This window comes from Capsicum annuum, chromosome 3, assembly GCF_002878395.1.
Source record: "Capsicum annuum cultivar UCD-10X-F1 chromosome 3, UCD10Xv1.1, whole genome shotgun sequence".
Classification (NCBI taxonomy): domain Eukaryota; kingdom Viridiplantae; phylum Streptophyta; class Magnoliopsida; order Solanales; family Solanaceae; genus Capsicum; species Capsicum annuum.
The window spans coordinates 267431820-267503908 of record NC_061113.1 but is presented as its reverse complement, the minus strand read 5'-3'; the positions used below and the strand labels follow the sequence as shown (position 1 = coordinate 267503908).

The following is a 72089-nucleotide window of genomic DNA, read 5'->3' as shown; positions in this document are numbered from 1 at the left end:
TTCTCATTTTTGTCACCTTCAACTTTTGAATATAGGAAGTCTTAACTGGCCAACACTCCACTCCGTACAATATAGCCGGTCGGACTGCAACTTTAAAGAATTTGTCTTTAAGCTTGGGAGGCACCTTTTTATCGCATAAAATCCCCGAATTGAGCCTCCATTTCATCCAACCTGCCCCAATACGGTGCGATACATCCTCATCTATCTCTCCATTTCCCTGGATCGTAAACCCAAGATACTTAAAACTATCTCTCTTGCAAACTGCCTGAGAGTCCAACTTCATCACCACCTTCTCCTCTTGCCTCGAGTCACTAAACTTGCACTCCAAATACTTCGTCTTGGTCCTACTCAATCTGAAACCTTTAGACTCCAGAGTTTGTCTCCAAACCTCCAGCTTATCACTAACACCTTGCAACAACTCATCAATCAAAACTACATCATCCGCAAAAAGCATACACCAAGGAACGTCGCCTTGTAAACTCCACATCAGCACATCCATCACCACAGCAAATAAGAACGGACTAAGAGTTAATCCCTAATGCAACCCTGTCAAGATCGGAAAGTGCTCAGGATCTCCTCTCACCATCCTTACTCGAGTCTTCGCTCCCTCATACATATCCTTAATCGCTCTAATGTACGCCACAGGAACCGCCCTCTCCTCTAAGATTCTCCAAACAACCTCCCTAGGGACCTTATCATACGCCTTTTCCAAGTTAATAAACACCATGTGAAGATCTCTCTTCCTCTCTCTATACTGCTCTACCATTCTCCGCACAAGGTGAATTGCCTCAGTCGTCGAGCGACCAGGCATAAATCCAAATTGATTCTCTAGAATAGACATAATATTTCTCAACCTTCGCTCCACCACCCTCTCCCAAATCTTCATCGTGTGACTCAACAACTTAATACCCCGGTAGTTGTTGCAACTCCGAATGTCACCCTTGTTTCTATATAGAGGAATCATCGTGCTCCATCTTCACGCCTCAGGCATCTTCGCGGACTTGAAAATGTTGTTAAACAGGTTGGTCAGCCACCTTAACCCAGCCACGCTAGAAAACTTCCAAAAATCCACCGGAATCTCATCGGGCCCTGTCGCCCTGCCCCTTCGCATCTTGCGAATAACCTCGCTGACCTCCTCTACTTTAAAACACTGACAATAGCCAAAATCGCGACACTCCTCGGTATTCTCCAACTTCCCTAGCACAACACCTCTGTCCCCCTTGTTATTCAAGAGCTTATGAAAATACGACTGTCCTTTTTTCTTAATGAGGGTGTCCTCCACCAATACTCTGACATCTTCCCCCTTAATGCACTTTACTTGATTCAGATGCAGACCCTTCCGCTCCCTAACCTTGGCAAGCCTAAACAACCTCTTTTTCCCACCTTTCTCCTCTAACCCCGTATAATGATAATTAAATGGAGGAACATCATAAGTTATCTTAAATTTTATAATTAAATAATTGGAGGTTATGAATATGAAAATTTAAAAGTCATGAAGTTAATGATATTATTAAGAGTAGAAGTTTAATTTTTTTTATTATATAGAGATAAGTTTTATTTAATAAAAGTCAATTACATTAATCGTAAAGGAAGATAAAAACTATTAACAAAAAATATTTAGAGTTTGAAATTTTTTTTTAAAAAAAAAAAGGGGAAAAAATAAACTGTCTTCTTGAACATTAACTAATCGAGAGTTATGAATATGAAAGGCTTGAGAGTTATGGATATTACTAATATTTAAGAGTAGAATTTATGTAATTGAATGTATACACTCTTAAATATATAAATATATTTTTATGTGAATTTTCATCACTTACGTATTTTCAGTCTTCTAAAAGTTTGATTTTTATTTAATATATTCTATAAGTGAAACAATAATTTCATTTTTCTTAAAAGAAAGTAGAGAAAAAGAAAAGATTTCATAAAAGTGAATTTATTTTCATGCCTAGTTTTAGTAACTTTTAAACTTGTTTATTATCTATATATATAACACAAATCTAATTATATGAATCTCATATTTTTTATCTTATTTTATCGTTTTCATTTCTCTTTAAATTATAAAATGTGAAAAATAAAAAACTACAATTTAAATAATCAATAAACAACTTTCTTATGAAGTAAAATGTCATTCAAAATTATAAACTATTGTTACATTCTCTTATTTTATCAAAAGATTTACTAAAGTTGATGTACATAATTGCGGAACTATATCTTGGCCGGTGAGACTTTTTTTTTGTTGCTATATGCTATGTCTCATACCCACAGTGAGATGAGGACAAGAAAAACTGTCATGATAGTAATCTTCTTTTCATCTACAATAAAAATTTTAATGAGATTAAGATAAAGAGAAATACAAGATTGCAAAAAATTAATTAATGAGCACATAACATAAAAGAAAATTGTTCTAATAAAGTAATACATAACTCTTTACAAAAATATAAAAATGTACAAAATTTATTAATAGACTATGCATAGCATAAAAGAAATCTACTCTAAAAAAAATATAAAGCTTAGAAGAGTGACTTTGATAATGCACATACCTTGTAAGAAACAATTGTCATTAGACTTTTTCAAGAAACAATTGTCAGTGTTTCACACTATTTGAAGAAACAAATGTCATTAGATTTTTAATGCAAAATTAAATAATTGTAGGTTATGAACATAAAAGGTTTTAGAGCTATGAATTTTATTAATATTAATTAAGATTGTAATTTATTATGAACATAAAGAGAGGTGAGTTATGAAAATGATTTTAAAAATAAAATAATTGAAAAAAATGAAAGAAAAACTCCAAAAAAAAAAAAAAAAAAGATAAATAGAATCCTTGGCCAAAGGGAGGTGCCACATAGGCATATCTATAATCCTTCTTTATATATATACTAGAGTAGCATGGCCCGTGTCAGTGTGGGCTCAACATTAAGATATTTTAATTATGTACGATAAGTTAGATTGATGTCAATGTGAATTATAAAACATGGATACACAAAGCATATTAACTACTTGATAGTATTTTTGAAGGAGCTAAATTATTCCACAAGATAATCACGTATAACTTACTTATATAAATAACATAATTTTCTACATTTTGAAGTTCAATTTTTTAATCATATGACTGAAATTTGTTACATTAAGTATAAAATATGAGATTAAAATTGATACATAAGACTTCACACCTGCTGTATAAAATAGAGAATAATTATTGAAAAAGATAAATGATTATCTAGTCATTGCATATTACATTACATGTGGGTTGTAACTAAAAGGTTAAAATTGTATTGTATTCCCCCACTAAGCCGACATAAACATTCTTTGCTTTCATTTCTCTTTTTTTTTTTATTTGTCAACTTTTTCTTTGAATTTAAAATTAAATTAATATTTTAAATTAAATTTTAAGTGTTTTGAAAATTATATATATAAAAAAACTATAAGTTTTTAATTTAAGCTATTTGACTTTGAGAACACAATAAAACATACTTCTGTAAATATTTTTATCGAAATTTGCTTTTGTATATGTTCTTTTCATTGAAACATAGGAGTCATTTGTTAGAGTGTGTAAAAATAATTTTGAAATAGAATGTATTAGTAATGTTTGCATTATTAATGCTTGTATTAGTAATGCTGGTATTATTCATACTAATATTATTCCTTATACACTATTTGATGTGTTGTATTAGAACTTGTCTTTTCAATCTTGATATATTTAAACTAAAAAAATTTTAAAAGAAGATTGCATATACATTCTAAAATTCATCTGAGATTTAGCACGAGTTCAATATGTGTTATTTTTTTTCTGAATTTATATGACACAAATAGAATATAGATAATCAATCATACTTTTAATATGTATTTAGATAATTTAAGTTGTTAACTACTATAATTTATAATAATTTTTATTTAATTTTCAAATAATATACATTATTTTCTTGTCCAAACTTTTGTGGTATGGATAACCAATTATATTTGTAAAATAATTTAAGTTTTAAATTATTGTGAGTTATAATACTTTTCTTCTATTATAATTAAGTGATACTAATATAATTTTGAGAGTCACCCGAATATTTTTTAAGTTGTGATTATTGTGATTAAAAAATTTTAAGTTGTTAATTATTGTGATTTATAATTTTTTTTTTACATATTTTTTGCAATATATAACAAATTAAATTATTTTTAGATATTTTAAGTTGTTAACTATTGTAATTTCTAATACTTTTTATGTAATTTTTGAATAATATATGTTACTCTCCTTGTCTAAAATTTTGTGTCATTGATAGCCAATTATATTTTTTAGATAAATTAAATTATTAATTAATGTGCTTTATAATATTTCTTTTGTTCAAATTTAAGTGACACAAAGCTTATATGGCCATGATAATTAATTAGGGGTAATATAGTAAAATCGCGATTGAGTAGCAAAACATATATGTCTTAAATGACTTACAACGACTAATTAGAAGTAACATAGTAAAATTACTACAAAAATACCCGTGAAAAAATTTAAGTGGATCCCATATAAGACGTCAAGTTAATTTAAAACATCAATAGTTAATTTGTCATTTTTATATCTATTTTACCTTTTTTGTTAAATATTATTAATTTTTTAATACTTAAATGACTTATAATAATTAACTAAGAGTAATATTTAGTAAAAATATGATTGAAGCAGCTGAAGCAGATATGTCATAATTGTCTATTTTTTATTAAATATTATTAATTTTTTAATACATAAATGACTTATAATAATTATTCAGGGGTGATATAGCAAAATCATGATTGAAGCAGCTGAAGTACACATGTTTTAAATATTTACTTTATCTTTTTTAATTAAATATTATTAATTTTTTTAATACATAAATGACTTATAATAATTAATTAGGGATGATATAATAAAATCACGGATTGAATATTATTAACTTTTCAATATATAAATGACTTATAATAATTAATTAGAAGAGATATGGTAAAATTATGATTGAAGCATACATGTCATAAATATCTATTTTATTTTTTAATATATAAATTGCTTATAATAATTAATCAGGAGTGATATAGGAATGTTGGTGAATTTTGAAAAATCAAGAAATACTAATTATTAGGTTTATTTAGTTAAAATCATAATTCAATAGGTTTTAGATAAATCAAGAAAAATATCAAATTGATCAAATAAGTTATATGAGTAAAATATATTTTATATACTAATTTATTTTAAAATGAAATATTACAAATTTTTGCTTTGAGTTTGAGGTGATTCAAATAACTACCATCCAACAAATAATTAATGCTCAAAGTTTTAATCAAAAAATAAATTAACTTGTAGGAATAGTATGCTTAATTCAATACAGATAATATGATTTGCATATACAAAAATAACCAATTATTATTATTTCGTAACAATTATGTTTAACCTTATATAAGTAAAATCTAGATAGGTATTTTTCTTTAGTCTCTTTTTGTTGAAATATATTGACTTGACACAAATTTTTAAAAAATATTTATTAAAAATTTATTTTACTAAATTAGCTTTATTAATTTTACATTGCAAATTTAAATTAGGCAAACTTGTATTTCATGAACCAAATAAGGAAGAAAGCAAATTATATGTTTGACATGAAATTATAAATAAAGAATAAGATATATTTAATTATATTTATCATATTAATTATTACAATAAATTATTATCTTATTAATCAATTTACTTAAATATAATATATTTCAAAAATTTTATATAACCTAAACAAAAGTAACATGTAGATACTCACCTTCATCCTAAATACAATGATTTGAAAATTTTTTTTTAAATACAATGAGAAAAAGAATCCTAAATACAATGAGAAATACAATTTTTATGGAATAATTATATCTTTTCAAAAAAAAAAATTGAAAAATAGATGATAGATAGAGGGATCCACCTGTGGAAAGGAATGCAATGGCATTTATGGTAAATTTCTTAAATGGCATATTCTGTAATTAATGAGAAAACAAAGGACTTTATTTTGAAATTTTTGATAGGTCCACCAAAAAAGGTACAAAAATTTTCTAATCTAAGCTTATAATTTTCTTTAAATACCTTAATACCCTTAACTTTGAATTTAATGTCAAATAGGTGGCATGTTGAAACCACTCTTTCTAATATATAGAATATTGATTTCTCAAACTTGTCCAAATGTTTGTGATTATTAATGGTTAATAATCTACATAGATTCTTTTCTTTTCAAGAAACTTTGGGGCATTTTTTTTTTCAATGAATCATCAATGGATTACATGAAAATCCAATATCTACTGTCATAAGTTTTTTTTGCTATTCATTACTCCAACTAGTTCAATGTCTGAAATATCATCATTTTAATTCGGATTAAGTCAGACCACATTGATGACCTGAATGGATTGCTTGTTGATTGGAATGTATCTACTTATAGACATTATTGAGTAATTTTTTTTCAGTTAATTGAAAACATTAATAGAACTTCCAAACTTATAATTTGAAGTGATTTAAACAAAATTGATTTAAACTTCAAAAAGGGCTCAAGGAAGAAGTAGAACATGTAAAATTACATCGATTTATGTAAATAAGTTTGGTTCGAGTGTCCACTGCTATAAAAGAGCGAGTACATATTGAAAAAAAACAAATCTAAAATTTTAAACAATTTGGTGCAGTTTTTTAATGAATCTAATGTTTGAATTCAATGAAAAAGATGAAGTCTATTTTTTTATATATATAATAGTGTGTAATACTCCCTCCGTTCCATTTTACCCTTCTCAAATTTTTTAATTTGTTGTCCCATTTTACTTGTCCTTTTTTACGTATCAAGACAAGACAAAAAAAGATTTTCCATTGTACCCTTAGTATAATTGATTACTCCTTGTTATTAGTCATCCATCAATATTGAAACTAATATTAAGACACAATTAAGAGGGGCAAAATGGTAAAATTACATTACCAATCATTGTTTTTTTAATAATTATGTCATCCCAATTTGAAACGGATAAAATGAACGGAGTGAGGATTGTTTATTACTGAGGGTATATTAAAGTTACTAGTGTCAGAAACATCAACTTTCATAGATAATTTTTTTCTCATTTTTACTTTTTTATCTAATAAATGCAAATTTAACTAAAATTGGACTCAAGTCCATATACAAAACTAATTGGCTCTTTTACTTTTATCCTATTTATATTATTTGGTTGTTCTATCTTCCTATTTTGGACCAAGATAAATAGTGTGCTATACAATAATTAGCTGACCATTTCAATATCCTTGATCATACGTATAGATAATGTTCCATATTTCTCAACCTGTTATAAATATCAATGTATTACAAAAGTTCATTACATAATTTCATGGACAAGTTTAAAATTAGATAAACTTATAATTAGGCTTACAATTTGGATAGATTTATAACTGAATAGACTTGCAATTGGATAAATCTTGCATAATTAACTTATGTTCTTCAATAAATAGTAAGTCAACTTAATTAATTTATACATCAAAGTATTAAATAATATTCAGCCTTTTTCCATATATTTTTCTTTGGTATGTTTATTTTATTGTCTTTGTTTTATAACATATCATCAACAGACACTCTTCCATCTCGAAAAAATAATCTAAGAGTATTAAGTTATGAACTTCAATTTTTTTAATTCATAAAATGATTGACTTAAAATTTGAATTTTCAAACATGATATTTTACATTTATGATTTTTTTTTCCTTAAAAAAATTGAAATTGTCATATTTGCTAACATTCATAAAGGTGGCATCATCTAATTTTCTTGTTTGATTTTATGGCTCATTTATGTTTTTCTTTTCACCAATATCTCTTAATTTGGTAAAAAGGAAAAACTATTTATTGTAATTACTTGTAGTAATATTTTCGTTTTAGGAAAAAAAAAATCTAATCAAAGATTACTTTTATTAACTAGTTATATATATATATATATATATATATATATATATATATATATAACTAGAGGAGCATGTCCCGTGTCAGCACGGGCCCAACATTAAGATATTTTACTATGTATAGTAACTTAAATTGATATTAGTTCGAATGATGAATTATAACACATGAATACACAAAGTATATTGACTACTTGGTTGTATTTTACAAGGAGTCAGGTCTTACAAGATAATTATGTATTCCCTTACTAAGCCACCATAAATATTATTTGTTTTCATTTTCTCCTTCTTTTTTATTTGTCAACTTGTTCTTTGAAGTTAAACTAAATTAATATTTTAAATTAAAATTTTAAGTGTTTCAAAAATTATATAGAATAAAAAAACTGTAGTTACCATCTTTCATATTAATTTTAATTATTTGACTTTGAGAACACAATAAAACATACTTATGTAGATATTTTATTGAATTTTGCTTTTGTATATGTTCCTTCCATTTAAATGTGGAGTCGTTTGTTAGAATGTATAAAAATAATGCTGATAGAATGTATTAATAATGTTTGCATTAATAATGCTTGTATTAGTAATATTGGTATTATTTATGCTAACATTATTTCTTATACACTTTTTGATGTACAGTGTACTGTATTAAAACTTATATTTTCAATTTGATATATTTAAACCAAAGTTTAAAAAAAGATGAATTGCATATATACATCCTAGAATTCACCCGGGATCTAGCATGAGCTCAATATATATTTATTTGTCTCAATTTTTGTGATACAAAGTGAATTTAGATAATCAATCATATTTTTAATATGTTTTTAGATATTTTAAGTTGTTAATATTGTAATTTCCAATATTTTTATATAATTTTTAAATAATATATTTTACTCTCTTTATCCAAACTATTGTGACATTGGTAGTCACTTATATTTTCAAAACAATCTAAGTTTTTAATTATTGTGATTTATAATATTTTTCTTCTATTTCAATTTAAGTGACACTGATACAATTTTGAGAGTCAACCAAATATTTATATCGTTTAAATTTTTTAAGTTCTTAATTATTGTGAATTACAGTATTTTTTAAAGTATTTGTTAAAGATATATAATAGATTAAATTATTTTAGATATTTAAAGTTTTTAATTATTGTAATTTATAATATTTTTTATATAAGTTTCAAAAAAATATGCTACTCTCTTTGTCCAGAGTTTGTGCACTGATAGTCAATTATATTTCTTAAATAATTTAAATTTTTAATTATTGTGTAAAAATTTTCTACTCTAATTTAAATGACATGATGCTTAGATGAACATAATAATTAATTAGAGGTGATATAGTAAAATCACGATTGAAGCAGCGAAACAGACATGTCTTAAATGAGTCACAACAACTAATTAGAAATGATATAATTAAATTATTGTAAAAGATACTTGTGAAAAAAAGTAAGTGAAATCTCATATAAGAATTCAAGTTACTTCAAAACATCGAGAGTTAACTTATAATTTTATATCTATTTTATCTTTTTCATTAAATATTATTTAATTATTTATTTATTTAAAACTTAGATAACTTATAATAATTAATTAGAGGTAATATTTAGTAAAATTATGATTAAAGCCGCTGAAGCAGACATGTCATAAATGTCTATTATATTGTTTTATTATCTATTATTGATATTTTAATATGTAAATAATTTATAATAATTAATTATGAATGATAATAGTAAAATCACGGAGCAAATAGCTCAAGCCGACAAGTCGACGGACAACTTCTTTAAATACTTAGATGACTTATAATAATTAATTAGGGGTGATATTTAGTAAAATTACGATTAAAGCAGCTGAAGCAGACATGTCATAATTTTATATTTTACTTTTTTATTAAATAATATTAATTTTTTAATATATAAATAATTTATAATAATTAATTAAAAATGATACAATAAAAATTAAAATTACGATTGAAGCAACTGAAATAGACATGTCATAAATGTTTATTTTTCTTTTTTAAAATTAAATATTTTTTAATATATAAATGACTTATAAAAATTAATTAGAGACAATATAATAAAATCACGATTGAAGAAGTTGAAGCAGACAACATAAGCAGGCATATCAAAATTTTCTCTTCTATATATTAAAAAAAAAAAAATTAGGTGAAATTGTAGTAACAAATAAGAAAGAAAGTAAATTATATGTTTGATATGAAATTAAATAAAGAACAAAGTTTATTTAATTGTATCAATAATAATTAATTTTTATAATAAATTACCATCTTACTAATTAATTTACTTAAATATAATATATTTGAAATAATTTTACACATAAAAAGATAAATACTAAGAATGAAAAATAAATGGACGATACAGGGCCCACATGTGTGAAAATAATATAGAAATATGCAAGGCCACGTGTGATGACATTATAGTAAATTTCTTAGATGGCATTGTTGGTAATTAAAGAGAAAAGAATGGCCTTTCACTAAAAATTTTGATGAGGTACAAAAAACAATGCACAAAAAATTATCAAATTGAGCTTAGAACTTATGTTTAATGACTAAACTACCCTCAAGCTTTTTAAAATTGCAAGAAGTTGCCATGTTGAAACCATCACTTCTATAATATAGAAAAGAAATAAAGTAAAGAAGTTAGCCAAAAATTAAGCCAAGTGGCATAGAGAACTAGTCACTTGGTATTTTGGCAACAAAAATCTATTTTGTTGGTAACAAAATTTATTTTGGTGAATAATCAATTAGTAATCAAGCAATTTATCTATATATAAAATAAAGCAAAGAAGTTAGCCTAAAATTAAGCCAAGTGGCATATTGAGAACTAGCCACTTGGTATTTTGGCAACAAGAATCTATTTTGTTGGCAACAAAATTTATTTTGGTGAATAATCAATTAGTAATCAAGCAATTTATATGGAAAAAATTACTATGACCAAAAAGTCATTACAAAATAAAAAATATTTCAATAGAGATGTCATTCCTTAAAATATGTGAACAATTAATTAAACAACATAAATAATAATATTATAAAACGTAAATATTTATGATTTTACTACAATTGAGTAAATCAAGAAAATCTATATATATAATAAAGCAAAGAAGTTAGCCTAAAATTAAGTCAAGTGGCATATTGAGAACTAGTTACTTGGTATTTTGGCAAGAAGAATCTATTTTGTTGGCAACAAAATTTATTTTGGTGAATAATCAATTAGTAATCAAGCAACTTATATGGAAAAAATTACTATAACCAAAAAGTCATTACAAAATAAAAATATTTCAATAGAGATGTCATTCCTTAAAATATGTGAACAATTAATTTAAACAACATAAATAATAATATTATAAAAAGTAAATATTTATGATTTTACTACAATTGAGTAAATCAAGAAAATATTACAAAAAAAATCAATTAGTAAATAGTAATCATGTAATTTATATGAATAAGATTATAATAATCAAAAAGTCGATCATTTCAAAAGAAAAAAATATTATGAAAAAAAAAGTTACCCCTCAAAAAATATACACAATTAATTTAAATATTAATATTATTTTAAAAATATTTATGAGTTTACTACAATTTCGTAAATCAAGAAAGTATTACAAAAAAAAAACAATTAGATAATAACTAATTAATAACCAAATAACTTATATGAAAAATATTATTATGACAAATGAGTCCTTCCAAAATTAAAAATATTATGAAAAAGATGTCATCACTCAAAATGTGTATTTAATTAATTTGACTAACAATACTATATAAAAAAAAGAACGTTTATGATTTGATTATAATTGACTAAATCCAGAAAGTATCAAGAAATATTAATTAAGAGAATAATCAATTAGTAATCAAACAACTTACATGAAAAAAATATATAATAACCAAAGAGTTATTCCAAAATAAAAAATATTATGAAAAAGATGTGATCACTCAAATGGTAACTTTGGGCTACAAAATGGAAGAAATTTATTTCAAGAAATTTTATTTAAAAAATATGCATTCATATTTATTGGAAGAATTTTCATTCGATATATTTTAAGTAATCTATATTTAAAACAATATGCATTCATATTTAATGAAAGGATTTTCATAATTAAGAATAACTATCAATGAGTAATTACACTATCATTCTATATTAGGAAATGAATAAATGATAGTCTTGAATTTAAGAGGAGGGTAGATTGAAAATAAATAAATATAGAATTTTTTTTAAAATGAATATTACTAAAATTGCATAGTCCTAATTAATATTTGAAGTCAAATAAAATTTTGCCTTACAAAGTTATTCTTTAATTGATCAATTATATACCTTATATATGCCTGTAAGAATAATCTCAAATTTTAAAATAATCAAATTTGATAAAGATACTTCGTTTTGATGAACAAAAATTAATTAAAAAGATTAAATTATCTTATATAAAACTTTAAATATGCAAATCAATGAAATGAATCAGGAATAAATATTTATTAATAATAAAAATATCAATAAAAAATTATAATAAATTTTATATGATGAAATGTATGTGTGAGTTACTAATGAATTAGAATAGATGCAATATTGAATTTTTTTTTTTAAATGAATATTACTAAAATTGTATAGTCCTATTTAATATTTGAAGTGAAATAAAATTTTACCTTACAAAGTTATTCTTTAATTGACCAATTATATAACCTTCTATATGCATGTAAGAATAATTTCAGATTTTAAAATAATCAAATTTGATAAAGATACTTCGCTTTGATGAACAAAAATTAATTAAAAATATTAAATTATCTTATATAAGACTTTAAACGTTCAGATCAATAAAATGAATTAGGAATAAATACTTATTAATAATAAAAATATCAATAAAAATTTATAATAAATTTTATATGATGAAATGTAGGTGTGAGTTACTAATGAATTAGAATAAATACAATTGAAGTATTACCATAAAATGAATATTTATATGATAAAAAGTATTTATAATTTCTTTCAATATAAGTCAATTAAGGAAGCATGACCAAATTGATTGAGAAATATAAATAGAAAATGAATAATCAATTAACAATTATATACATATATCTAGAAAAAAATATTGTACCAACTGCAATTAATCTAGAAGTTCCAATGTCACAACAATAAAATCAATAAGTAAATAGTAATCATGTAACTTATATGAATAAGATTATAATAATAAAAAAATTATTTTAAAATAAAAAATTATTATGAAAAAAAGATGTTATTCCTCAAAAAGATATACACAACTAATTTAAATAATAATATTATTTAAAAAATATTTATGATTTCACTACAATTTAGTAAATCAAAAAAGTATTACAAAAAAAAAATCAATTAGATAATAACTAATTAATAATCAAGTAACTTATATGAAAAAGATTATTATGACAAATGAGTCCTTCCAAAATTAAAAATATTATGAAAAAGATGTCATCACTCAAAATGTGTATTTAATTAATTTAAGTAACAATACTATGTAAAAAAGAACATTTATGCTTTGATTACAATTGACTAAATCAAGAAAGTATCAAGAAATATCAATTAAGAGAATAACCAATCAGGAACCAAAGAACTTATATGGAAAAAAAATATAATAATCAAAGAGTTATTCCAAAATTAAAAATATTATGAAAAAGATGTAATCACTCAAATGGTAACTTTGAACTACAAAATGGAAGAAATTTATTTCAATATATTCCAAGAAATTTTATTTAAAAAATATGCATTCATATTTATTGAAAGAATTTTTATTTGATATATTTTAAGTAATCTATATTTAAAACAATATGTATTCATATTTAATGAAAGGATTTTCAAAATTAAGAATAACTACCAGTGAGTAGTTACATTAGTCTGGATTAGGAAATGAATAAATGATAGTCTTGAATTTAAAAAGAGGGTAGATTGAAAATAAATAAATATTTAAAAAAAATTAAAATGAATATTAATACACAGAAAAGATTACATAATATTTCTCGAAAATAACTACTAAAATTGTATAGTCCTAATTAATATTCGAAGTCAAATAAAATTTGGATTTACAAAGTTATTCTTTAATTGACCAATTATAAAATCTTATCTATGTCTGTAAGAATAATTTCGGATTTTAAAATAATCGAATTTGAAAAAGATACTTAGTTTTGATGAATAAAAATTAATTTAAAATAAATAAATTATCTAAATATAAAAATTTAAACGTGTAGATCAATAAAATGAATTAGGAATAAATATATCTTAATAATAAAAATATCAATAAAAATGTATAATAGTTTTTATATGATGAAATATAGGTGCGAGTGTCACGACCCGAACAGGGGTCCTGGCCGTGACGAGCATTCCCGAACCCGAAGGCCCGGAATGCCCTCTGTCTATCTGGTAATCATGCACATAATTCATATGATCAAAGTAATACGGAATAGACACAATAATACGGAAACATGGTCAACAATTTAAAACAGTTAAAGGCCTAAAAACATGCCCAACAATATTTAATAAACATCTGCAACAGTCTGCGAAATCTCTACTGACATACTATCTGAATATCTGGGACAAGGCCCCCAGCAGACCAAAAGTCATACTGAAATAAATACCTAAACGACTAGGCCTTCCGAAGCAAAGAAGGCTCACCAACTGAACTCTGAGACAACCCTGTCTGTACACTCTACTGAGGATCTGGGCCCCTAGATTGCGCCTCAGTACCTGGGAGGAAGGGGGGTCAGCACAATTGTATTGACACGCAAAGCAATCCAAAATAGAGTAATTGAACATATATATATATATATAATACGTGAGAGCAAATATTCATCAAACATTATGCATAAAACAGTTTCTGAAAAACACATGGGCACCTTCTAAAAACATGTAACCTGTCTGTAAATCTCAAACTCTGATCTATGTATTACTTCTGAGTTAGGTGGTATCCCCTACAAGTCTGATATTCCACGGGCGATATGGAATCCGCCATTGACTCGGCAGGGAAGCCTCCAACCCGAGTATGCCGGAAGGGTTGGAGTTCCTGAATCTGATACGACACACGACACTTAAGTCAGCGTATAATAATATACCCGGGTTGACAAAGCACGGTTTTAGGCAATGAGTTGCTTGAACTCAAGCCTTCTTCAGGGAACCACCTAACATCTCTGTATGCCCATTTTTAACCTTTCTGTATATGCAACATTCTGAATGTCTAAAATCATGATAGTCTGAAATGTCTATTAGTCTGAGTCTGATATGGCATTGGTCTGAATTGGTATCGTCATACCAAGACTTGCAAGTCATGATTTCTGAGCCATAATACACTCAGCTAAATCTTTCATTTAAAGTATAATTTAGACCACCAAAAACATGCAACTGATATAGAAGATTTCGTGTTTCGAAACTCAAGTCAAAATCATGCAAAAACTTCATCAACATATGGTGGTCTAGTGCCTTTAGCAAATCCATGCACTCTTTCATTACATGCATTATGAATATTAAACATTCATGCTAGATTCCCTCTTTAGTGATTTAAAATCACCTTTAAATCATAACAAGAGTTCAATCATTTCATATAGTGCTTTTCAAGGATGCATTGCAAAACAATTCATATGCTATGAGAAATCTGAAAAATTCATAATAAGAGGGAATTCACCGAAAATCATGCTCTCAACAAGAATTCATTCTTAAATACATGGTTTCATACATTCATATTCTCAAATCACTTTGGGAAAGGTCAAAAGACCAAAACAATGATGTTAAAATATTTAATACATGAATATATACATAGATTCAAAAAACCCATTCTAAAACATGATTTTTATATACCCATGAGAATTTAAAAAAATCCCGCATACCTCTATTTCAGAAAATAATGGGTGTTTCTTGAAACCTGTGGATTGGGGATTCCGAATCTCTAATCAATTTTGAAAACCCACGGTTACATCTTGGTTTATTTGAGTTTTTTAGTTTGAAACCCTTGGGAGTGTTCTTGAGAATTTTTAGATGACTGTGGATGTATTATGGAGAATTGGGGACTGAATTTCGTGTTTATGGCTGAATAAGGGTGGGAAAAGAACCATTTTACCCCAAAAACGGAGTGTTTAAGTCACTTAAAATCATAAGATATGCGCCGCATATGATATCGCCTATATTTACATAGGCGCCGCATATGATATCGCCTATATTTACATAGGCGCCGTATATGATATCGTCTATATTTACATAGGCACCCCATATGCTTTCCAGTGGTCATGTGCGATTGGTTAGGCGACGCATACTAATTTGAAAGGCCATAACTTCTTGCTCGGGTGTCGGATTTTAGCAAAATTGGTATCGTTGGAAAGTTAACTCGAAGACCTATCATTTGACACATAGTAAGCTCTCTAATTCGACATATACAGAGAGTTATAGTCAATGGAAGCTGACACAAATTACAACGTCCACTAAAACTTAATCGATCGAAATAGTTTCAACTTGTCCTTGAGTTGAAGGACCTCTATGGTCTAAATTCATGCTCAAATGGATTCACATACTACATAAACATGCCAAATTGGCATAGGATTTAAGGCTCTGGGATTATCAACGCATCAGAATCATGATTTTTATTCTAACCCGAAATGGGGGGTGTTACAACGAGTTACTAATAAATTAGAATATATGCAATTAAAGTATCACTAGAAAATAAAAATTTATATGACAAAAAGTATTTTTGATTTCATTCAATGTAAGTCAATTAAGGAAGCATGACAAAATTGATTGAGAAATATAAATAGAAAATGAATAATCAATTAACAATTCTATACATATATATGGAAAAGAATATTGTACCAACTGAAATTAATCTAGAAGTTCCAATGTCATAACAATTTACCACTTTATAAGAAGGCTACACTCAGTAAAAGCTAATTAATTTTTGCCATAACAAGTTGGAGTAGATGAATTGCGCAATTGATTTCTACCACAACTTATCGTGTCGTGATGCTCGCTAGAATCTCAATTTACCGTGAGTATTGTTTTAGAATAGATTTTTCTTGATTTATCAAGTCAACTAAAGATACAGGGTAAGTTGCATATTCATTTTATTTTCTACATGTTTGGTGAAAATTTTATGTGTCAGTATTCATGTACTTTATGTTTTATAAAAGAATATAATTTGTACTCTTTGAAAATTTAAATTAGCGATCTTTTAATATGTCATACATTTTTAAAGACATATAAAAATTTATCTTGGTCAAAATGTGCAAGGAGAAGTTTAGCAATAACATAAAAATTTATAAGTTATACATTAAATATGAAGAAACTAATATTAATATTAGATAGTGGATTTTCTTGCATTGCAAATATTGTTGCTTTAGATTTTCGTGAGATAATAATATGATTTCAAAAATTAATAAACTATGATACTAAATTACTAATCCATTATATTTCTATATATTAGAATAAACACTTGACTTGTCTATACTATATTTCTATATGTTATGATTAACAATTAATTTGTAAATTAAATTGAGTGATTTTGATAGTATATTAAAAATTTTATGATATTGTATTTGGAATGATAGTTAAGTAACCTTAGTAAAAAAAATGATATTTGTATAACTATCTATGAAATTTACCTGACACTAGGATTACTATCTCAAAAGCTATATATCGAAGATCAAAATTTGAGTGAGTATCTCGTGGCTGATGCTCAATAGGCAATGCTCAAATTCAATAAATCAAATATTTATGAATATTGATTTTTTAAAATTCATTATATTTAAAATCTTACTGCAAATATTATTGTACTTTTACTTAGCATATTGTACTAAGGAGAAAGTAAAAGTCATTTATCATTTGTTATTTGTAAACATTATGCTACAAACTTTCTTATTTTTTTTGTTTTAGTTGATATAAACAGACAATGAGTTCAATCATGTTTATATTTATATTTGTAACTCCAATTTTAGAATATTGTAGATCTTTTGGTGCAATAATTATTTTGATCTACTTTGTACAATATAATGGATTAAGATGAATAAGATTAATATCTTATTGTACTGATGAACACGAGGGGTTAAGTATTAGTGAATGTTCTAAGATGGAAGGAAATTCAATTTCGATAGTGATTAATATTTATAATTTCATTCAAATTGAGTAAATTGAGAAAGTATGATAGGGTTGATTGAAAATAGAGTTGAAAAGTGGATATTCAAATCTATGAAGGATTAAACCATTTATTCGAAAAAATAATATACAATAAGATTCATTAATATTTGTTGCTCCATTATCATAAGAGAATAAATGAACATTGTGAAATCGTGCAAACATGTTAGGACTTCAGATAATGTTATAAGTTATTTGTTGAAAAAAATGATAATAAGAAAACATGAGAGAGGGAAAATTGACTATTATTGAGACTTTGCTCAAAATATTTGCCTTGACGTAAAAATATTTTAAATTATAAAAATATACGATGACTAAGATCATGCAAAGGAATACAAAATTTACTTTGAAGAAAAAATCTATTAAGACAAGAAAAGAGAAGGGGAAACTCCTGACTAAGATCATGCAAAGGAATACAAAATTTACTTTGAAGGAAAAATCTATTAAGACAAGAAAAGAGAAGGGGAAACTCCTTTCTTCCTTTTGATAAGAGGGTGGAAATTAAAATATTTAATATAAAAGAATTTAAATTTCAAGTTGAAATTTTATAGAGAAGCCTCATGTGCATAAATCTAAAACACATCTTTCATTAGTTCTTTGTTTTTCTAACTAAATTTAGAAGTAAGTCACTTAATTAATAATAATTATGTTAAATATGCATTTTCTTTTATAATTATATGATTTTTTTTTTACAAAATAAATCAATTTAAATCACAATATTATCTAATATTCTCAAATAATTATATTACAATATAATATTATTTGCATGCGGATACTAACTTTCGAAAAGAAATGTTTAACTTTTATGTAATTAATAATATTAAGTTCAATATTTTAATAGTTATTTTTTGTATGTCATAAATTTATTAAGTTCAAATATGTGAACGATATTGAATAATTTTTTTATTATATAAAATTAATAAGATAATAATTACTATAATTAATTTCATTTAATATCGATCGCGCATCGCGCGGGTACTAATACTAGTTAATGATAAATTAATTTAAGTTTTCAAATTCTCAATACTTTAATTACAAGGTTGTATCTAAATTTTTAAATTCGTAAATGCTTTAATTATTTCAACCGAGTAAAATAAGAGTAAAATGAACAAAAATTATATAAAAGTGAATTCAACAAAGTTACATACAAAATATAACCGCTTTTTAAGTTGTTACTAAAAATGACCCAACTTTATAGAACCAAAAACATTACATTTCAATCTGTAGCCCAATTACACCTATTTGCATTTTTTTTTGGTTTCCCAAGGTATCCCCACAACCGGCAGCCGCGAGACTAAAGTTACACTTATAATTCTTTTATATTAAATATTTTAATTTCCACCCTCTTGCTTAAAGGGTGAGGTGCTGAACCACCACACCAACCCTTGTGGTTACCTATTAGCATTTAATACATTTCAAGTCCACTGTAACTGTGTCTTGTTCTCGCCATTAGAATCCAAATAGTTTGCTTTTTTCTCTCGTGTGTGTGTGAACACTATTCACATTTTTAATGTTCTTTCTTTTCCTTAAACTTTGTTTCAGTTACATTCCTAATTCCTACATAAATTTCACAACTGCGTCCAAATAGGTGCTCTTTTCATGTGTGTGTGTAAACACTCTTCACAGTTTTAATGCACTTTCTTCTCATTAAATTTTTTCAGTTACACTTATAATTCACGCATAAATTTCTCAAATACGTCCCAATCTTTGTGAATATTAATGATTAAAAATCTACATAGGTTCTTGTCTTTTTAAGTAACTCGGGGACAATTTTGAATTGCATGAAAATTCAATGACTGCTATCATAAGTTTTTTTCCTATTCATTATTTCGGCGAGTTCAATGCTCGAAATATCATCATTTTACTCCGGGGTTAAGTATGACCACATCGATGCTGATTGGAATGTGTTTGCTTAGCGACATTATTGGGTGTTTTTTTCAATTAATTGAAAACATTAATAGAAGTTCAAAACTTGTAATTTGAAGTGATTTAGACAAAATTAAGTTAAATTTCAAAAAGGGCTCAAGGAAGAAGTAGGACATGTAAAGTTCCATCGATTTTGTAAATAAACTTCGTTTTCGAGTGTACCCTGCTATAATAGAACGAGTACGTATCGAAAAAAATTAAATCTGAAATTTCGAACAATTTGGTGCAGTTTTTGAGGTGTTTTTGAATGAATCTAATGTTTGAATTCAACAAAGAAGATGAAGTCGATTTTTTTTATATAATAGTATGTAATATTATATATTATTGTATATGGGATACTAAAGTTACTGGTGCCAAAAAAATCTAACATTCATGGATAAAATTTTTCTCATTTTTTCTTTTTTGATCTAATTAATGCAAATTTAACTAAAAGTCGACCCAAAGTCTATATAAAAAAGGGAAAATTTCAACAATAGCAACTGTAGAATCTTAATTATAACTTTTATAGCAACAGTTTCAAAATTACGAAAAATAGCAATATGTATTCTGTATTTTAGTAAAAGGTTGCTATAAAAATACATATACAAATAGGGTAATCGTTCCTTATTTAACTCTAATCAGTTAGAGTTAAATAAGGGATGGAACTGTTTCTTAATTTATGCCACATTTAATTAAATAAATTTCTTTACCTTATATGACTCTTTTATTTTTACTTCAGTCATTAATTTACATCAACATAATTCAAATTCAATCAACGTTTTCCATAAGCAACAAACTCAAAGGAAGTTCAAAAAAACGAATGCTTCCAATATTATTGATGATCGTCTAAAATTATGAAGAAAATATTAAAAATACAACACTCCAATTACAGGTATCGATAAATAAACCTGATTCTGTTTGTGAATTTCATAAAAAAAATATTACAAGAATTGTTGAACAACTTTCAACAAAGTTGCGTAATAATCGTGGAATTCTAAAATTTGAGATTGTATATGAATTCTATCAGCTCTCGAATAAAATGTTCTGAGCGAATTATTTCTTTCAAATTCAAAGTTATCCATGTCGTTATTTAATTTGAAATTTGAGATACAATTGTTATACAAAAAAATTTGAATTGTAGTCGATGATAACTAGTATTCAAAAAAAAATATTCATGTTTGTTGGAATTCGTTTTGCATTTTTGTATATACGAAATAGTTATTGTATAAAGTATGGATTTGATAATTAATTTTATTTTTACTTTTTCTAGTTTTCTGGAAATTGACAATGGGAAGTATTTCTGTTCTTGTTAAACACTCTGATAGCTGGACATATGAACAACAATATGAAGATTACATCAGTGATGCGTTATTGTTAAGCATAAATGCTTCGTATAACCAACTCTACACCCTACTGGCTTCCCATATTGATTTAGATTTGACCTACAAAAGTGTTTAATATACTTATGCAGTCTATTTATGTGTTCACTGTCTGTTTAATATGTTTCCAGCTATATATATTTATATTAGGAAAAATTACAGGAACTAGTAACGTTAAGATCTTAATTACAATTAATAACAACACTTTCTCAAAATTACAACTTATGTCAAAACTAGCAATATTTTGACTTTTCTAGAGCCAAGCACATGCATTCCACCAATTGCTTTTCCTTTACCTATTTTCAAGCAATTTACCTATTTCTGGATTCCCCCAATTACTTTTTCTTTACCTATTTTCAAGCAATTTACCCTATTTTCAAGCAATTTTCCTATTTCAGTTTCCTCCATTCTAACTTTTTTTTTTCAAAATAGTTATTTGCTCTCTAATTTCGGATAAACTTGTTCTCCAATATTTAAGGAAAGATGATTTTACAGTTAATGCATGTTATTTTTTTTCATATAACTTCTTTTTTGTAAAATAATTTTGGCATTTTTCAACCTTCTTCTGCGATTTTTTTTTGTGGTTTGAAATTTTTGGAGTTACATGATAATGCCAATACATACAAATTGTAGTAGTTCCGTTATTGGGATTCCACCGATGAATTTTAGGTCCGATGAACTACCATCGTTTAGTCTTGGTTTAACACAAGATGAAGAAATTAACTTGATTTCTACTAATTTTCAGTCTAAGAGAGGTGTTAGCAAAGTAGAGGTGAGATCGAAGCAGCGTAACGATCCGAAAAAAATTGTGGAAATCATGAAACGGAAAGGATTGAGAAAATCTTCATCCCCAAAACCCACAAAAATTTAAAAATCGGTGAAAAAGAAAAAGTCGGATGAAAAAGGAGAATCTAGTCAAATTTCAAGTCCCGTTTTTAATTTGATTATGAATCTGAAGAAGAGAAAGTGGAAGAGGTATTTTTTTATTTGTAAAATTTTATAATTTCTGGACAACATGTTCATATATGTATTTTATATATACAATTTATAAGGTGTGTATATAGTTTTGAGTTTTGTTAAGATATGAAATTGCAGTTGCTAATGGGATGATATGTATGTGTTATATATTTAAGATATGTATTTTGTATTTAGGTTTGTTACCGATAAGATTTGTATTTGTTATGTATAACATATTTAATATATGTATTTTGTATTTAAGATATGTGTAGGATATTTGTATTAGTTACTGAGAAGATTTGTATTTGATATTCAGTTGTATTCTTTTCTTGGTAAATTAAATTTTGGACCATTCATGTATTCATAAAATTTTATGCATTTGTATTTTAATTTTTTTTAGACTGTATGGTCATATATGTATTTTATATATACATTTGATAAATTATCTGCTTATGTGAGAGTTATTGTTAAGATATGAAATTGTAGTGTGGAGATATATATTTGTTATTTTTAAGATATGTATTTTGTATGTTGTAATTATATGTAATGCATTTGCTACGGGTTAGATATGTATTTTGTATTTATTTGTTCTAAGTTTTTATATATGGTGACATATACTGAGTGCCTTTCTTTTGGTGACTATGTTTTAAATATTGACTTTGATCCAAATCTTCTTCGCACGAGATATATTTTAATGTTGTGAAATTATGCTTCAAGGAAAGAAGATGAGAAGGCTGAAAGTGATGATGAAACACCAATGAGGCCTCCTAGGGATATTAGGCTAACAGAAGATACTGAAGTGCATGATATTTGAAGTTTATTTATATTTGTTGTATTTGGCAACATTGAACTTTAGGAGGACTAAGATATAGTTGAAAGATGATATCTTAATATTTTTTTATTTTTGATCGTTATGCTTCTAAAATAGAATTGTTCGATCTTACTTTATGTTTTTGTTACGCATATTTTGGTATGAATATGTGATTTTCAGTTTTGAGTATAATTTTCAGTAATGAATATATATGTTTCAGTCATCATATGTATTTTTCAATGGTGTATTTGTATTTTTCGTTGTATGCATATGTATTTTTTTGTAATACATATAAGGTAAGTTGAGGTTGCATATAATATTTTTCATTATATGAATATGCATTTTTTTTTTCCAGTTATGCACATATACTTTCGAATAATACAAAGTTATTGTATTGTTTTGCATAAGTTTATGTATTTTTATGAAGCATATGTATTTATGATTTATACATACATAGTTATTCGTATATATCTATTAATAATGCATATTTATTTATGATTATTGCATATGTTTTCTTTAAAAAAAAAAAAAATGGATTTCAAGTTCTGATTAAGTAATTGATAAGTCATTAAATGTATTTTTATTTATTTTTATTTATGACATAAATAGATGTTAACTTATTTTTAGTTTTTATAGATCGGTATACGTTTTCATTAGAATCTCATATGTATTTTTCATACCAAAAAATTAACTTGTGTGGTGTACACTCTTTTACGTATAAATAAATAATAGTATATGTCTTATAAAATATATTCATGATGATAACATTTGCAACAATTTAACTGCAAAAAAATCAACATCATCAAAAGTTTGTATCAAAATTTAGAATCATAAAATAATCAATGAAAAAAAAAAACAATTGCTTTTGAACTGAATACATCTGTAAACTTATCATTTATTATATTTCCTACATGAACGCCGATTGTGACCTTTAAATCCACATGAACTACAATAATTTTTATTTTTCTTCTCGAACATATCTCTTTCCGATTTTCCACGATCCTTCTTTGAAGGTCTTCCGGGGGTCGCTTGTATTTTGGGGGCAAAACTATCTCCTCCAATATCTCCTGTGGAATCACTCAATCATCTTTGTGTGGTATAGGATAAATAGGAAGATCATACGTTCTTGACACAGTTTTTGATTTATATAGGTCAGAGTAATATGATCCATTTTGAAAATTCTTGCTATCAAGTACTTCATAAGCATGCACACACGGTATCTCGTCCTATTGAAATGCATGGAAAGAATTTATTTTTTCTTAAGGCAAGCAATAAAATGTTTATCCTTGTCGTGTATTGTATAGACATACTCTGAGGCTAGTATAACCTGAAATTATTAAAATAAAATTTAAATTCTAACAACAATTATTCATTTGACATTTATAATTGTTCCAGTTTAGCAATTGTATTTTACCAACTTTGCATATGTATATTGCATGTCTCAATATGTATTTTTAAAAATATATGGCCTTCATATTTAAGAAAAAAACACAAATGCAGTCAAACACTTAAAATAGAGTGCATATGTATTTTTTAAATACATATAGCTAGCAGCATATGTAAATTGAAATATATAAAAGTAAATACTAGTGATCACGTAAACAGACTGCATATGCATTTTACAAATACATGTAGATGGCAGTATATGTAATGTTAAATGCATATATAAGAAGGACTTACGGTTTCGTCCATGGTATAAGCAGTTACAAAAGTACCAGTATACAGTTTTCTGAGATAACTTGCATCAACAATTATTACAGGTCTACAATGTTCGAACCCTTTGACACAATAACTTATTAGTATATACAAAACTTATAACTTGCATCAATAATTTTTACAGGTCTACAATGTTCGAACCCTTTGACACAATAACTTATTAGTATATACAAAACTTCGAAACGAAATCAACAAGAACAAATTATTTAATTGAAACGGAAAAAAAAATACAAAATAAACTGTAACAATTGTATATCAATATTCAACCTACATAACGTGATGAAAAACTCTAATTTGTAAAAAGAAATTATCGATCAAACCACTTTGTTCGAGAACTGATCAAACCATTGTTGTTACGATTTTTCTAGTGATTTTCACAAATATAGTTCGAAAATTAACAAACAAAATCATATTTATTTATTGATACCTATATTTGCAGCGTTGTCTTATCAAACTCTTCTCAAAACATTAGACGATGCACAAAAATTTTGAAAGCAGATATTTTTTTTTTAAATTGATATGAGATGCAGATTATGAAAAACGTTTTTAACAAAGGTAAAGTATTGCTACTTTTGTTATTAGTTGTAATTTTGAGAAATTATTGCTATTAATTGTAATTAATGTCTTAGGTATGCTAGTTTGTGTAATTTTTCCTATACAAAACTAATTGACTCTTTTACATTTTCCCTATGCAATAGTGATAAAGTTTCTTGCTTGGCAGTATTTCATGAGCTGTATACATTTAATTTTAATTTTCTTAGCTCCAATGCCACACAATACTATAATAACATATTTAGTGTAATCCTATAAATAGTGTCTGATAGGGTAGAATATACACCAACCTCACCCCTATCTTTGTGGGATCGACAGGTTCCATAGACCCTCAATATTTGGCGATGCTGCACAAGACCAGAAAATGCAAATTTGATCAAGCAACCAATAATAAAATCAAATCCTAACTATGTGAAAGAACTTGACTGATTTCAATTGGTTTATAGTTGGGTTATGTGAATAACAGATAATCTTATTTAATTAATCAAAAATATTTGGGATATCTTTTTTCCTTCTATAAACAAAACGGCGACCTAATTTTCTTTCTCTAAGGACTAAGCGTGTAATGGTTTGAAGAACGTCCATTCCGTGAAATTAAGTTTTAATACAATGTAATTCTGTTTCTTTGTTTATTTTTGTTCTTGTTTTCCTCATATATGTGTTTTATTTGGGCAAATTAATTAAGGGTGACAAAAATGTTTCAAAACTAAAAAAGATTGACACAAGTTTTAAATATTGACTAGAAGTGACAATTTTAAGATTAGTGTTAACGACACTAATTTTAAAACCCTCAAATTTTATTATTTACACAAAGATTCCTACACCATATTTACACAAAGATCCCTACACCATCACCACTCCTCCTCCACACCCTTTTTGTTGCCGCCGCCGCCACCTCCTTTTCCTCCACTATCACTATCACTACCATTGCCACCTCTTCCAGATTCACCATTATTTCCTCCCTCTACATAACTATTGCCTAGTTTTCTTTTTTCTCCTCCACCACCATCGCTATTAACACCACAACAAATGCATCTTCTTATTCGACGTCACCACCAATACCACCACCTCCATTTTTACCATAAATATAAATTTTTTGTGGGTTCCTCCTCCAATCAGATTTTTTTCAAAAATTAAGTAAGTATCGAAGTTTCTGCAGCAACTATTGAAGTTGCTTCAGCAATAGTCGAAGTTGCTGTAGCAATTTCAATAGTTGTTGCAGCAACTTCGATAGTTGTTGCAGCAACTTCGATAATTGTTGTAACACAACAACTAATAGTAATTGTTGCAACAATTACGGTAGTTGTTGAAGCAACTCTCGTAGTTGCTGAATTATTTCTTCATTCATTTTTAAAAGAAACAAAAAAAATTCTTTTCAAACTTTTCAATTTTTTTTAAAAATAGTTCATGAAAATTAAAAAAGAAAGAAGAACGAAATGAAAAGAGAAAGAAAAAAAAGAAGAGAAGATGGAAAAGACGAAAATCTAGAGAGAAAAAAATAAGAAGAAGAAGATGGAAAAAAGCAATTTGGAGTTAGAAAGAAAAAAAAAAAGAAGAAAGATTGAAAGATAAGAAAAGGGGGGAAATTCTAAAATTTGAAATTTGGAGTTGAAGGACTTTTAATCTTTTTTAAATTTTTTAAAAATTATACTTTACACCCCAATTAACTTAATCACAATTTAAATAAAACTTTGACCTTAGTTGGTCAAAGTTGTCACCTTTTTTAATTTAAAGACTTTTTTGTCACCTCCTACCTAATTTTCTCGTTTTATTTGATATCGAAGGCAAATAAATTAGAACACTCAATCAAGTAATAAAATAATGCGGTATACTTATACTTACTGAAATTGCTGGAGAAGAAAATTGTCGTCTATTTCAACAACAGAGCGAAATGGGAAGAGGGGGTGGGGGCGGGGGGATGAGAGCGAAATTCTAAGGAGGTTATATATTTGTACCTTCACAGCATTCACCAATACATACTACAAAGCATTCTTTACTTATGCAACTTCTTTCATGTACATACGTACCCTTTCTCTTTTTCTTTTTTCTTGCTGGAAAATTATCTGACCAGCTAAATAAATGTGAAGGAGTTGATCGCGCATACCGTACTTGCCACCACAAGATTGATCTTGATCACCATCAATGCATATTCTTCTATTGTTTGTCGACAGCATTTTCATCACGAATTCTTGTTCTCTTTGAACTTAAAACACTCTCCCTTCAACGCTTTTGTATAACCTTAAAGGATACATCAATGTTATATTCAGTTTAGCTGAAAAAACATAGGTCATGCAGGAAAATGATGAAGCGAGAGTCGGGCTGGTTTCATTACGTCTTCTTCTTAAATGGCAGTATCTGTTGGTTTTTCCTTGCTGTAACACTCGAGGCAACTGGGAAATGTTTGACTTCATCATTTGATTTTCCCTCTTTACCTCTCTTTTTTTCAGCACAAGCTTTGTTGGAACAGGCCAGATCACATCACATCCACAGTGGGGGTTAAGTTCCAGGTTTAATGATATATAAAATTGTGTTTTGCTTGTAAAATTTTTACATGTTGTTTACCCTGGAACTTAATCGCCATTGTGGATGTGATGTGATCCAGCTTGTTCCAACAAAGCTTGTGCTGAAAAAAAAGAGACGCAAAGAGGGAAAATCAAATGATGAAGTCGAACATTTCCCAGTTGCCTCGAGAGTTACAGTAAGGAAGAACCAACAAATACTGCTATTTAAGAAGAAGAGGTAATGAAACCAGCTGACTCTCACTTTCATCTTTTTCCTGGACGACTTATATTTTTGCAGCTAAACTGTTTATGACATTGATGGATCCTTTTAGGTTATACAAAAGTTTTCAACGGGGAGTATTTTAAGTTCAAAGAGAACAAGAATCGGTGATGTAGATGTTGTCGACAAACAACAGAAGAATATGCATGATGGTGATCAAGATCAATCTTGTGGTGGCAAGTACGATATGTGTTATAGACTCCTTCACATTTATTTAGCTGATCAGATAAGTTTTCAGCAAGAAAAAAAGAAAAAGAGAAAGGGCATGTACGTACATGAAAGAAGCTGCAGAAGTAAAGAATGCTTTGTACTATGTACTGATGAATGTTGTGAAGGTACAAATATATAACCTCCTCCTAATTTTGCTCTCATTCCCCCGCCCCTCAACTCCCTTTTCCCATTTTCATTCTCAACTCGTATTATAAGTTTCGAGTAGATGAATATATGGGGTCTTAGTTTACAGTTTTTTCATATGGGAAAGCTAACTTTGTCAATCTTTCTTTCACTTAGCAATTTCTCCTTAAAATCTACTGACCAAAGGAGTCTTTCCCTTGGCTTATTAACCTGGAGAAAATCATTTCAAACTTGGAGAAAGTCATTTAATAAATAATTTCACCTGTGATTCATATGCATCACGAACAGTTTTGTCCAACTTGTTGTAGTCTTCTGAATCAGCAGTTAGAGCACTATCGAGATTCGCAAGCACAACGAAAGATCATCAATTGCTTTCATAACGTTGGTACAGAGGAGGAATTGATGAAGGAGGTGGTGGAGGGGGAGGAGGCCGTCCTGAAGGTGGTGGTGGAATTGGAGGTAGATACATAGAATCCTCAGGAGGCGGAGGTGGTGGTGGTGTAGGACACCAAGAATCATCAGGAGGCTGAGGAGGAGGAGCAGGAATGTTCTGTTGCGTATATGTCGATCCATCATTTCACTGCGAGTACTGGCTTCCCCTGGATTGGGATGGTGGTGATGGACGAACAAAACTCGACTGACGCTTCTTTAGAAACCTTTTTTTTAAGGAAGTAGGAAGACATGGACACTTGTAGGGACTCAATGAAACAAACAGGGAGAACTCAACTCTGAAGAATAGTACATTGTCATTCACACACCAAGATACAACAAAAAGACAAAAAAGACCATTGAGTTTCATGAAAAACAGAGGATTGAATTTCAGCAAAGAAAGTGAACAAGAATCACAAACAAAATGATTTCCACTTCAAAAAATTGAAAACAAAAGGGAAGAGCTGAAAAAACAATTTTAGCAAGAGAAGTAAGTGAGAGAGAACTGGTAATAACAAATAAAATTGCTTTTTCAGTTTTCTTTTGCGTTCAATTTTTTGAAGTGGAAATTGCTTTGTTTGTGAATTCTTGTTCATTTTCTTGACCAAACTTCGATCCTTTGTTTTTCCTGAAACTCAAGGCTCCGGTGTTTCTTTTTTGTTAAATCTTAATGTGTGAATGCTAATGTACGGTTCTTGAGAGTTGAGTTTTTCTTGTTTGTTCCATCGGGTCCCTAAAAGTGTCCATGACATCCTATTTCTTATAAAAAAAAGTGTCCTAGGAAGTGTTTCGATCGAGTTTTGTTCCTCCACCACCACCATCCCAGTCTAACACGTGGTGGAATGATGAATCGTCATATGCATAACACAACATTCGTCCTCCTCCTCCTCCGCCTCCGTCTTCGCCTCCACCTCATAATGATTCTTTGTATCCACCTCCACCTCCTCACACACCCTCCCCTCCTCCGAGGATTCTATATATCCACCTCCACCTCCACTACTGCCTTCCAGGCGACCTCCTCTCCCTTCACCACCTCCTTCTTCATCGGTCCCCCCTCTGTACCAACGTTATGAAAGCAGGGCTAGTACAGGAAAAAGACCATAAAACCTATTAAAAAAATTGGACTATGTCGCATCTATGAATGTTTATAAATAGGCTTAAGTCATCGACAGACCCTCAAACTTATTTCGAAAATTTACTTAGACCCTCAAGCACGTACCTATCAGGCACCTCAAGTGCTAAAATTAGTACCTATCATACACAAAATATTAATTTGGTAAGGAGAGTGTGGGCGCTTGAATCTGAAAAAAAATAACATTTTACTTTTTTTAATTAAAAAACTTATACTTTAATTATTTTATTAATATAATTTTTAATTTTTTTAAAAAAGGCACCCAACCCCCATTTTCATCATCGTCTTCATCTCGTCACCCCCCTTCCACCCTCACCCCGCCCCTTCCCGTCATCGTCATCACAAACACCCCCCTTCCCGTCATCGTCATCACAACCCCCCTCCCCCGTTTTCATCGTCGTCTTCATCTCATCAACATCAAAGAAAACCTTGGCAAATAACAAATGACCACATATCAACTACAAACTAATTAGAATGCAATTATCATCAACGGAGATTTTTCAATCCAAATGTGCATGTGGAGAATATACTCAGAAAAGTGAGAATATTAGGATTTAATCTTGATATTTTGATAATCAGAAAGTTATGGAAAGAGTTAGAATCACTAATAGTTGATTTCCTTGAAATAGCAGGAAAAAACAGTTTATTGTATGAAAGACTACAAAATTGTAAATTTAATTTAACAAAATTGTAAGAAAATTCAATAAAATTTCCTTGAAAAACACATGAGTCCATGGCTGAATTTCTTCAATTCAAAATAAAATAACTTGAGTATTTAATAGCTTTGCTATTGAAAATGAAGAAGAGAATAGAAGAGGGGTGGGGGCAGGGTGTCGGGGGAACCAGCTTTGACTTTGGGTGGGGATGAAGAAGACAATAGTCTTATGGGGCTGGGGTTTTTACTGTTTTTTTTTTTTAATTTTCAAACAATTTTATTGCTCTATTATTGAGAAGTATAAAATAATTTTTGGACCCACACGATAAGTGTTATTATTTAATTGGGTTTCTAATTTATACTTTAAAAAAAATTGTTTCCACGTGTTTTTTCGTATTGGTCATTTATATCACGTCAGCTGAGTGTATTACACACATTCCATGTTTGTTGCTGATTTATTGGATTAAAATTCGGATGGGTTAGGAGTCTGATAGGTACAAGCCTTAGTTGAAGGGTCTAAGTGAATTTTCAAAATAAGTTTGAGAATCTATCGATGATTTAAACCTTGTAAATATGATAATTTTAGTTATCAAAGTAGGAGATAAATTGATAAATATAATTACTTTAGTAAAAGAAAAAAAAAGCCACAAAATGACAAAGCAAAAAAAAGAAAGATTCGCTTTTTAAGTACAACCCCTTGCAAATCAAAAAAAGGAGACGGGTCATGTCTTACGTGTTATATTACAAACAAAATAGAAGTAAATATTCAAGCAAATTCTGTCACTAAAGCAAGAAACAACTAATAAAATATTTTTCATAGCTTAAAATTTGTTAGAAAAATTAACATTAATAAAAAATGTAGTCTTTCAATCAACGTAACGGATAAAGGTATAGAATGAGGTTTATAAAATCAGTAGCCGGAGGTTAATGAATCATTATTTATTAATTAATGTGAACTATTTTAATTAGCCTTTATTTAACTCAACTAGCTTATTTGGCACTTATAAAAAGAAAAATTAATCCAACTTAAGTTTCATAAATCAATTGTAATCCATCATTTATTAAATATATAGACATCAAATTTATAAATAGGGTCTTCAACTTAATTATTTCCTCAACTTGGATGACTAATAGGGAATATTGATTTCATGAAATTAAATTTCTATACAATATCATTTCTTCTTGTTTTATTATCATTGTTCCTATTTTTATCATTTGCGTTTTTTATTTTATATAAAAGCCAAATGAAAAGCATCACTTTATCAATTAATAAAATAAATATGTTATATCGATACTTACCGAAATTACAGGAGAAGAACATTGTCATTCATCTCGGGACGAAACTACCATTCAAATCAACAGCAGAAAATATAAATTTAGTCAAGAATTAAAAAAAGAATGCAAAAGAAGTAGTTTGTAAAGATAAATGACTCTCATACTTATTATATGTATCGAAAAATATAAGATCAGTCAAGAATTAGAGATAATTTCGAGATGAATTTAAGAGTTTGAGCTTATTGTCATCTTATAAAATATAATTTTTTAATATTTTATAATTTTTCTTTTTTAATATCGAAGTAACTTTAACTTTAATTATTAAATTCATAAAAAAGAGAAAAAAACATAAAGATATCATTAAAGTTGACTCAAATTTTTAAAAAGACACCTAAAGTTTGCGCGAGTCATATTACCCCTTGAAACTAGTTTCAACCACAATAAGTACACCACTTTAACATATTTTCAGTGTAACGTCACAAATGAGGAGGCACATGAATGAGTTAAAATTTACCTTTAAGCAAATATAAAATTGTCATGTGACATTAACAACTTGTCTTCTCCAAACAACTCATCTTCTCCAAACAAGAAAAAAGAAGAAATTACAGAGTTCTCTTTCATCAATGTACAAGCAGAAAAAATTGATGCCTCTACTACATCTATTCACTTTAATCAAAACCTCATTCATGACAACAATTTTCTCTCTCTTCAATTCTGTTTTCATCTTTCATCAAATATCAAAATTTGGTTCTAATTTTCTGATTTTGTAATGATGTTTGTTAGGGAGGACATTAATGGATCTGAAAGTATCAAATCCATCAACCACCTCGACTTAATGGGGTAGCAACTGAAAGAGATGGTATTAATTTTTCTATCCCCATCTGGGTGGAGAAGAGAATTCGAGTTCAGAATACGTCATCGGAGATCAAGGAAAGCAGCGAAAGAATTATAGGTTCAAATTTCGCTATTGACCATGGGGTTAAAAAATTATTTGTACCAGAGAAAGGACAAACTCTTATATACGATCTCAGATTGAGCATGTGGTTGTTTAGTGATAACACAAAGAAAGGTTTAGAAGTGGAATTCAACGGAGAAAGAAAAGAGGAGAGAGGATGATCATGCCGCTGAAAAATAATAGTGATGGAAGAGTGAAATGAGTTAAAATGATATTTGATAGGAGTTTTATTCTATCCTATATTAAAAAGATAGAAAAATAATATTATATTATTTAATTAGAGAGTGAGGTACACTCTCTGAGGCTGAGAAAGCATAACTAGTGTAAAAAGTGTGTATTTATTAGATGTCTTTTTGAAAATCGAGCAACTTTAATGGTATGTTTATGTCTTTTCTCTAAGAAAAATAATAAAAACTTTACCAAAAAATAGGGGTGCAACAACCAGATCTATGAGCTTAAAAATGAGGTAGACCCAACATCAGTTGAAAAAAGGATTGAGAGATGAGAACAGGAATAGACACGGTAATCGAAGCAAGGGAGTAGGCTTACCAGAGTCAGGAACGTCACATCCAGATGGAGTGTGTCTAATCAAAGTGAGCGAGTAAGGCTTACCAGAATGAGGAATGCCACATCCAGATGGAGTGTTGCATCGGTCCCTTTGGGCAAAGCCCCAACCACCTGAAAACCAATAATGGAAAATTATTATTAATGAAGAAGAGAAGACGAAGAGAGAGAGCAAAGAAGTAGTGGAAGACTTATCAAGTGACAAAAGTGAAGTAGATAGACAAAGCAAGAAGCTGTAAATCCATGGCATAAGGAGGAACACAATCCAAAGAAGCAAACTGACGAGCTGAGAGTTTTGCCGACAACAATTAGGCAACATGCTTGAGATGCAGCGATATTTTTAGGAAATGTAAGGAAGAAGATTTATCAAAGAGTAGGAGTGTATATATAGTAGGGCATTTTCGGATCTGGGCCATTTGTTGGGCTCATATCTTTCTTACTTTTTTCTTTTTTGTGAACTTGGATAAAAGGAAAAAGACAAAAATGACCTCTCGGTGGAAACAATTCCTATCCGAATGGCCGAGGAATTTTATTTCCATTTATAGCCTTTTAAAAAGATAAAATAAAAACTCATTGTTCAATTTTTTTTTTTTTTATGTTTCGTGTTATGCTTTTTTTGCAGCTTTTTTTTTAAAAATAAATAAATAAATCTATTCTTTCAGCTAATGCATTATTTTTAACAATAAAATAGTTATACAATTATTATAGATATCCTACACACACACACACATGTATATATATATATATATATATATATATATATATATATATATATATATTATACATATACATATACATATTTTATACACACCTATACAGTTTCTACACATATTCTATCCAATTTCTATACACATATCTTATATAGATACATATTCTATACAATATGTATACAATTTTTATACGCATTCTATACAATAATTATATAGTTTTTGTACATATCCTATACATATACACATTTTATATAACAATATTATGATATCTATACACATTATATAAAAAATACATATGCTATACAACAATTATACAGTCTCTATACACATCCTATACTATTTCTATATATATCTTGTACAGATACATAATCTATGCATACAACTATACAATTTCTATACAATGATATTTAATCGTCTAAAAGAACAGAAAAATAAAAAATTCAAGTAGACTATACAATAGCAAATCAAAGTTGATGCAATGGGGAAGAAACTCCATTTAAAAAAAATATTTAAAAAAAAAAAACTAAATTCAGAAAGGAAAATTCAAATCTCCAATTGCATAAACATGTAAATCTAAAGGAATCAATAAGAAAAAAATGAAAATATTTTATAAAAAAATCAACTTCAAAAAGGTAAAATTCAGATCTCCAATTGCATAATCATGTAAATCTAAAGAAAGAGAGAAAATTTATCAAATTAATTATAAGAAATCAAACGACATGCATGTGTGAATACACTCAGAAAATGAAGAAAGAAATACACAGTAATGTAGTGAATAAATAAGAATTGAAAGAGAAAGAATGAAGCAAAATTTAGAAAAAAGATCTTAATTGTCAATTGTTGCTATTTTTATTTACTTCTATTTGAGGTGGGCGGTCTACCTCTCTTGCCGCTTATCTCTAAATGGCAATTAATTGAAAATTGTTTGGCCGATTGATCATAATTTGACAAAATAGGCGAACACTGTCCATTTATTTTTAAAATGGTCACTGGATGTCTTTTTCCCTTGGATAAATGGTCACCAGATTCAAAATTTGATTAAAAAAATCAAATTATGAATCTCCAGACATTATATTTTATTTTTGATTTTCAAACCATACATGAATTTCCAAACCATGCATTATACCACCATCCATACCATATATTATACGCAGATCAAAGTACGCATTATTCCACTATCCAATACTAATACCAACTTGTGTATTAGTATATTAAAATAAACTGATAAAAAAAGTTCGATATCATACTTCATACGATATTCTATCAAATTAACAACTGGAATTGTTATATCAAATTTTCTATTGCGAATTAAATTATGTGTGAAGTCTTTGATGAATTTTTTAAAAAGGAAAATTTCATTACACAAGATTTTCGCATTATTTATACAATCCAAATTCAAAAAATATTACGTTCAAATTTCACTGATGTTGAATCAAAATTAAATATTTTTGTTTCATCCGCCACACTTTAAAAAGAGTTGAATAAGTTCGTTTGAGAAAAAATCCCAATTGCGTCGGAATTCGATATCTCCTTTGAGAAAAGATTGAGACATCTAGTCACACAAGTTAGTCATTGTTAGATTTTGAAATTTTACCGTAGAAACTTCGTGATGATGTTTTGACATAAAATTATGCCTAGTATCCCAAAAGTAGTGGGTTTTGAATTTTTGTCTTCCAAATGTGTGGTCTTGAATTGTATCTCTTAAAGTGTGTGGTCTTAATTTTTTATCCTCATTAAATAAGTTCTAACTTTTGCTTATAAGGTAGAACTTCTGGTCAATTGCGTAAGGTTTTTGTCTTGAAATGTCATGAATATTTATCTTAGGAATAAGAATTAGAACGTATGTCTTATGGCCAAAATATCAATAGCATCCCTTATGGAGACCTTTTTTTGTAAAACTTTTTTTTCTTATGGGAGATAAAATATAAAAACCAACTCATTTTAGGGATACTTTTGAACGTAACCCATGTTCTAAAGTTTCACTTGTGAAATTTTTAATCCCACGATGATGAATATTTTTCAATTACGTGAACAAAATAAATGACCATATGAGTGAATTGTATTCCCCATCTCTACTAGGAGAGGGAACATGCAGAGGTGAAATGATCATATGGATCCTTGTACTTATTTCTTCTTCTTATCTTTTTATCATCTCAATTCTTTAATGTATTAAAACACAATATTTTAAACTCTTTTGACTATTGACCGAGCATATGTGACATTAAGGGCCCATTTGGTCATGAATTTTTTTTCCTTTTTTTTCAAAAAAAAAATTCGGAGTTGGAAATTGTGGTGTTTGACCATGAAAAGTAGAAAAATAATTTCAAAATTTTTTTCTGAAAAGGAAAAACAAGTTTTTGTTGTTTTCACATTTTTTCAACTCCAATTCTAACTTTTATTATCATTACAAATAACCTCAATCTTTAAAATTTTTACATAAAACTCTCCTTATAACATTACTTTTTTAATATTACATATATAGCAGTTTTAAAGAATAACATAATTATAATTTCAAACTTAATGCTATCCTAATTAATATATATCTCTTTTTCTCTCTCATCATTATTTTATCCCTTATTTAATTTTTTTCCTTATTTAAGACATTATTTTACTGCTAATTTATATTTATACCCATAAATATATAAAGTATTATATTTATACCCATAAATATATAAAGTATTATATTTATACTCATAAATATATAAATTATTATATTTATAATAGAAATATACAAAGTATGTTATATATAAAGTTTATACCATGTATATACGATATACACACGTATATAAATATACAAAGTATTAAGAAACATACTAAGCATATTTATAATATAAATATACAAAGTATGTTATATATGAAGTTTATACCATGTATATACCATATACACACACATATAAAAATACAAAGTATAAAGAAACATACTAATCATATTTATATATTTAGGGTATATGATATAATATACCATAAATATGCAAAGTATGTTTTACATAGAAATAATTTATTCACACACAGTAAAATCTTTCATGTATAGAAAAATTAAAGAATAAATTAGCGGCACCCTAAAATTTAATAACAACTTATCATTTCCTATTTTTTAGGAGCAAAAAATGAAGGAAATAAATTAAATAAATTCCTAAAAAATAAATTTATTTGAAAGATAATATTTCTTACCTAAAAAACAGGAAGCAGTGATCTGTTAATATAACATCCATATTTAAAATTTTCAAATATGAGAAAACGGCTATTAATGTAAATATTATATACGTCATAATTGAAATTCATTAAATATGACCATGTATATGTAATTATCTATAATCTATAATCTATATTATATTAAAAGTACGAAGATCCTTGGAAAAGTGATTTGAATTTTTTATGTAAAGATTAGGTTTAATTGTATTGTATTAATATCTCTATTAGTATTATTTTGTGGTAGTTTACAGTTTGTAGATGAATGTTGATTGGCTAGGAGGAATTTTTATGTGTAAAATTTAAGTTAAATTGTATTATTTTGATATCTATTTTATCGTATTATTTTGTTATAGTTTACAGGTTCTACATAAATGTTGGTCGGCTTTGAATAATTTTTATAGGTAAAGGTTAGGTTTAATTTTGTTATTTTAAAATTTTTGCTTTGAATTTTTTTTTTGTGCAAAGGTTAGGTTTAGTCGTATTATTTTGATATCTCTATTATCGTATTATTTTATTAGAGTTTACAGGTATTAAATGACTGTTGGACGGCCTTGAGAAAATTTTTGTATAAAGGTTAGATTTAATTGTATTGTTTTATTGTCTCTATCATCGTAATGTTTTGTTGCAGTTTACACGAGGTAGATTTTTTTTTATAAAGGTTAGGTTTAATTAAATAATTTTTTCAGCTTTACATATTCATGTTGAATTTAATTATTGTATTCGTCTTTATAATTCAAACACATATCCTATTTAGTGTAATGTTTGAACTCATTAAAGTGAAATACACGCGCAGACGCGTACAACTAAACTAGCTTTTATAATAGTGGCTAATTGTGTTCTTTTTTCATTAGTAACTAAATTTTAGTTGGGTGATTTTGATAGTTTGTAAAAGTTAGGATATAAAATCATATTTAAAAAAGTTTTTTCAAAAGTCAATTTTTTTTTAAAAAAAGACATAACCAAACACAACTCCAACTCCAACTTCAAAAATTTTTAATTTTAATGGTCAAACGGCTACTAAATTGTTGAGCTGAAAAAATACCCTTTGCACATATTTTTAAGCGAGTAAAATCAATATTTTTTATTTAAAAACATTTTAAAAATTAAAGTGAATTTAGAAAAGGAACAAAAAAATAAAAAGAATCTCAAAATCCTCTTCTTCATCAAGCCCTCCCCCGTCTCCCGTCCCCCGTCCCCCAGCCCTCACCCAACACCACCACCACCACCATCACATCCAACCAACTATTCCCCCCAATCCCTCCCTCGTCCCCTGTCCCCCACCCCCACCTAGCAGCACTACCATCACATTCAGTTTTTGTGATTATATCGTTTGAGGCTGGTCATTAATGTAGTTGAAGTAGCGATTTCCGATTATGGTTATCGAAGGAGGGATGAGTACCAGTGATTTTTAGATAAGGAAAAAGAAAGAAAAGGCTGACTGGGGTCATCGGAGGGACAAATTAATTTAGCAAAAATAAAAATAAAATTTTAAATTTAAATTATTATTAATTATAAAATATGTTTTTTTTTTAAAAAAAATTAAAATAGATTAAAAAAGAAAGTGTATCATATAAATTATAAAGAGAGAAAATACTACATATAAATTTGTGGCAATTGGCAACCAAAAAAGATGTGCTTTGGGTCAGGTGGATTCATGGTGTGTACATGAAGGAAAATCAAAATTTTTGGATGCACACACCTCAGTAGGATAGTAGCGGGGAAATTTAATACTCTAAAATATAACATGCAGGGTTGGTATACAATGCAAGGAGAGTACAAACTTACACGAAATGGGAAATATGTTATTTCAGCAAGTTATACTGCCATGTTAGGTGATCAATGAAGGTTAGGAACCGTGGAATTGATCTGGAGTAGTATTCTAGTACCTCGACACAGGTTTATGAACTGGTTAGTGGTACAAGGGAGATTGCTTACAAAAGTCAGACTTCAGAGACTGCATATTCAGGTAGAGACAATCAATTGCTGTCCTTGTGAAACTCAGGATCCTGAGACTCAAGCTCATTTATTCAGTGAATGTCAGAGGTCTAGTAACATAAGAGGAGAACTTGCTCAGTGGGCAGGTGTGCAGTGGCGACGAGGTGACACGAAACAAGTGTTGGAAGGGATCAAGAGGAGGAGATGGAAGAAAATTCAGAACGAAGTCATTGCAGGTTTGTGGAGTAGCATGATATATCACATTTGGCAAACAAGAAATAAAAAGGTGCATTCAGGAAAACTATGAATTCTGAGATTGTAACAGCACAAATCAAGAGAGAGTTTAGTTTAAGAATAACAGCCATGTTTGGTACAAAAAAGGCCACTAGATTTAGCTTTTGACTTCAGAGATTTCTTTGTAATTAGTCTGTCGGAGACTTATACTGCATGACATCTTGTTCAAGGTTGATCATGAGTTTAGGCGCTCTTTAGATGTAATTGTTCTTGGTGGGTTAATGATAATATTTACATTTGCTACCAAAAGAGAAAATACTGCATTTCTTTTCTAGAAAAAAAAGAAGAAAAAGAATTAGAATGAGAATCCTAGCAAAGGACTTGGACTTCCAAACAAATTTGATATTTTTAATTGTTTGGTTAGTTGACTTGTTCTGCCAGTCTTGCTCATTCACCATGATCCCAAATAAGTAAATGGTGCAAATTTGACGCTTCAGAACCTTCAAGGGTCAATTTGACTGAAACTTCATACTTTACTAAACTAGTATTTCATAAAGTGCCACTTAAACTCTGATGCTAATACTTTTTTTTTTTTTTTTTTTAATTCAAAGTTGGGCTACTCGGCCCATTTATTTAAAACCCAAAAGTAATTGTTTATACCCGGGTCAAGAGTGATCCGGTCCATAAAAGCAACAATAAAATCTACCAGAAATATCTGATCTTAAAAAATGTGGAAAAAGGAAAGTTACCACACCTTCCATCCACTATACCAAACTATTGCTGCTGCCACCATTAATGAGCTGCTCTTGTCCATCTTTTTTGAAAATTCCATTGAAATGATACTCCTTCAAACGGTTCTCAAGATCTCCCTTCAATTGGTTCCTTCAGATCCGAAGTTTGGGAATATTTACATACCAACCAAGGTAAGAATTTCATTTTACCTTCAATTTCTTCGATCTACTTTCTTCTTGTGCCTATTTTGACAGAAATCATCCTTTCCATTTCCAAGCTGAACTACGGTTGCTATTTAACCTCCAAGTTGCAATGATACTACGGTTGCTTCCAGGTATCATTCAATCCCATGAAAAGGATCTTAATACAGTATTTGACCTCTTTGATAACAGCAGATTCTAAGATCGTTTAGATTCTTTAAATATCATCTTTAATGGATTCAGCCCAAATCAGGTTAATACCACCATCTTAAGTAACGCCACTTAGAATTAGCCATATCTTCTGTGAATGAACACTAATCATTAGACAAGTAAACACATTACTAATAACCCATGAGTCCTGGTAACATACCATAATTAACACCTCAAGCTCTCACCAGGTGCATGGTATAGTGACCAACTGAAAATTATTCAGACATCACAAGTATATTAGTAGTTGTTTACTTATCTTTCTGATTATTGTCCATTATAGTCATTGTTAAACAATATCAACTACCTTATGATGTTGCACCTGCATCCTTTGTTTGTCTGATCCTCAAATTAGGACAACTCTGCTTATCAAGGAGAATGATTTTCTTGCCTTTTAATGGGACTTCCTGAAAATTATGAAATTCATAGGTACCTGCAAAATCAAAAACTAGGTTAGCAAAATAATTAGCAAGAGTATTTCGTTATACTCTTACTGTCAAAAGAGCCTTTTAGCCTTCTAATGGAGTTGACCTCCATTGTCACACTCCAAGGAACTTCTCTTAGTTGTATTATTTTTAAAAAGGAAAAAGGGAATTGTCCGTTTTGTACTTAGCATTGTTTGACGGGCTCCTGCTCTTTATTTTACTGGACTGCCTTTTTTTTTTTTTTTTTTTTTTTTTTTTTTTTTTTTTTTACATTGTATTCCTAATTAACAGAATTACTTTGGGTGACACGACACGGTCTCAGTTGGTCCAACTTGTCTTGCATACTGCATACGGTAACAAATTTCGTCACAACCATTTAATTGTGCAACACTGGTTAATTGTAATTAGCATAAATAATTAAGCAAATATTATATATGCCACCACCTGAAAATAAATTTCTAGTTTCCTTCTGAGTGCTGTCTATTCTCCCTTTAATTGCTGAAAAGTTCTCTTGCATCTGCTTCAATTCATTTACAAAAATATACGAAATAAAATCACATGGGTATTAATAACGTCCGTGCATTTCATGAGTACGCATACTAGTAACTAAGAATAAGAAAAGTCACTCCAAAGTCCAAATTAATATAATGAACATGCAATGCATCAATTGATTTTTCCTCGACAGACATCCCACCTAAAATAAAGCATAGTTAAAGACATTTTTGAGCAACAAAAATTGACTCTTATCAATTTGTTCCTTAATAGTTTCGAATATTTGATGTAAAGCTTAGCAGTAATTAGGAGACGGAAATAATGTTGTTTCATATTTCATAAAATTACATTATTAAACATGACTAGCATACAATTTTGTGATGCATGAATGAGTGAATATAGTTATGATTCTTTTTGTGTCGACATAAAAGTTAACAATTAGTAAAAGACATAGTAAAGTAAATTCTATATAAGCCAGTAGCACGTTCGAGCATCTTGCAAAGCATGGATTACCACAAGTTCCAGAGGATTTTGGGGAATATATAATATTTTTCTTAAAAAAAAGTAAGAACATGCGGTGAGGATAAAATATACTATTAGAGACTTCGTTTCCTAACTTTTGACCTTGGAGATTTTCTTATGACCGGAGCTCAAAAGTTCAAAAGTACTCATCTTCAAGGTCATTTGGTGTAATTTGCTGGTACCACCCGAGCCAAATTGAGACTTCCAACTTCAATCTTGTAATAAATTTAATCAGTTGCTCTGTTCGGTTTCAAATTTGTCAATTAAAGGTCATGTATCACAGAATTGTATATGTGATTCATGCTACTGCTAACCTCCGTGATATATACGGGTACTTGGAACTACCGCCTTTGAACTGGCGCATATAATTGTCCAGCTTGGATTAAAAAAATTAGTAAAGAAGGGTAGAGAAAATCTCAGGGCATATGTTTCCTCCCTCACCAACGTATAAAAGTTTTACAAGTAAAACACAGTTTTACCATGTAATGGGCTTCTGTTTCACCAAATGCTACAATATATGTAGTAGGATCATCTGCATCATCACCTCGTACCTGCAAATGGGAATATGAAGGAAATAATAATACGACTAAGTAATTTATCAAATTATCAAAGTCTCAGAAAAGGTACATACATCCCAGTGATACTCTCGAACCCAAAGAGTATGAGATTTCCTCATTTTCATCATACATATCCTTCGATAGCTGTCACAATCGACGAAAAGCAACAGACTATCATTAAATAATATTTATGCCCATTGAACCAACCTTTCCATTTAAAAAAGATGAACTTTCACCTCATTTGGTGCAGGGACCATATATGCCAGAAATTTGTCAGGTTTATCTGCATCTGAGCTTGTAGCCTCAAAGCTTTTCATAATGGCCTGCAAGGTGTATTGCAAATCAAAATTCATGTTCATTAAGATTGCATCCATATATCATAGTGTCATGGAGGTCCGAGGGCAAATGGAATATCATCAATGCTGGTGACACAGACAAATAATTATGTTCACGGACTAGATGGAATGATACATCAACTCTCTGGCAAAGACCACCAAGATTTTCCAACCCAACAAAAGTTTGGATTGAACATTCTCGCTTTGGTCAATTGATGTTGGACAAGGAGCTGATCACAAAATGATTATAGATGTAAGTTTCGAGAAGATGAATATATGGGGTCTCAGCTTACAATTTTCTTATATGGAAAAGCAAACTTTGCCAATCTTTCTTTCACGTAGCAATTGCTCCTTCACATCTACTGACCAAAGGAGTCTTTCCCTTGGTTAATTAGCCTGGAGAAAATCATTACAAACTTGGAGAAAGTAATTTAGTAAATAATTGATTCATATGCATCACGACAGTTTTGTCCTACTTGTTGCAGTCTTCTGAGTGAGCAGTTGGAGCTCCATTGAAATTCGCAAGCACAATGGAAGATCATCAATTGCTTTCATAACGTTGGTACAGAGGAGGAACTGATGAAGGAGGTGGCGGAGGAAGAGGAAGAAGGCGGTGAGGGAGGTGGAGGTAGATACATAGAGTCGGAGGTGGTGGTGGTGATGGTGATGGAGTTGGATACAAAGAATCATCAGGAGGCGGAGGAGGAGGAATGTTGTGCTGCATAGATGACGATCCATCATTCCACCGCGAGTACTGGCTTCCCCTTGACTGGAATGCCGGTGGAGGAGGAACAAAATTCGACTGAGACGGACTAGACGAAGACCTGGACTCTTTCATTTTAAGGAAGTAAGAAGCCATAGACACTTTTAGACACTCAACGAAAAAACAACGGAAAACTCAACTACTCCCAACAACAGTACATTTGGCATTCACAAAATCAAAGAATTGGGCACCCCCCACACAAAAATTCAGCAAAAAAAAAAAAAAAAAAAAAAAACAGAGGATTGAATTCGAATGAAGAAAATGAACATAGCAAAATTCAGGAAGAAAACGAATTCCGCTAACAAAACTTCAAAATGAAGCCTAAAAGAAAAGAAAACTGAAACAGAAAGGAGGAACAATTTTAGTAGAAGAAGCAAGAGTGAGAGTGGAGAAATGTTTTGCGTACCATCTTATTGTAAGTCCGCTGATGTTTTTGAGTTTTGACCGATAAATATTTTTGTATAAGCAATAATAAAATCAAATTCCAACAATGTGATTTCTTTTATACTTTGATTTATTTCAATTTCTTTTCTACTTAATTTATGTGTTATGATTAGTGATTGCTGAATGATTCTATTTAGAAGATTATTCGATACTTTTTATTTTTGAAACAGTGTTTTTAATGACGACACAATTTTCCTTCTTGGAAGTCTTATGAAATTGTATGTTATAACTTCTACGGATTAAGTATGAGTATAACATACTATTTTAATTGATTGAGTGTTGTTCGTTATTTGCCTTCATATCCAATAAAATGCACATGTGATGAAAACAAGAACAACGATAAATAAAGAAGAAGAATTATATTATATTTAAAACTTAGATTACATGAAATCAACGTTCTTCAAATCATTAGACATTCAGAAAAAGAAAATGAGTCTCATTAAAAACTTCTTCTCAAAAATAAAAAATTATCAAATATATCTTCAATTTGTTAAATAAAATCACTCATCGATAACTAATCATAACACATAATAAATAAGATTGAGATTAGTAAAGTGAATCTGATTTTACTATTTGCTTAGTTTTAGTCAAAAACTATGTAACGACCCTGCGTTTTAATCCACCTCATAATTTTTTTAGACATTATTCTATAATAATAGATTAAATTGATATATATATTTTTTATCTCTTGATACCTATGTATAAAATAAACTAAGTGGGAAGGGTTTAAATAAAATTAGAAGAGTATTAGTATTAAATAAGGTTAAGCAAGAGGAAGTCGGAAGTTCTGTAGACTTGAAGAGAACCTCTTGGTTAAGTTTCAGGTAAAGCGAATTAATGTCCTACTGGCCTATCTGCCTACAATGCTTTGAGGTTAGTTGATTTTACAAGGTAGTATTGTCTGTAGAGTGACGGAATTAGGAGTAGATTAATAACCAAATTATGTCTTCCGCAAGGTATAGGTGGAATGGTGTTAATTGGTTCTACGGTCGTAGTATTAGACAGATTAAACATGAGGTGTAACAAGCTATTAATGGCAAATCTGGTTAATTGTCTAACAGTCCCGATGTATTTGAATTTTTAAACATGAGGTATAACAAGCTATTAATGATAATGTGTGAATTTTTATTGATTTGGCAATAGTGACAGAATGGGTAATTATCTAACAGTTCCGATGTATTTGAAGGCATGGTACTACAGTTTACTATTTCTGTGTGTCGCTTCAGATTTCGAAAGTAAGAGAAATTGAGTTTTAGGCCTACCATTTTCTTTTGAGTAAGAATTTATTAAATTGAAAATATTGTATTTGATTAGATTCGCAGGTGACTAAAAAGAGGGTAAAGCTTTCATCTGGTCCCTTCGACTTCGGGTTAACTTCACGGATCTTTCTTTAAGGTAAGTTGAGACTTTTCTTGGACTTTCTTTTCAAAGTGCTTATCTAAATATTTGTTAGTTATGTGTAATGGGAGTAATGAGAATTGGGGGTCCCGTATAGATGATTGTGACGAGTATCTATGCGGGTATCGGTGTTGATTGAGGGGATAAAATAAGTTAATTGTATGTTTAAGCTGTTTCTCCATATTTTCTAGCCCAATGGACTAATTTTTATGATAAATAAATTATTGAAAGAACTAGCTATTGATGATACTCTCACTTGATAAGTTGAGTAGACCTGAAAGTGAAGTCTGATTTGGTTTAAGATACAAAGTGCTTTGCTTGACTTTATTGATGATTTGGGGTAGGAATTGCATTTCATATGGGATCGAAGTGCACGCCTGCACAATATTATATATATTTATTGGGATCGAAGTGCACGTCTGCACAATATTATATATATTTATTGGGATCGGTGTGCACGCCTGCACAATATATTTATTGGGATCGGAGTCAGGGGAGGACCTACGGGGTAGCGAGGGGGTTCGGGGCAAAAAATTACGACGTATATATAAAGTAGAAAATCTATCTTTATGTACATATATTAATTTTGAACCACCTAACACAAGGTTGTTGGATAGCTTAGTGGTACTTTCTCCGCTTCTTAGGGCGCTACCACAACCCTTGTTGCGAGTTCGATCGCTGCATATTTTTTATAAATAAACTGTTTTGTACAGCTGCTACTTTAGTTCTGTACACCTATAAAAAAAAAAAACGCCAACAACCATTAGCTATTAAAAAACGCCTGCACAGTACATGAACCTTGTGAGCGCCCCATGGGTCCTGACCTTGAAGCCATTGCTCGGCAGGTGTGTGCACAACATATGCATTACATTGCATTGATTCATTTGGTTCAAATTGGTTAAAGTGTATTTGTTGATCTTATACTTACTGTATATATATTATTTATTTTACTGGATTGAGAATTTTTTGAATTGTGTATGATATCCTTATGATTGTTAAACTTGACTATTCAGTTAGATTAGGATGGTTTTCCTGAATGCAGGTTGTATGTTTATTTTTAGATGATTGACGTGTAACTCGTCACCACTTTGAAATAGTGTCGGTCGATGATGCTTGCTGGGTACACGTGGTTTCGTACTTACTCCTGCTTTTTCTGCACCTTATGTGCAGGTACAAATCTGACGACCTCCGAATATTAATTTCCTGTGGTTCCTTCTTTGCTAGAATCATTGGAAATTCGAGGTAGCTGCTACTAACTTTAGAGACTACTGAAATCTTCTTCATCTCTTATCCTTATGCATTTTCCGCATTTTGGAAGGCTCAAACTTTCTTTTGATTCTGTATTTAGTGGCTTGTATTAGTGATTTCCAGACCTGAGATTATCTATGATTTGATTTTACTAGGCTATTAATCTACTTATGAGATTATTCAGAATTGGTTATGTTCTTATTTTCTTCCGCTTCTATGAGTTTGAGATGTTATTCTTGAAATTGGGTATTTGACTTACCTATCACGAAGGATGGAATAGGTGCCATCACGATCCCGAATTTGGGCTGTGACAAAATATATGTTGGTTAGAACTCAAAAAATATCAGGTGACTTACTATAAATAGGCGGGATCTGGGATGCTACTGAATTGGTAATAGCACTTGTCTCTATTCTCACTTTGCATCTTCTTCAGAACTTGCTCCTCCTTTCTTTCTCCAGTCTTCCTTTTGCTTTCAACTTTTTGAAGTGAAAATCATTTTTTTTTTGTGAATTTTTGTTCACTTACTTCTCTGCAATGCAATCCTCTGTTTTTTCCTGAAATTCAATGATCCATGTTATTTTTTTGTTGAATCTTGGTGTGTGAATGCCAATGTATTTTCTTGAGAATTGAGTTTTCTCTGTTTGTTTCGTTGAGTCCCTACAAGTGTCCATGGCTTCCTACTTTCAAAAAGAAAGGTGTCCAGGGAAGTGTTTCGGCAGATTTTTGTTCCTCCACCACCACCATCCCAATTTAGGAGAATCCAATACTCGTGTTGGAATGATGAATTGTCATATACATAGCACAACATTTCTTCACCGCCGCTTCCACCTCCTGATGATTCTCTGTATCCACCTTCACCTTCGCCCCCCTCCCTCGAGGATTCTATGTATCCAACTCTATCTCTGTCACCGCCTTTCAGGCGACCTCCTCTCCCTCCACCATCTTTTTCTTCATCCGTTCCCCATCGTACCAACGTTATGAAAGCAGGGCTAGTACAAAAAAAGGCGATAAAAACTATTTAAAAAATTGAACTATGTCTTAGTTATGAATACTAACAAATACTGACAATTAGTTATCGAAGCAGGGAGATAAACGGACAAATATAATTACTTTAGTAGAAAAAATTAAAAAAATCCACAAAGTGAATCAATAAAAAGGAAGATTCGTGTTTTAAGTATAGTCATTACAAATCAAAAAGCGAAGACAAGTCACGTTTTTAAGTGCTATATTACAAACAAAATAGAAGTAGTTGTTCAAGAAAACACTGTCACTCAAGCAAGAAACAACTGTAAAAATATTTTTTATAGCGTAAAGTTTGTTAGAAAAAACTTAAAATTACTAAGAATGTAGTCTTTCAATCAACAAGAAATGCAAACATAACAGAAAAAAGTATAGAACGAGGTTTATAAAATCAGTAGGGCGGAGGTTAATGAACCATTATTTATTTATTAATTAATGTAAGCTATTTTAATCAACAGTTATTTAACTCAATTAACTTATTTGACACTTATAAAAAGAATAATTTTATCTAACTTAAGTTTCATAAATCAATTGTAATCCATTATTTATTAAATATATAGACATCAAATTTATAAGTTGGGTCTTCAACTTAATTATTTTCTCATTTACTCAAATTGGATGAGAAACGGGGAACATTGATTTCATGAAACTAAATTTCTATACAATATAATTCTTCTTCTTTTGTTATCATTGTTCCTATTTTTATCATTTGCGTGATTTGTTTTATATAAAGGTCAAATGAAAAGCATTACTTCATCAATTAATAAAATAGATATGTTATATAGATACTTACCGAAATAACAGGAGAAGAACATTGTCATTCATCTCGGGACTAAAACTATCTCTCAAATTAGCACAAAAAAATGTAAATTTAGTCAAGAATTAAAAAAAATGTAAAAGAAGTAGTTTGTAAAGATAAATGACTGTGATACATATTATATTTATCGAAAAATATTAGATCAGTCAAGAATTAGCGATAATCTCGAGATGAATTTAAAAGTTTGAACTTATTGTCGCCTTATAAAATATAATTTTTCAATATTTCATTATTTTTCTTTCTTAATATCGAAGTAACTTTAACTTCAATTATTTTTTAATTTATTAAAAAAAAGAAAAAATATAAAGACACAATTAAAGTTGTCTCAAATTTTTTTAAAAAATCTAAATTCTCACCAACCATGATAAATACACCAGTTTGATCTATTTTCAGAGCAAGTACAATTTCACAAATGAAGAGGTGCGTGAATGAATTAAAATTTACCTCCAAGCCAATGTAAAGTTGCCATGTGACATTAACAACTTGTCTTCTCCAAGCAACTCATTTTCTCCAAATAGGAGAAAAGAAGAAATTTACAGAGTTCTCTTTCATCAATGTAAAAGCAGAAAAAATCGATGTCTCTACTCCATCTATTCACTTTACTCAAAACCGCATTCATGATAACAATTTTCTTACTCTTCAATTCTGTATTTCATCTTCCATCAAGTATCAAAATTTGATTCTCTTTTTATGATTTTATAATGATGTTCGTCGGGGAGGATATTAATGAATTTAAAAGTATCAAACTCATCATCCAGCTCGACTTAATGAGGTAGCAATTGAAAAAAATGCTATTAGTTTTTTTATACCCATCTAGGTGGAGAAGAAATTTCAATTTTAGAATCAGTCGTCGGAGATCAACGAAAGCAACAAAGGAATCAGAGGTTCAAATTTCGCTATGGACCATGGGGTAAAAAATTTGTTTTGTAGCAGAGAAAGGACAAACTCTTATATCTACAAACTCAGAAAGAGAGTCCTAGAAGTGAAATTTCAATGAAGAAGGAAAAGAGGGGAGAAGTTGATTTCGTTGCCGAAAAAGAATAGTGATGAAAGGGCGAAATTGATTAAAATGATAATGGGTCGAAGTTTTATCTGATCCAATATTAAAAAGATAAAAAATAATATTATATTATTTAATTAGAGATTGAGTGGGGCTGAGAACATAACTGGTGTAAAGTGTGTATTTATTATAGTTAGGACTAGTATTTCAAATGTAGTTGATTTTGAATTTTTGTCTTTCAAATGTGTTGTATTGAATTTTATCCATTAAAGTGTGTGGTCTTGATTTTTTATCCAATCATCTTTAAATAAGTTCTAACTTTTGCTTATAAGATAAAACTTTGGTCAGTTGTGTAGGCTTTTTTGCCTTGAAATGTCATGAGTATTTGCCTTATGAATAAGAGTTAGAACATCAGTCTTGTCGACAAAATTTATCAAGCGGGACCAAAATATCAAAAACATCCCTTATGAAAACCTTTTTTGTAAGACTTTTTTTTTTTTTTATGTGGGACAAACTATCAAAACCAACTCATTTTAGGACTATTTCTGAACTTAACCCATGTTCTGAAGTTTCACTTGTGAAATTTTAAACTCCATGACAATGAATATTTTTCAATTACGTGAACAAAAATAAATAACTACATGAGTGAATTGTAATCCTCCATCTCCACTAGGAGAGGGAACACGCAGCGGCAAAATGACCAGATGGACCTTTATACTCATTTGAGTTTGTAATGTAAACACTTCTACTTATTTTTTTATTATCTAAATCCTTTAACCCATTAAAACATAATATTTTAAACTATTTTGAATATTGACCAGACATATGTGACTTAAATTATTGAGCTGAAAAAATATGTTTTTACGAGCGTTTTTAAGCGAGTAAAATTAATATTTTTTATTTAAAAAATTAAAGTAGATTTAAAAAAGGGGCAAAAAATAAAAAGAATCTTAAAATTCTCTTCTTCATAGACCCCTCCTCCTCCCTCGTCCCCCAATCCTCACCCAGACCACCACCACCACATCCAGCCAACTATTCTCCCCAACCCCCACCAAGCATTTTGCGATTATGTTGTTAGGGGCCGGTCACTAACGTAGTTGAAGTAGTGATTTTTTATTGTGGTTCTCAATGGAGGGACGGATACCAGTGATTTTTCGACGAAGAAAAAGAAAGAAAAGACTGACTGGGGTCGTCGGTGGGACCAGTTAGCCGGTTGTGTTTTTCAGGAAGTCAAGAGCGATGTTTAGGTTGTTTTTAATCGGAGATGGAGGAAGTTTTAGGTTGTTGTTTCTGGTGTTCAAGGGGTGAAGTTAATGGAGGTGGAGGTTGTAGTCGTTTGGGTGAGATCGATGAAGTTAATGGAGGCGGAGGTAGAGCTGAGGTCACATAAAAGATTTCAATGTCTTTTTTTAGAAAAAGAGATTGATGTTGCTCTTCATCGTTTCTCTGTGTGTTACGACCAAAAATTGAGGTTGACGATGGTGGAAAAAGATGAGAGAGAGAGGGTGCGTGGGTTGGGGGGGGGGGGGGGGCGGCGAGTTTCTTTTGTTTTTCTTTTTTAAAAAATATTATTTATATTTATATGTATTCTCAATATATAATTTCTTATTTGTCATTTAAAAAATGACGTGGCATGCACTGCACAGTTGATTGTATTACACTCATATTAATTGGATGAGAAAAATATTTAAAATATGATAAAAAGATAAATAGAAATATTTACATTACAAACTCAAACAAATACAAGGATTAATCTGATCTAAAGAACTTGCTATATTTCTCTCTCCTTTTCATTATTTATCAGTTGAAATAGCAACATACAAAGCTAAAAATGAAACTCAATGAGAGGGGAATAAATTAAAGATGTGAAGAAAGCCTTCATATATTTCTTAGAGTGCCACTAAAACTCTAATGCTAATACAAATCCTTCCCTTAGTTATTATGTTTAAGAAGGAAAAAGGGAATTGCGCATGTTGTAATTAGCATCTTTTGACGAGCCCCTGTTCTATGTATAGCAGAAGTTCTATTTTACTGGACCATTTATTTTTTACTTTACATTGTATTTCTAGTTAACAGAGTTACTTTGGGTGACTTGTCTCAGTTGGTCCAACTTGTCTTGCATACTGCATAAAGTAACAAATTTCGTCACAGTCATTTAATTATGTAACACTAGTTAATTGTAATTAACATAAATAATTAAGCAAATATTATATATGCCATCACCTGAAAATAAATTTCTAGTTTTCTTTGGAGTGTTGTATATTCTCCCTTTAATTGCTGAAAAGTTCTCTTGCATCTGTTTCAATTCATGAAGAAAAATAATATACGAAATAAAATCACACATGGTTATTAATAATGTCCGTACATTGCATGAGTATACATACTAGTAACTAAGAACAAGAAAAGTCAATCCAAAGTCCAAATTAATATAATGAACATGAAATGCATCAGTTAATTCTTCCAGATAGACAACTCATCTAAAATAAAGCATACTTAAAGATATTTTTGAGCAACAAAAACTGACGCTAACAATTTGTTCCTTAATAGTTTCGAATATTTGATGAAAAGCTTAGCAGTAACTAGGAGATGGAATTAATATCGTTTCATATTTCACAAAATTACATTAGACCGAGAATCAAGTGGGGCGGTTTGACGCCAGTGAATGCGTGGGAGATAGGGGAGAGGTTGGCGGGAATGGGGGTGTGGGAGTGTAGGGGGGATGTGGATAATATGTGGGACAGGGCGGCAACGTGCATCAGGGAGAATGCAAGGGAGGTGTTGGGTGTTTCTAGGGGCCAGGCCGGGCATCATCGGGGGGATTGGTGGTGGAATGAAGAGGTGGGGAAGAAAGTGGAGACCAAGAAAGAGGCGTATGCTAAGTTGGTGGAAAGTAAGGACGAGGAAGAGAAGCGGGTAAACAGGAAAGAGTACAAGCTAGCGAGGAAGGAGGCGAAGTCAGCGGTCACGGCAGCTAAGACGGCCGCTTTTGAGAGCTTGTATGCAGGGTTACAGGGGAAAGGAGGGGAGAAAAAGTTGTTCCGACTCGCTAAGGCTAGGGAGAGGAAGGGTCGTGACCTCGATCAGGTGAGGTGCATTAAGGGGGAGGACGGTAGAGTGTTGGTGGAGGACGGCCACATAAAGAAGAGATGGCAGTCGTACTTCCATAGGCTCTTGAATGACGAGGGGGACAGAGCTATTGTGTTAGGGGAACTGGAGCACTCAGGGGAGTGTCGGGATTTTAGCTATTGTAGACGTTTTAAGGTAGACGAGGTTAGACAGGCAGTCCGCAGGATGCGAAGGGGTAGGGCGACGGGGCCGGATGAGATACCGGTGGAGTTTTGGAAGTTCGTTGGAGAGGCTGGTGTAAGGTGGTTGACTGCATTGTTCAATGAGATTTTCAGGACAGCAAAGATGCCCGAGGCGTGGAGGTGGAGTACCATGATCCCTCTCTATAAGAATAAGGGGGACATTCAGTGTTGCAATAACTATAGGGGGATTAAGCTACTGAGTCACTCTATGAAGATCTGGGAGAGAGTGGTCGAGGTGAGGCTGAGACGGTTAGTGTCTATTTCGGAAAACCAGTTCGGATTTATGCCCGGCCGCTCGACGACGGAGGCAATCCACCTGGTACGGAGGTTGGTGGAGCAGTATAGGGAGAGGAAGAAGGATCTGCACATGGTGTTCATCGACCTGGAAAAGGCGTACGACAAAGTCCCCAGGGAAGTGCTTTGGAGATGCTTGGAGGTGAGTGGAGTACCGCAGACATATATCAGAGTAATTAAGGATATGTATGAGGGAGCGAAAACCCAGGTGAGGACGGCGGGGGGAGACTCAGAGCATTTCACTGTCCTGACAGGATTGCATCAGGGATCTACGCTTAGCCCTTTTTTGTTTGCGTTAGTAATGGATGTGTTGACGCGGCGTATCCAAGGGGAGGTGCCGTGGTGTATGCTTTTTGCAGATGATGTAGTCCTGATAGATGAGACTCGAGGGGGTGTGAATGACAAATTAGAGTTGTGGAGGCAAACTCTGGAGTCTAAAGGGTTCAGGGTGAGCAGAACCAAGACAGAGTATGTGGAATGTAAGTTTAATGACGTGAGGCGGGAGAATGAGGTAGTAGTGAGGCTAGAAGCACAGGAGGTAGGGAAGAGGGATAAGTTCAAGTATCTCGGGTCCGTGATCCAGAGTAACGGTGAGATTGACGAGGATGTCTCGCACCGTATTGGGGCGGGATGGATGAAGTGGAAACTGGCATTGGGGGTGCTGTGTGATAAGAAGGTGCCGCCCAAGCTTAAAGGCAAATTCTATAGGGTGGTAGTCCGTCCGACCTTGCTGTATGGAGCGGAGTGTTGGCCAGTTAAGAACTCCCACATCCAAAGAATGAAGGTGGCAGAAATGCGGATGTTGCGCTGGATGTGTGGACTGACCCGAGGGGACAGAGTTCGGAATGAGACTATCCGGGAGAAGGTTGGTGTGACTTCAGTGGAGTGTAAGATGCGGGAAGCACGATTGAGATGGTTCGGACACGTGAAGAGGAGGGGCATGGATGCCCCGGTCCGTAGGTGTGAGAGGCTAGCGTTGGATGGTTTTAGACGGGGTAGGGGTAGACCGAAGAAGTACTGGGGTGAGGTGATTAGGCGGGACATGGAACAGTTACAGCTCACCGAGGACATGACCCTAGATAGGAAGGTTTGGAAGATGCGAATTACGGCAGAGGATTAGGGCCAGTTCGGGTCGCTAGTGTAGGGAATTAATTGGTGGGGGCGTATTCCTGTTATGATTCCGTATTCAATGCTCCGTGTTCCATGTTTATTACGAATATGTGTGCTTTCCTCTGCTTTATATTCCTGCATTCCTGCTTGACTCTGTTTTATATTCCTTATGGGTGCCGTATCTATGTTATGTCATCTGCTTCTGTGCTGTACTATGTGTTTGTGTGATATCTCGTGACTTGAGCCGAGGGTCTTTCGGAAACAGCCTTTCTACTTCATCAGAGGTAGAGGTATGGACTGCGTACATCTTACCCCCTAGACCCCACGAAATGGGAATACACTGGGTTTGTTGTTGTTGTTGTTACATTAGTGTAATATATTAAACATGACTAGTATACAATTTTGTGATGCATGGATGTATGAATAGTTATGATTCGTTTTGTCCCGACATAAAAGTCAACAAGTACAAAACCATATTAAAGTAAATTCTAGATAAGCCAGTAGCATGTTCGAGCATCTTGCAATGCATGGATTACCACAAGTTCCAGAGGATTATTTTTGGGGATATATATATATATATATATAATATAAATAAAAAGTAAGAACATGCAGTGGGGATAAAATATACTTCTAGAGACTTCATCTCATAGTTTTTGATCTTGAAGATTTGCTTGTGGTCGGAGCTTAAAAATTCAAGAATACACATTTTCAGGGTCATTTGGTGTAATTTTCTAGTACCACACGACCCAAATTAAGACTTCCAACTTTTGTGTGCCTACGTGCTTCTCTCCCTCTCATAGTAATCAGTACTTTTTACCTCTACCATTTTAAAAAAATTATAAATTATATATTATTATAGAGTTTGAATTTTACAGTAACTTCATAATAATGTTCTGGCCATATCTAAATATTCATTGTCAATGACGGAGCCAGAATTAATATTAAAGGGTTCAAAAATTGAAAAAATGAACATACGAACGAGTCGAAGAGAGTTCAACCTATACTATATATACATAAAAAATTATTTTAATCATATCTAAATAATACTTATTATTTTTCACCGAAGTGGACCCCGACAGCAAAAATGGCTCCGCCCCGCCCATTGTTACGGAACTTATTAAATTAGTCATCTAAAAAACTATTCAGATAAGGCATTTGATAATAACATGTTACAAAATAGTAAATTATTAGTTAAGTATACGTGCTTTGCATATTTATCACGTTAATTATAATCTTTGAATATAAAAAGAACACATTTATGTGGTTTTGACATATTTTTTTAAAACTACAATAACAAGTGTTCATTAACCGATGGAATAATTATTTCTCTTCTTATAATATGATGAGTATTGGATAGTATTCAGTTGTAAATCTAGTTTTTATCGTTGAATAGAAAAGTCTTGTAAAAAGAATATTATTTAGTTTGAATTTTTAATTTGAGAAAATAGTTCTTCTTATCATAAATTTTAGAACTCCTTAAATATATTTATTACCATATATTTTTTCTTACCCAATAATTTAGAACTCTTCAATTTTAAAATATATTACTCTCTTACCAAAATATTTTAGAACTCCTTAATTTTAAATATTATTAAAATAAATAGTAGACAATTTTGTCTATTGTAGAGTCTTTTAATGAAGGGCAAAAAGTTTAAATTACTTTTCTAAGGGTCTTCACATTTATAATATATTATAGATATAGATTATAGATATAGATGTTGATAGTGTAGAAAATCAAATCATTATACTATTAGTGTGTGTATATATAAGTGAAGATCCAAGTGAAGAATGAAGATTACCCTTCCACATTTCGTGCTCTGCAGTATTCCATGAACTGTGTACATTCAGTTTTAACCTTCTTGGCTCCAATGCTGCATACAATTAGTTAGAAAATTAAAAAAAAAAACGTTACTTGTATTAGTTAACTAGATGGTGGCGAGTTCGTGCAAGCACGGACCCAATAAAAAAATGAGTTAGTAAAATAGATAATTATAATTCAATTATAATTTTTTAAAATTATAACTTAGTTTATTCAAATAACATTTGTTATAGGCTAATGGATGAGACTTAGCTTAATTGGTGAGTTCCCAATCTTCTAGAGATAAAAGAAAGGTTCAAATTTCATTAGTAGTCTTTTTATCTTATTCACTGATTGTCTTCAAATTTAATAAAAAATATTTTTTTACAAAATAATAAACTTATTATCTGAATTTAATGTACTAAACTATTTGCAATTACCTCTTATCTCCATTTTTAGGAGAATTCTTCAACTATAAATAAAAAGCAAGAAGGTTAATACTTAATTAATGTGGTTAATTTTTGAAAAATAGTTGGATAATTTAAATATGGTGGTAACTTACTACACCCCCTGTTCTGAAATAATTTTCATGTTTCATTTGTCAAAAATTAAGTTGATTAACTTTTAGAATTGAATTGAATTAGATTAATTTGATTTAAAGGTAAAATATAGATATTTGAATTACACGAAAAGTATTATAAGTTGCACTTCTTCTCATATCACCATAGTGAAAAAATACATCATAAAATGTTAATCAAAATATATTTTAAGTATTTTAAATTATCGATTATTATGAACTAACGTACTTTGAACGTAGTTCTCAAATGTGTAATATTTTTTTGGAAAAACTAAAATTTCATGTCCAAAAAATTGAGAGAGCTAGCTTTATAAAATAGGACATAAACTCATGTATTAATGATGGGTTACCAACTACTCCCACTGTGCATATTATGTATCCATTATATCGAGATAGAATTGAGTGTATTAAGAAGAGTGAAAGAGCAAACTATTAAAAATACTACTTTTATTCAAGATTTCTTAAGGAGTGCGTAAAAAAATAAACAAATAATAAGGAATGGAGAATTGATGATTGTGAATAAATAATTTTGTTGGCGTTTGTTAATATTATACTAAAAGAGAATAGCAAAGTATTTACTTGAATGACGAGAATGTAGTAGAAAAGAAATTTTGATCAATAAACGGGGTTACTAAACTGTATTCCTATTACTAACCTTGAACTACTGCCTTTGAATTGGTACATATAGTTGTCAAGCTTTGCAAAATCAATAGGATGGTTTTCCCTACAAGAAACATCCAACAAATAATTATTTAGATCATCATTAATCAGTGTAATAAATACTCCATAAGATTTGAAATATTAAGACATGATGAGATAAAAGGAAAAAACTCACAATGACTGGTCAATGGCATGTATTAAACGAGCAGAATCTTCATAAAACAAAGAAACAACTTCCTCAACGAAGTTAGGAGTAGCATCATCTTGTAGCTCTTCCAACTCAATAAATTGCTCATCAACATATCCCTGCACCCATGCACCCACCTGATTCCAATTATAACCTAGCTACTAACTTATTAAAATTGTCGTACTTTGAATAGCTTTCAAGGATAAAATTAACCTTTCCTTTTTGGTTTTGAAGCAACGGTTAGCTATTAGGAAGAGTATTTTTGAACCAAAACATAAGGATGAGGATATTTTTGAGAAAAAAAAATGCAACAAAGGGTAAATTGATCTATTTTGATTAGTTCAATGATATTTTTGCGATGCACACAACAACTAGCTATCAATTAAGGAAAGAATTTTTTCGGCTATTGAAAGATTCAATAACGTTGTGGAAATTATATGAGGAACACATAGGGATTTAGTATTTGGAGTTTTATGGTCCCAAATTTGCGGAAACCATTTAAATCATTTTAATTATCTCAATCCCCAATTAAATATTTGTATGTTTACACTTTACACATACACTATTGTGTAGATCCGCTCCACCCTAATAATAATAATAATAAATTAGTAATAATTAGGGTAGAAAGGAAAAGAAAGAGTTGACCACCTGATCGAAAAGGGATTGCCTAAGGTTGGCAACTTGCCGACGCAAGTGATGAATTTTATTTGTTTCCATATATATATATATATATATAGGATGAGTGATGTGAAGAGGAATTAGTAAATAGAGTGATTCAAAGATAATACTCCGAGTAGGAAGTATGGTGAGTATTGACAAGGTTTATGGGAAATGGTAATACCCAAATGGTGGTTTATATAGGACCCGAAAAGGAACCCTAGGGCAGACCCAGCGTACAAATTGTCGGTTTACGATCTAACTTTTCTTTTTTCTTCTCATATATATATACTAGATACTGTAGCCCGTGAACATATCATTGTAATTTATAATATTTTTTATGTAATTTAGTAATTTACGTTACGTGTTTTATCCCAATTTTAAAATTTAGTGAGTCCGTCAATTTTTTTTAAAAATATTTTAAGTTGTTAATCTTTGTGATTTTAGTATCTTTTAATGTAATTTCAAATAATTTATGTTACTTGTTTTATCGTAACTTATCTGACACTATCAGAATTTCAAAAGTCAATCATATTTTTTTCTATATGTTTTTAAAATATTATAAGATGTTAATAGTTATGACTTATAATTATTTTTTTGCATAATTTTTAAATATATAATATTTTATCAAAATAAAGTAAATAAATTAAAATAAACAAAGTACTAAATTCTTAAAACATGTTAAATTCGAAAACATCATTTGGATCAACAAATTACTAAATTAAAACAATAAAACATGCAAATTATAAAATGTCAAAACTATCCCAAATTTACGTGACACAAATATAATTTAGATAATCAATCAGATTTTTAATATGTTTTAAATATTTTAAATTGTTAGCTATTGTAATTTATAATATTTTTTATGTAATTTCAAATAATATATGTTACTCTCCTTATCCAAATTTTTGTGGCATTAATATTCAATTATATTCTTGAAATAATTTAAGTTTTTAATTATTATGATTTATAATATTTTTTCTTCTATTCCAATTTAAGTAGCACTGAAATAAATTTCAGAGTCAACCAAATTTTATGATTGAAACAACGAAGTGGATATATCCCAAATGACTTATAGTACCTAATTAGAAGTGATATAGCAAAATTACTATGAAAAAATATTTGTGAAAAAAATTTAAATGAGTCTCATATAAGATGTCATGTTAATTTAAAACATCAAGAATTAATTTATCATTTTACGTCAATTTTATTTTTATTAAAAATTATTAAAATTTTAATACCTAAATTACTTATAATAATTAATTAGGGGTGATATAGTAAAATTACGCAAGCTCTCTCCAAACGTCATATAAATATCTCACCTACCCATTTCTTACGCTTAATGCTCCTCAAAGAGTGCCTAAAATTAAGGAACCTCAATCAAGCGGTTTTTAAATTTTGAATTTTACAAACGTGTTCTTCTCAAATTACTCAACATCAATCTTTCAACAAAAAGGAACCACAATGTAACAACCTAAAAATTTGATAAAATATGTGTAATTTATGATTTTGTGTGATTTGACTATTTTACCCCTACCCATAGTTGCATTATGGTATTTCTAGGGTGTGGGAGAGACTGGCATGATTTCCAATGCATTTTGGTATCATTTATGCGATATTGTGATTTTTGATGGCTTCGAGAGCCTTATTTTGGACTTATGTGATATATTTTGATCTGAATGACGGATGGCTGAACGTACTGCACCAGCATCTCCAACATATCGATTTTAAGCTAGGTATACCTTTGGTTCGGGTCCCGGTGCACCCGAACTCATTTCGACCTATTGATCAGAAAGTTGAAAAATTTAAAATATGGGTGTGGGATCCACATTTGGTTGAAACGATCTCGGATGAAAAATTTGACTTCGCCAGCAGATCCAGAACGTCAATTTTGGAGTGATGACATGTTTGGTGTAATTTTATGGCTTTTAAATCTCATTTCGACCCTCGGTTTGAAAAATTGCGATTTCGAATTTCGGAGGTCAACTTTTTGTAAACGATGTTTTTTAGAAAATACGACTTCCCCAACACGTTCGGAACGTCGAATTTAGTGTGGTTACAAGTTCGTTTGTGTATATCGGACTCCAAACGAATCTTAGACGCCCCGTCAAAGTCCGAATTGGACTTAAAGAAAAACAACAACTTTTTCTTGTTTGCTGGTGCAGATTTTTCTGCACCATTAAATCAGTTTTTGAGCCCATTTTTGCTCATTTTTTCATCCTGCCCCTCTTGGGAGTTAAATCCTAAAATAGTGCGGAAGCTTAAAAATAAAGTCTGTGGAGCTTGGGAAGCTAGATTATTACCTATTTCTTGATTCTATTACGGATTTAAGCTAAAAATTCACTTTTTTCTTAGTAATTTCTTGATTAATTTCTCAAAACCCAAAAATCTTAGGGCTTGATTTTATACCTCAATTTCACTTTTTCACTTGAATAATATTTTTATCTTATAATTACTAGTTTTTCATCAATTTAACCTTCAAAACAACTCTGATTCTTGATTTTAACCCGAAGTTCAAAGATTTTACCCGGTAAAGCTTAAAAATAACTTTGATTTGAACCTCGTTTTTTACTCGATTTAACTTGGGTTTTCAGTTGTAGGTTCCTAAAAATATGAAAAACATGTTTTTGAAGTAAAGTTCTAATTTTGCTCTTCTTTTTCGAAAATTCATTTTGGGAGTCCGTTTTGACCCCAAACCAAAAGTAGTCAATATGGGTGTTGCTGTTTTTTTTACGCGTAGATTTCATATTTGATGTTTTTAGTGGAGTTCGAGATTGTTCATGAAAAGTAATGTTGTGGGTTCGAAGTGTAGCGGACCGATTTCGACTTTTGAGGAAGGTTATGGCTCAACTCTTTCAGATTGTGATGAGTAGTAAATAATGATACAAAATGCATGTTAAGGGTGGGAACTAATCATGAAAAATGGCTATTTATGTGTTGTGCCTGTGCGGGGGCCTATATGTGATGTAATTATCGAAATTGAGTTATTATGTTATATGTGTGACCATGTGGGATCCTATTTGATATTAATAGCCTTGAATATATGTGAATAATTGTATTGTGTTGTTAAGATGCTTAATATGGTACAATTAGTGTATAGTGATTATATACATACTTTATAGGCATATGGGACATGTGAAAATTCGTGGATGAAACTGAAATAATGAGTGAATATTGGTTCACATGGTTGTGGAAATATATCATTATAGTTGGTTGTGAAAATATATCATGTGGTTGGTTGTGAAAATATATCATTGTTGTTGATCGTAAAAATATATCATGTGGTTGGTTACGAAAATATATCATGTGGATGGTTGTGAAAATACTCATTGTGATAGGGTGTGAGCATTATATCCTTATAGCATACTCATTCATGAAACATTGGTACCACCGTGGCAACATCTGAGACACACCGACAACACCTTTTAAAACTCTCCCCGAGGGATGTGCCGGGGAGGAGATATTGTAATACCTTATAAAACCCTTTTCGAGGGATGTATCGAAAAGGAGATATGAGATATGTGGATTGTATACGGGTTGATGAACCCCCCATGGATCCTGTGTTGGGAGGCTTGCCTCCGTAGGTATATACGGGGATTGTGCGACGACCTCGTGCATCACCATCATCATATAAATTGCACTTACTTTATTATGTTTTTATTGTGTTGTATTGCCATATTGACTTGTCATCTATGTAATTGTCTTATCTTCTTTTACTTGTATTTGTTGATTTTGTATTTGCATGTTCCCCTTGTTCTACTTATATGTGATATAATACATACTTGTGTTCTATCTTGGTGTGATGTTATAATATATGTGATATATATTAGAACTGTTAGTGCAAGCGGTGTGGGCTACCATTGTGGGACATTTTCTGATTGCAGGTAGCGTGCCCTTAGTGTATATTTTGTATGCTTTATTTACTACTTTGCTTGGTCGGCCTATGATACCTACTGAGTACAAGTGGACCATACCCATGTTTACCGCACTCTTTCGGTGCAGGTCCTAGCTTGACTGTGCCTTAGCTTGCTTGACTCGGGCGATTGTTGGAGTTTCCAAGGTAGCAGTTGGACTTCATGCGTTCGAAGTTCACCTCTATCTTTTGGAGCTTCCAAGGTAGCGGTTGGACTTCATGCGTCTGAAGTTCACCTCTATCTTTTTAATAGTAGTTATGTCTTTATTAGTATTCGAAGACAAATATTATTCCTTTGTGGTTATTTTTCTGATGTATTTGACTCTTGGATTGTATTAGTAGTTCTTACACTATTGACACCTGGTTTTGGGCATGATTGGAGTTTTGGATAAGTTCTTTCCGTATTGTTATGATTACTTATATGGTTCGACTTCGTTCTAGAAGCCTTACCTTGGGATGTTTCTGTCTTTTCCTCTTTTTGTATCAGTTTGGGTGATAGGCTTACTTGTTAAGGTACGCCGCGACAAGTGCCATCATGACCCTCGTTTTTGGGTCGTGACACTCAACCACCACAGCCTCAGTCATCACGTTGCCGGCCTTTCTCTTCCGACGACCAATGAAGGCTTTAACGGTGACCACTGCTCCACCATTGCCAGACCATCACCTCAACCCACCACCTTTTCTCCCGTCAATATCACGTCGCTGACCCGTGCTTTGTCCAAGGCTGATCCTAACAACTGCAAAAATATAAAGAAGTGATGTTCTACGTACAGGTGAAACATCGAGTGGCCGGAGAGAGGTCCACGACGGCCACCAGTCAGCCGCTTCATCTTCCCTCTTTTCCTCAATAAAACATTTAGTAAAACCCCAAAAGTTTCTCTCACCCAACGAGCTTCGAAAATACTTTGATGATTTGAGCATTGACGAAATTCTAATGCCGAGTCAAAGACAAGAGAAGTTTTAACGCTGAGTCAAATACTTCAAAATCACGTATCAAAATAAGTTGCTATTTCAATCCATATATATGAGTGGTTAAAACAGTGAAGGCATTTTGTACCCTAATGCTTGAACTTCTTCGCATAACTTACTTTAGACCCTAAACTACAAGGACAATTGTATACCCCCTTAATAACTTTCAAGCGAATTTTATATCACCTCAACAACTAATGTGGCAAATTTCACAGATTTCAGCGTGTAAATGACCAAAAAAAGGTGGAATCCGCTTTAAATTTTACAATTTCTTTTCTTGTTTCTTCCTCTCACCCGCCCACCCCTTCTCTTCTTCTTTCTCACACCCCACCACCCCTTTTCTTCTCCTTCCTCACACCCCACCGCCCCTTCTCTTCCCGTCCTCTATTTTTTTTTTATTTCTTTCACTTCTCCCCATCAACCATCTCCAATCATATACATAACAAGTATTTTTAAGAATCAAAATTTCAACATTACTTCTTTTCTTCTACTCTTACCCATCAACCACCTTCAATTAAATACATAGAAAAATATTTGCAAGAATCAAAATTATAATGATTATTTTTTGGCACTCCTATCCATCATCTTCAATTAAATATATAGCAAAATACTTTCAAGAATCAAAATTTCAACAATTTGATCCAAAATAAAAAATAATGAACCTCAAAAAATGATTAAGTCCAAATTTTAAAAGAAAGGGTGGAGTGGTGTAGAGACGAAAGATGGAGTTTACAGATGAATATAAAAAGGGGAAGGGAGAGTGAGTTACAAATGAAAAATAGGGGTGGGGCGGCGAGTTTGGAGATGACACAAGAAAAACACTTTAACTTATGAAACAAATACTCTATGATTGAAACTTGAAATGGACTCCAATAATTATATATGGAGAATTGATTTGGCTCCACACTCAAGTTTCTCCACATATCATAGTTATGTATAGGACTCTATTGGATCTGCTGAATTGTGTTATTTCAACCTATATACTTAGCACACTTATATATATGGAGGAATGTTAGCCATTGCTCATTTGTATTATCAGTATTGAAAATTTTTGTTTAAGTTTTGTTGCATATTAAAGACAGGAAATGAAATACACCGGAATGTTTCAACAGTATTGTAGTGTTCATCGTATTGAGAATTTTTTTTGAAGAAATAGAGCTTGAGAAAATAGCAATATTTTGATCGAAGATACAAAATCTGATGTTCTTTGACTGCCTTGATTTGATTATTTCAAAATTTTGAAATTCAAAGTTGTTACGGATTTTAAGGGATTTATCAATCCCGCATTAATAGATATGATGTTAATTGCGTTCTACATTAAAGAAAAATGTGTTCTATTTTAGGAACGGAACTCCCAACATGACCTTTTTCATTCCTAAAGCTTTGAATTCGAAATCTCGTAATAGACCTTTATAATTTGATCAACAGTACTGCAAAACATGTCGTTTTTGGATGCCTCATACTGATGTAACTCATGACAAATGAATCCAATAAGGAAGTGGACGGAGGAATATTGAAAAACAGTATTATTCCTTAAAGTGGCTAAATCTGGAAAAGTGAATTCATAAACGAGCCCAAAATTGGAGTAATTGAGAATGTATCATTATAGCTTTATTCCCTAAATTTCTTTTCTCTAGAAAGATATTTTAGGATTTGTTGTATCATCACATCTCATGCACCCATTTGTTAATTAGAGTTGTGAAGATATAAAGTATCATTGAAGTTGTTTAGAAATTACTAAAATGATTTTTTAATTTCGTGGACATTCTATTATCCTCGAATAATTATAAATTGATATTATTATATTATTTTTTGATTATTTGACATAAAAAATGCATACACTAGCGTTAGGAACTAAAAAATTAATTAGAATTTTTTTTTTTAAAAAATTATGAAATGTATTTTTCTATTTTTTAATGTATTTTTATTGTTCTTCGTAAGTCTTTCATACGTTGCCATCTATTCCTCATATCTTCCGGAAACCCTCACATCCATTTTCAATGTCACTGTATCTTTCACCATTTCCCAATCTTTTACCACTCCTTTTATCTCATATTATTTAACATGTTTGTTAAAAAAAAATAAAATTATCTCAGCTTTATTCTTAATAATTTAATGAAAGAATAATTAACTTCAATAATTAATGATAATATTTAATGTGAGTTTAATAAAGTTATATTAATGCATCTCTTATTAATTTCTCCTTAAAAATTATGTAAAAGACAAATATGCCAAGTAATATGAGACGAAGGGTTCAAATTCAGAATACGTTAATCGACTTCCTTCTGCCCCCACCCCCACCCGCACCCCCAAATAAAGGAAAAGAAAAGAAATATTGTTTAAATTTTAGATTCCCCTTCTGATGATACTATATATATTGATAAGAATAGTAGCCCTCGTTCAAAATTAAATAATACATTATTGGAGCATTTTTTCAAGATAAATAAATTGTACCAAGGGTCTCTATCTGTCTATCTCTGGAGAATTGTCCCAGCTTTTTGGTCAATCAATACAACTTTGCAGGAAGAATACGAACATATAAACTGAAGCATATAAAAATGCATTTTGCCAATACCAAAGTTAGCTTTTAAAGAGAGGGTATCCATTCTGCTGATCACCCTATCCAACAATTGTGAGGGTCACATTTCCCCACCCACCAAATAATAATGAAATAAACACACTCACGTACTGCATCTAGTTGGTTTTAGGAACATGTTCAATTTCCTAGTCCTTAAAATACTACTTAATAAATCTAGTATAGAAGAAATTTATCAAAAGCATAAGTAGTACTTAAATGAAAGTATATAAGTGAAAAAAATAAATTTTTAGTGGCAAAGCTAGTTACTTTGGATATTGCTTCTTAAGAAGTGCTTATTTGCTGAATTAAATAAACAAAAAGAACATGAAAAAAGATGCCGTTTCCGGAGGTCGAACCCGGGTGACAGGCAGGAATACTCACCACTATACTACAACAACCTTGGTGATAATGTAATTACTGTTTTTTATTTCACTACAACAAAACACATTATTTTTCCTTCACAACTATCAGTTCGCTGTAGGTGGCGAGCGAATTCGATAATTTTTGCTTTGCCATTGTATTTATGTTAAAAAAATTGTCAAATATATGTTGTTTATCTTGTAGATGAAGGAGATATAGAAAGTGTTTCGTCCTTGATTAATAAAATTCTACAATCAATAGTACTAAATATTAAATTACAAACTCAATCACCAAAACAAGTCATGAATTACTGATGGGTCTGACGAATTGTTGCACTCATAAATATTTGTCCAGGATTTATTTTCCTTGTTAATGGTGTAGAACTTACTTGGATCGCTAAAATATACTGAGGCATCCAATTCCCACTGTTTTCATTTCATTAACTGAAATCTAAGGATAGATGACTTTTGAATTACATAAATATGATGAACCCCGAATATTTATTTACAGTGACATCCAACAAATATAATAAGGCTTACTAAATAAAAACTCCTGCTCCCTAACATAGAAAATTGAACTGAGAAATTCAAAAGAGTAAAAGGTAGGTGTTAGAGTTATGACCCGAATTTTGGTTGATGGACCTTTATGTTTTTGGGCCTAGGACCTATGTGTAAGTACGTAATATATAAGTGTGATTTAGTGGGTTATTTTATTATTCAGAAAATTCAGTCTTCTCCACATATTGTACTCTCTTTCCATTATAGTGAAACCTCCTCTGCCTCTGCCTGTGGTTTTCCCCGCAAGGATTTTCACGTAAATTTGTGTGTTGTTATTGTTTTCTTTTACTTGTGGTTTGCTTATTCTGTCCGAATCCTAACAAACTGGTATCAGAGCTTGGTTAATTGTTTTCTCGGGGATGGCAACCATGAAGTATAATATTCCATTGTTGGATCGCAACACCAGATTTTTGTTATGGAAGGTTAAGATGCGGGTTGTGCTCGCGCAGATGGATTTGGACGATGCTCTATTACGGTTTGATAAGATGGCTCATCGTGGACGGACGAGGAAAAATGACGTAAGAATCAGAATTCTATCTCAGATCCACCTCCATTTATCCAATTAGATTCTACATGATGTTTTGAAGGAGACCATTGTCGCTGCGTTGTGGTTGAAACTGGAATCATTATGCATGACGAAAAGCCTAACAAGTAAGTTGCATCTCAAACAGAGACTTTATTCCCATCGTATGTCTGAAGGTGCGTCTTTGGAAGATCACCTACCTGTCTTTAGAGAAATCGTCTTTGATTTAGAGCTTCTGGAGGTTAAGAACGATGAGGAAGATTTAGGGTTAATTTTGTTGTGTTCGCTGCCTGCATCATACGCGACCTTTAGCGATATGATTTTATATAGTTGTGATACCCTAACTATTGATGAAGTCTATGATGCATTGTTCTCTAAGGAGAAGATGAAACATCTCGTGAATGGGTCAGAGACTCAAGGAGATGGTCTCATTATTCGAGGAGGAAGAACTCGTGAGAGGAATTCTGGGGGTGATGATAGGAATAGGTCGAAATCCAGAAATAGAAACAAAACCTGTAATTACTGCAAGAAGAAGGTTCAGATCAAATCCGAGTATTGCAAGTTACAGAATAGAGAGAAAAGAGAAGCACCAGAATCGAAGAAAAACCAACCAGAGAAGTCCGGTGAAGCCAGTTTTGTTGAAGGTGGAGGTAGTGATGGAGAACTCTTAGTAGTTTTTTATGGTAACTCCAAACCTTGTGAGGATTGGATTCTTGATTCAGCTTGCACGTCTCATATGTGTCATAATCGAGATTGGTTTACAACATATGAAACAGTCTCTAAAGGTACTGTGTTGATGAGAAATAACATACCTTGTAAGATAGCTGGTATTGGAACAATTAGGATCAAGATGTTTGATGGGGTTGTGAGGACACTTGGTGATATGCGGTATGTCTCAGACCTAAAGAGAAATCTTATTTCTTTGAGTTCCCTTGATTCGAACGGTTATATGTACACTAGTGAAGGTGGAGTCCTGAAGGTTACTAAAGGTGCTCTTGTTATGATGAAGGGACAGAGAAGGTCTGCAAATTTGTATGTCCAACAAGACTCTACTGTTACAGGTGATACAATCATTTCTACCTGCTCTTTATTAGAAAGTAACGTTGCTAAACTTTGGCATATGCGTCTGGGGCATATGAGTGAAAACGGGATGGCTGAACTAAGTAGGAGAGGTCTTCTTGATGGGTAGAGTATTACCATATTAGAGTTCTGTGAGCACTGCGTTTTCAGGAAGCAGAAGAGAGTCAGATTCACTAAAGGCATCCACTCAACTAAGGGAACACTTGATTACAGTCATTCTGATCACTGAGGTACTGCTAGAGTACCTTCTAGAAGAGGTGCTAATTACTTATTGACTATTATTGATGACTATTCCAGAAAAGTTTGGGTGTTCTTTCTGAAGCAAAAGAATGATGTGTTGCTTACTTTCAAGGAGTAGAAGACTATGATTGAAAAGCAGACAGGGAAGCAGGTAAAACGCCTCAGACCAATAATGGTTTAGAGTTCTGTTCTAATAAATTTAATGCTATGTGCAAGTCAGAAGGTATTGTGACGCACTTGACAGTTCGTCATACTCCGCAACAGAATGGTGTGGCCGAATGAATGAATAGGACTATAATGGAGAAGGTGCATTGTATGCTCTCTAATGCTGATTTACCCAAGTCTTTTTGGGCTGAAGCGGCTTCCACAGCTTGCCTTCTTATTAACCGCTCTCCCTTAGTCGCGATTGATAAAAAGAATCCACAAGAGCTATGGTCTGGTACTTCAGCTAGTTATTCTGATTTGAGGATATTTGGATATCCTGCGTATGCTCATGTTGATAATGGAAAGTTGGAACCTAGATATGGCAAGTGCTTATTTGTGGGTTATAAGCCTGGTGTTAAAGGTTATAAGCTTTGGTGTCCAGAAAACAGAAAGGTTATAACTAGCAGGGATATTGTATTTGATGAAACTGCCATACTTCGGGCTTCCTCCGAATCTAGTGTTTCGCCCCCAGATGAGCTTAGTGACATGAATCAGCAAAAGTCAAGTACCCATGTTGAATTGCAGATTGGAACAGAGTCTACACTAGTGCCTATTTCTCCACTTAGCCCGAAAATATAGAGTGGTACTATTTCTTCTTCACCACCAGTAACGTCACAATATTCAATTGCTAAAGACTGGCCTAGAAGAGATATTAGACCTCCTCGGAAGTATGCTGAAGTTGATTTGGTTGCTTATGCATTGAGTGTAGCAGAAGGTATTGATTCCGGTGAAGATCCTTCTTCTTACTCAGAGGCAGTTAGTTGTGATAATTCCAACCGATGGATGATTGCTATGTAGGAGGAGGTGGAATCACTTCATAAGAATGGTGGGATTTAGTTAGATAGCCTAAAGATAAGAAAGTTGTCCGTTGTAAGTGGGTATTCAAAAAGAAAGAAGGGACATCGGGATTTGAAGATGTTAGGTACAAAGCAAGACTAGTTGCTAAAGGTTACAGCCAGGTCTTAGGTATTGACTTCACAGATGTGTTTTCTCCAGTTGTAAAACATAGTTCGATTCGAGCATTGCTTGGTATTGTGGCCATACATAATTTTGAGCTTGAGCATTTGGATGTCAAAACTGCATTCTTATATGGAGGACATCTATATGCAGCAACCAGAGGGTTTTGTAGTGTCAGGAAAAGAGGACTATGTATGCTTGTTGAAAAAGTCTCTTTATGGCTTAAAGGAGTCGCTCAGGCAGTAGTATCAAAGGAACGGCTATGACAGTTGTGTCTACTTCAAGGAGGTAAGTGATAGTTCATTCTTGTATCTTCTCTTGTATGTTGATGATATGTTGATTGCAGCAAAGAATATGAGAGAGATAATAAAATTCAAAGCCCAGCTCAGTAAGGAGTTTGAGATGAAGGATCTAGGAGTAGCAAAGAAGATCCTTGGCATGGAAATTATGCGGGATAGAGAAACGTGTAAGTTATATTTTAGTCAGAAAAGGTATATTGAGAAAGTGCTTCACAGGTTCAATATGCAAAATGCCAAACCTGTAAGTACTTCATTGGCAGCTCACTTCAAACTCTTGACCACTTTATTTACCAAAACAGATGATGAGCGTGACTATATGTCTCGAGTTCCACACTCTAGTACCGGCGGGTCTCTTATATATGCGATGGTGTGTTTCCAACCAGATTTATCTTATGCCGTCAGTGTAGTTTGCAGATACATGGCAAATCCTGGCAAAGAACATTGGAAAGCCATTCAGTGGATTTTCAGATACTTGCATGGATCTGTTGATGTTTGTTTGCAGTTTGGGCGAAATAGAGATGGAGTAATCGGGTATGTTGATCCTGATTTTGCAGGAGATCGTGATAAAAGAAGGTCCCTTACAGGCTATGTTTTCACCATTGGTGGTTGTGCTATTAGTTGGAAAGATACCTTATAGACTACGGTTGCTTTGTCAACTACTGAGGCAGAGGACATGGTTATACTTGAAATTATTTCTCGTGGCGATATTGTGGTGAGCAAGATTAGTACTCATGATAATCCCACTGATATGATGACCAAGATACTACCAAGTGCCAAGTTTGAGCATTGCTTGGACTTGGTTAGTGTTAGCTGTTAAGATGTGCCCTTAGGGGCTTTTTGTGGAAGAGGTGGAGAGTTTGTCTTGAAATGGATTTGAGTTCTGAATTAGAATCCGTGTCAAGGTGGAGATTGTTAGAGTTATGACCCAAATTTTGGTTGATGGACCTTTATGTTTTTGGGCCTAGGACCTATTTGTACGCACGTAATATATAAGTGTGATTTAGTGGGTTATTTTATTATTCAGAAAATTCAGCCTACTCCACATATTGTACTCTCTTTCCATTATAGTGAAACTTCCTCTGCCTCTGCCCGTGGTTTTTGCCGCAAGGGTTTCCACGTAAATCTGTGTGTTGTTCTTATTTTTTTTTACTTATGGTTTGCTTATTCTGTCCGAATCCTAACAGTAGGAAGAGAAAGAGATGTCAATTACTAACTACTCTCGAAAGCAACAATGAGAATGAGGGAGGACTAGCGATAGCTACGGTAACTTGGACTGTACATGCAACGTAACTTTCAGCATATGACACTAGGTTCTCTGGTTGCGGCAGACGAGTCGCCAATCCTGTTGGGAAAAAAGAAAAGGACATTTATATTACATTTGATACATAATATATATGGGTGAAAGTCTTCCAATGACAATGTTATAGAGGAGAAAAATACCTAGTTCATATGCTTAGGCTGCTACTTTAGCAGCAATGTGAGCTGAAATCTTCCTTATATATGTTGGCAAATGGTGGGTATATTAATCCCTTCTCAAAATTGTCTTTACTAACTTCTGCTGCTAAAGCTTCCGCTGTTCATATGAAAGAATCGGAGAGAATTATAAGTTTTCCAGGGAGCAGAAAGGGGAAGTCAGTTTTCGGTGATCTTAAAATATAACATTTTGCATAACGTACAGGCTGCCAGGAGCATGTCATCATGAACGCGAATCGCACCAGATATTATCAGTCCCAGACCCAACCCTGGGAAGATGTATGCATTATTTGCCAAGATATGAAAGAGAGGAATTTAGTACTAACGTTATATATGAAGTTACTATGTATTTAGAGAAAATGTAGAGCGTGTGTTTTGACAGTACGGACCTGACCAGACATGAACAGTTTCCGCTTGTACTCAACTGGTGCAAATGGACCCCCGCTAGCAAAAATGGCCCGCCCCTGCATGGAATATGGGAAAATTATGCAACCGCGAAAAATCAAAACATCTGTGGACGAGAGAGTGACACCAAATTCACACGTAAAAATGGACTGTCCACTAACTTAATTACATGGCTCCATGTATAAGCCTCTTCAGCAGTACATTCAGACTGTGATGTTG

The 72089-nt window shown here is 31.1% G+C and overlaps 3 protein-coding genes and 2 long non-coding RNA genes across 6 annotated transcripts; 1 reads left to right on the top strand and 4 right to left on the bottom strand.

Annotated features, from left to right (window-relative positions):
• Window positions 1-23894: 23894 nt before the first annotated feature.
• Window positions 23895-34037, bottom strand: LOC107861791. 2 transcript variants are annotated; one of them, XR_007053993.1, is made up of 4 exons: window positions 33773-34037; window positions 31995-33603; window positions 25635-25691; window positions 23895-24403 (listed from the first exon to the last, which is right to left on the bottom strand). It is a non-coding gene; the product is annotated as an uncharacterized LOC107861791 (long non-coding RNA). The 2 variants fall into 2 exon arrangements; XR_007053994.1 differs by having other exon boundaries at window positions 23895-24143; window positions 33773-34036.
• A 5974-nt stretch (window positions 34038-40011) lies between these two features.
• On the top strand, window positions 40012-41307 carry LOC107861792. Its single transcript, XR_001671856.2, has 2 exons — window positions 40012-40483; window positions 40570-41307. It is a non-coding gene; the product is annotated as an uncharacterized LOC107861792 (long non-coding RNA).
• A 110-nt stretch (window positions 41308-41417) lies between these two features.
• LOC107861793 (protein PAF1 homolog) lies at window positions 41418-43889 on the bottom strand. The gene is made up of 5 exons (XM_047408810.1): window positions 43608-43889; window positions 42932-43018; window positions 42783-42839; window positions 42618-42689; window positions 41418-41468 (listed from the first exon to the last, which is right to left on the bottom strand). Exons 1-5 carry the CDS (start codon window positions 43887-43889, stop codon window positions 41418-41420), a joined length of 549 nt encoding a protein of 182 aa, XP_047264766.1.
• A 3090-nt stretch (window positions 43890-46979) lies between these two features.
• Window positions 46980-50429, bottom strand: LOC124897262 (heterogeneous nuclear ribonucleoprotein A0-like). The gene is made up of 2 exons (XM_047410139.1): window positions 49166-50429; window positions 46980-47873 (listed from the first exon to the last, which is right to left on the bottom strand). The coding sequence occupies exons 1-2, from the start codon at window positions 49195-49197 to the stop codon at window positions 47459-47461; spliced, it is 447 nt and encodes a 148-aa protein (XP_047266095.1). The 5' UTR covers window positions 49198-50429; the 3' UTR covers window positions 46980-47458.
• A 905-nt stretch (window positions 50430-51334) lies between these two features.
• LOC107864720 (histidine-containing phosphotransfer protein 4-like) lies at window positions 51335-58415 on the bottom strand. The gene is made up of 6 exons (XM_047410137.1): window positions 58304-58415; window positions 57644-57774; window positions 57464-57532; window positions 56233-56304; window positions 51945-52017; window positions 51335-51844 (listed from the first exon to the last, which is right to left on the bottom strand). Exons 1-6 carry the CDS (start codon window positions 58370-58372, stop codon window positions 51800-51802), a joined length of 459 nt encoding a protein of 152 aa, XP_047266093.1. The 5' UTR covers window positions 58373-58415; the 3' UTR covers window positions 51335-51799.
• Window positions 58416-72089: the final 13674 nt, after the last annotated feature.

Excerpts from the sequence above, each read along its gene's own strand:
- LOC107864720 (XM_047410137.1), bottom strand. The coding sequence starts at position 58,372 with ATGGAAACAAATAAAATTCATCACTTGCGTCGGCAAGTTGCCAACCTT. Across the intron at positions 57,775-58,303 it reads GGCAATCCCTTTTCGATCAG|GGATATGTTGATGAGCAATT; the intron begins GTGGTCAACTCT and ends GCATGGGTGCAG. Across the intron at positions 51,845-51,944 it reads AACTAGAAATTTATTTTCAG|TATGCAAGACAAGTTGGACC; the intron begins GTGATGGCATAT and ends TACTTTATGCAG.
- LOC124897262 (XM_047410139.1), bottom strand. The coding sequence starts at position 49,197 with ATGTCACATGGCAACTTTACATTGGCTTGGAG. Across the intron at positions 47,874-49,165 it reads AACTTTACATTGGCTTGGAG|CCCTGCTTTCATAACGTTGG; the intron begins GTAAATTTTAAT and ends TTTTTGTACTAG.
- LOC107861793 (XM_047408810.1), bottom strand. The coding sequence starts at position 43,889 with ATGGCTTCTTACTTCCTTAAAATGAAAGAGTCCAGGTCTTCGTCTAGT. Across the intron at positions 42,840-42,931 it reads TGGTCCCTGCACCAAATGAG|CTATCGAAGGATATGTATGA; the intron begins GTGAAAGTTCAT and ends CGATTGTGACAG. Across the intron at positions 42,690-42,782 it reads CATACTCTTTGGGTTCGAGA|GTACGAGGTGATGATGCAGA; the intron begins GTATCACTGGGA and ends TCCCATTTGCAG.